This window comes from Neoarius graeffei, chromosome 4 (assembly GCF_027579695.1).
Source record: "Neoarius graeffei isolate fNeoGra1 chromosome 4, fNeoGra1.pri, whole genome shotgun sequence".
Lineage (NCBI taxonomy): Eukaryota > Metazoa > Chordata > Actinopteri > Siluriformes > Ariidae > Neoarius > Neoarius graeffei.
Window position 1 is genome coordinate 15,019,531 of NC_083572.1, and position 72,089 is coordinate 15,091,619.

The 72,089-nt window shown below is 41.9% G+C and overlaps 1 protein-coding gene across 1 annotated transcript; it reads right to left on the reverse strand.

Annotated features, from left to right (window-relative positions):
• Positions 1-2,365: 2,365 nt before the first annotated feature.
• Positions 2,366-42,018, reverse strand: cacng4a (calcium channel, voltage-dependent, gamma subunit 4a). Its single transcript, XM_060918138.1, has 4 exons — positions 41,790-42,018; positions 6,063-6,146; positions 3,167-3,307; positions 2,366-2,889 (listed from the first exon to the last, which is right to left on the reverse strand). Exons 1-4 carry the CDS (start codon positions 42,016-42,018, stop codon positions 2,366-2,368), a joined length of 978 nt encoding a protein of 325 aa, XP_060774121.1.
• Positions 42,019-72,089: the final 30,071 nt, after the last annotated feature.

Here is a 72,089-nt window from a genome sequence, read left to right on the forward strand (position 1 = left end):
CTATTAACTTCCCTGAGCAAATACTCCTCGAACATCCACATAATTGACTTTATGACTTTATGATTAAGGTTTTTTTCTTTCGTCTTCAAATTTAACGGAATGTATCAGACAGAACTCCTTCACATCAGCAGAGTTGTTGAAATGTAAACATCAAAAGTCAACAAAATGGCAGTGGTTCAAAGCGTAGTTGTACAAAATGGCTTCTTGACTATCTATAAAATCTCCAAAAAGAGGGCAAGGACCAGATGTGAACTGGACACTCACAGAGTTCACGTTTACTGAATAAGCACCTTTCAAGCTTCCCTTTTTTATGCTGTCTTACCCCAAATTCACAAAAGATGCACTGTGTAAGAGTCACATCACATTATCGTCATGCCAAGACAATCCACACTGGACACGTCTCAGCTGCAGACAGGCAGGACAAGCAGGAGAAAGTGCAACAGCACGCTTTGACTTGAATCCATTTTGGTAATTCCAGCATTATTAGTTATGAGTTGGTGAATTTACATGTCTTGGTTTTTTTGTTTTGTTTTAAAAGAGACATTAGACTATTTCGTTTAACATTTCATCATCATCATCATCATCATCATCATGAGTCCCTGTCACACATAATACACCACGAGGCCTCCAACAAAGCCTTCCAACGTGGTTGATCTGGAGCCCATCTTTCCAGGTGGCCCCATATCCATCTTTTCTTCCTTATTTCCTTTTTAACAGTCCTCCTCCAAGTTTCCTTGGGCCTGCCTCTGTTTAAAGCAAGACAGCCTTTCGAGTTCATAAAATCGGTGAAATTTAGTTTCCTCTGAAATTTGGTCATTTTGTGACCAAACACAGAAATATGTTTATTTCTGTAATATCTCACAAAATATCAGACCATTCTGTGGCTGGGAAGTTATTTAATTTGAGGGGATTCCCGAGCAAATAATGTGCATGAAAATACTCGCTTCGCGCAGTCAAGCAGACAGAGGAAGTCCGTGTGTGCATGCGCAGGTTTACCTTTGACCGTGCATTGACAGTTCCAGCATTCTGTCACTAAACAAACAGCTGATCACACCAAGGTGTTCGCTGACCACTGATATTTATTCGTTTGGTCCTGCGTTTCCTTTCCTTTGCAACGTAACGTCTTTTCTTCTCGCTTTCCATGACTGTAGTCGGTCTTTCACATTTCATTCGCATGCTCACGTCCTCCATTTTTCTCTCCTGTTTCAAATTTGTATCCCACAATGTCTTGCGCAAATGTGGACAGTCCACGACGTGATGCATGATGTAGTATCTTGAATTGGGTCATGGTGAAGCAGGAAAAAATAGCAAAGAATTTAGGCCCACGTGGCCCTAAATTCATTAATTGTTCGATAAAAAAAACTAATAAAATTGGAAATCTATTATTCGAATTCAGTAGCTTTCAGTCCACTAAACAAAAATAATTAGGTGTCAGGGAAAATTCTTATGACCTACACTTGAAAAATCTGAAAGGCAGTCTACCTTTAATGTTTAATGTTTCATAATCAAAGGAACAACCTAGTTTGCCCCTCTTGACTATGCCTCCTCTCAACCACGCCTCTTCCCTCTTACCCAAGCCAAGCGAACTCTCCCATTCTTTAATGACTCTCACCAGTTGCTCATTACCTCCTTGGTCTTCAGTATAATTGTCCCTCAGCTTGTACCTCACATCGCAATGAATCACATAACAGAATATAATCTGCCCTAGACTCCACTAAAGTAGGTGCATAGCTACTTTCTTTTTTGCAAACTGTCACGAAAAGGGTGCTAATACAATGGACTGGCTATAAAGCACCCAAAAAGCAAACAAAGATGTAATTACAAAGCTGTTCACCTAAAAACGTGACATGACACACAGAGGGACAGTGAACAACAGATACCATTTGTGTTTACACTGTTAATGTAAAATGAGCATCATAGCTTATAAACACTGCAACTACAGGTTGCATAATCATGACATCTTTTGCCAGGATCTGTAACGTTGAGCTATACATGATGCTTGATGTGATGTGTCCAGTGTGAATTGGCCTTGAGTGCCAAACATATTGACACAAAGAAAACATGAAAATTCTCAAACAATTCTGGGATAACATTTCAATATTTCAATATTCAGTGCATTGAAATATTGCTACTTGGACTGCAGACTGTGCATATGAATATACAGTATGAAACTGGAAGCCAAAACATGGCTCAGAAAATGCTACAACGTCTATTAGTTATCTTTAAAACATGTGTTAAGGAAACATTGGTCCATCAAATCAACCCTTCATTGTTAACATTGCCGAAACGCAGCCATAGTGACGCTAATACTTGACCATGACTCTGTGCTACCATGACTATCGGCCGTCGTGAACTAGACATGTGTTTAAACGGGCGTGGTCCTGCGGTTAATGCCGTCTTTTGTGCTCTTGGGGAAGCAGTTGTGAACTTGCAAAAAGTTGGGTGGTTCTGGGTAGGGCCCAAGTGCACCTCCTGACCTTAGTGGGTGCTCTCGACCTAGAGTGTACATGGAGATCTCACCTAGAGGCAGCGCGGATGCCGCCATCTTACGTCCAACTGGTGAGTTGTCTCGAGATGGCTCAGTGGAATGCGAGCTGGAGCGAGAGCGTCGCCTGCGCTGCCGGTAGCTTGGGATTCGCATGTATGGTGAGGAGGAGGATGCACTGGGTTTCAGGAAGTTGCGCCGCTTGACATGCACCTCCTTGTTTCTTTCAATGTAGATGTTGACAGCGAGCACGCCGATGGCTTCGGCTACAATGAATGACAACGCGCCAGAGTAGAAGGACCAACCATAGCTGTACTGGTTCTTCTTGTCTTCACCTTTCTTGTCACTGGGATCACCGGTGTTGCTCGAGATGTACACGATGATACCTATGATATTGCTCAGACCTGGTAAAAGACCATACCACATATTATTTCATCTGAGTCACTGTCATTAAAAAGCTTTAAACTCTGATTATAGCATTCTTATAGCAAGATATAGCAAGATTACAACATAAAATCTTCTGTAACAGATTGGGATAGCATGTTCTCAATGTCAGATAACACGATGTTCCACTTATTTTAACTCACAACCAAAGAATTACTTTACCGTATAAAGCTGACTTTTATTATATTAGTGCTGTTGGCTGTACTTCTATGAACCCAACACAGACCCAAGTTTTACCTGCAGCCACAAACAAGATGCCAGCACTAAGGAGGATGTTGTTCCTGCCGCTATAAACTCGTCCTACAGCCACACACACTCCTCCCAGCAGCAGCAGGATAGTGCTCAGGATGGGAAAAAGGCTGGATGCTCGCACAATCCCTATACAAACAATAAACCCTCATGTTAGATTCTCTAGAGCTGTGCTACTTCATTTACTCCACTAAAGCTAAGGTCTCACATAGCCAGAATCACTTCATGGTAGACAATTTTGAGCCTTCTGGTGGTCAATCGGCATGCGTTCCGGGCCCTTCTGTGGGAATACATGAGAGCCGGGAGCTACCTTGACAAACGGGAGGGCGTGGCTTCCATCCCCGAAAAGTTTTTTCATGTTGAAAACTGCCGTGAGTCAAGCGCCAGATGAATTTATCCATCACAACTGTGAAGGCATCCGTGAATATCCTTGATGCATACATGAGGCTTACGTGGGCTACTGGGGGTTACCATGGCATTCTGTCACAACCATCGAGCTCACAACGTTCACAGAACAACATTCTGCAGAAAGTGAAAAGTTTGCCGAGGAGGCGTGGCTTATTTCGTCTTGCCGTGGCTATGCCATATTGAAAACCGTACACACTGCCATCATTGATATATGTCGCTGTCGCCATTTGGTTTACCCGCGTCTTCCGTCGCAGCTACCATGACTTCATTTGCATATTTACTCCGCCCAAATTTATGTGAAGGATCACCTCGAAAATCTGCCAGAATGGCCATGGTAGGCCCCAGCCACGGTTCTCACAGATCAACCAGCTATGTGTGACCTTAGAATAACTCTATACAGTTCAGCTACATTCCATTCAAGACAGTTTGATCTCTGATCTTTTATTCTGTAAGAGGTATGAATCTTTTATTTTGGCTCATTTTAGAATTAACATTAAAATACTGTTTAAAGAGATTTACAGAGACTTCCACGTCATATTCCTATCTGTGCACACACAACTGTCATCAGGAGGACAACCCCTCTTTGGGAAGGTTCATTTTCCATCAATATTGTTTTAAGTCGCTAATAACTGAAATAAAATTGAGATTTCTGAACAAGCTAGTGAATATTTTAAAATAAGACTGTTTATTAAACATACTACAGGGAAAATATTTTAATGTGATCTGTATATAATTCAATTATCCAAAATTCATACTCCAAAATTATCCAAAATTCAGCTTCCAAGCGCCATACTTACTTAAAGGTGTTGAGTGCAAAGTTGAATTCTGGGCAAAATGTTCTATTTCTATAGCTGTTGGAGTTTCGAGATGTTTCGCTGCTGCACACACCGTGTATCCTGCGTGTGAATGTTTTGCTGAGATAAAATGTGTCCCGCATTTTACGATTCCAGAGATTGCTGAAGCAAGTGAGCAACAATATCACGTGACCACCGTGGGGCGTTTGACCTACTTTTAACCAAAATAAGTCAGTGTGGGCAAACATGGCAGACTCGGCTCTCCCTCCAGCTAAAAGCCAGCGGAAAAGAAAAGGAAACCCTGCCTAGTGAGTGCAACTGCAAGATAGAGCAAGGTTAGATGATGTCTCATTTTTCTGGACAGATAACTCAATCATTCTAGCTCGTGCTTAGCTATCTTAGCCATTGAATGCATGGGCTCGACTCCATAGTAGTGAGTATGGAGTTACACACCTAATGTTTTGATCTTACAGAGAAAGAAACGATAACACAAAAGCAGTAACAGAGAAAAAATATATTTGTCTTTTGTTTCACGGATCTATTTGCAAATGTCGACCACAAATTACATCCCTGCGACTCAAAACTCTCCGAGGTCGATGCAGAGTCATGATGTTTTCTGCACGTCACCATCTTAGTCTGATGCAGATCCATAATTATCCTAATTAGTTAAAGCTCCTCACGTTTGGCTGTTTCCGTAGGACCATACTGTTTTCCTCAAGAGTGAGGAAAATGGTCCCAAAATGGAGAAAAGCGACCCTCAGGACATCAAAATAATCACATCTCGTACGCATGATATTGTTCTTGCGAGACACAGGAAAATGCCATGTACAATAAATTTGAAAATTTTCTATGACTTTGCAGTCAGCACTTTTAACTGTACTTAGTCTCCATTTAAAATGCTATGCAAGAAGGTCACTGACAACTCAAAATAAAACGATGAGGTTTAGGTTCATTGACGTGCTCGCACTACACAATAATCTGTCCCATTGGTTTTCATACCATGTCACAGAATCTATACTGTGTGTCCAGTACTACCAAAAATGATCAGAGTGGAAATAATGCACTGTTATGATGTTTCTTTTTTAACACAAACCATGATTTTATGATGGGGAAAAAAAAAAGACCCAACATCCTGCAACTGCAAGATAGAGTGCAACTGCAAGATAGAGCAAGGTTAGATGATGTCTCATTTTTCTGGACAGATAACTCAATCGTTCTAGCTCGTGCTAGAAGGGTACTCGGTAGGGTTCATACCTCCACCAAGCCAAATATTCGGATCTGCATCAAAATCTAATCAATTCTTCCTTGGTCCACCTTTCCTCAAAATTACATCAAAATCCATTGACTACTTTTTGAGTTATGTTGGGAACAGACAAAAAAAAATCCTGGATCCACATACATATCTGGATTTGCATCAAAATCTAATCAAGTGTTCCTTGGCCTATGCCCTCACCTTTCCTCCAATTTCATCTAAATACATTCACTACTTTTTAAGTTTCATTGGGAACAGACAAACAAACGGAGGCAAAAACATGACCTCCTCCAACACAGTTGGTAGAGGTAATAATGGCCTGGTCAATGAATTTGTGCTTTTTATTCATGCCTGATCTGAAAAGAAACTCATTCATTGATATGTGATTGTGAAAGAAAAATACTCCAGACAGGAAGAAGGAAAGACTTACGCAGGATGTACTCAGAGCTGTCTGTATCATAGTCATTATCCTCAGGGAAGTGATTGATCCGGTAACAGCTTCCTTTGTTGATTCCTGTGAGTCAGATACAGCAGCAATCAGATGCAGTGGTCTTGATTTAGCACTGATGGACCCAATAGTCACTCTAGCCACCCCTTCTTCCCCCGACCACTTCAATATTAGGGTCTGTTTTCTGTACATTCATGGATTCAATTAAATCAATTTAAATCCCTGGTTGTGACATTACATATCATAGAGACTTTTTTTTTTTGTGGGGGGGGGGGGGGGGGGGGGGGGCGTTGGTTGGTTGGTAGGTGTGTGGGTTCCACATATAGTAGTGAGCAGCAGTTCTACAGGCAACAACACCTCCATCTCTAACAACCTGAGCGAGGTTAGCGGAGAATGGTCAGACTGGTTTGAGTTGACAGGAAGGCTATGGTTACTCAAATAACCACTCTTTACAACCATGGTGAGTAGAAAAGTATTTCCCAGTGCACAACACTCTAAAACTTGACCCATTGTGCTACAACAACAGAAGACCACATTGCATTCCACTCCTGTTGGCCAAGAACAGAGATTTGAGCCTTCAGTGGTCATGTGTCGTGCATTATGAAATGCTTTTCTGCTCGGCATGGCTGTATAGAGTGATTATTAGTTCATCTGGCCGACAGGCCAACAAGCTTATGTCATCATGTATTGTCCGTTGTCCGTCCGTCATCCGTTGTCATCCACATTTCATGAAAATCGCTTCTTCTTTCTCAGTTCATCACCGATGTTTATTCTTTTTGGCAAGAAGGTAGGTCTGCCTGGAGTGTATATAGCTTCTACCCAAATTTGCATAATTGCAATTAATAATGAAGATATGGAGTAATTAAGCCCTAGCAAGCAGTTTCCACACAAATCGCTTCTTCTCCCTCAATTCTTCATTGATTTTGATTCTTCCTGGCATGAAGGTAGGGGTACCTAGGGTGCATATAACTTCTACCCACTCCGGCCCCATCTAGTCCAGAAGGAATTATCTAAAGTGGGCCACCTTGCACAGTTCTACTCTCAAATATTTGAGCTGGACTGGTTGGGAGTAGAACTGTGCAAGGTGGCCCACTTTAGATTGTTCCTTCTGGATTAGACGAGGCCAGAGTGAGCTACACTGTCACTGACGGTCTCCTTTGACTTGCCATAGCATTCTTGTCAGTTCCAAACAGTCTGGCTATTCTCCTCCTGTTCTTATATATAATATATATAATATTTTGGGGGCGGCACAGTGGTGTAGTGGTTAGCGCCATCGCCTCACAGCAAGAAGGTCCGGGTTCGAGCCCCGTGGCCAGTGAGGGCCTTTCTGTGCGGAGCTTGCATGTTCTCCCCGTGTCCGCGTGGGTTTCCTCCGGGTGCTCCGGTTTCCCCCACAGTCCAAAGACATGCAGGTTAGGTTAACTGGCGACTCTAAATTGACCGTAGGTGTGAATGTGAGTGTGAATGGTTGTCTGTGTCTATGTGTCAGCCCTGTGATGACCTGGCGACTTGTCCAGGGTGTACCCCGCCTTTTGCCCGTAGTCAGCTGGGATAGGCCCCAGCTTACCTGCGACCCTGGAGAACAGGATAAAGCAGCTAGAGATAATGAGACGAGATGAGATAATATTTTGATGAATATCATGAATGAAAACCCATTTCCTTACTACTTGCTTTAATGATTATTTAAGTTTCAATCAAGATAACACGCTGCACTTTCCTGTAAAACATCAATGAAGCTTGGGCAGCTGTGTTGCATTGGGAACATCTGAAATGAAACAATATGTGCTCACTTGACGGATGAGCCACTGCTGGTTTTCTGGGGAGTCATTTTCACCAAAATGGCCCTTGGTAGTAGTGTCATAATATGAATTCTGCACACATAGTGTGTGTTTATGCAGGTGTGTGTTTTATTGCATACTGTATAGCCTACATAATGGCTTTAATCAAACACCACACTGTGACAGTGAAACCTCATGCATGAAGCTGAGCTGAGTCCAAACCCTCTGAATACAGCTGGAATATTCTGGTGATCTAAAATTAGTTATTATTAGTTTTAAATGCTGTTTTAGTCTTTTTAGCTCTATGACATGTATAATGCATGCAAATCCATGTAATTTTTCAATTCATGGAGATTTCAATTCAGCGCTGCATGTATGTAGTGCTTCCTGTTTATACATTGCATTCAATGCGGTTAAAGCTAGACGGCCTTTCGAGTTCATAAACTCGGTGAAATTTAGTCCCCTCTGAAATTTGGTCATTGTGATATATGTTTATTTCTGTAATTTCTAAAAAAAATTAAATAATTAAAAAAAACCAGGCCATTCTGTGGCTGGAAAGTTACAGAATATTACATATCTGTGAGTGGCAAAAGTATGTGAACCTCTAGGATTAGCAGTTAATTTGAAGGTGAAATTAGAGTCAGGTGTTTTCAATCAATGGGATGACAATCAGGTGTGAGTGGGCACCCTGTTTTATATTAAAAAACAGGGATATATTAAAGTCTGACCTTCACAACACATGTTTATGGAAGTGTATCATGGCATGAACAAAGGAGATTTCTGAGGACCTCAGAAAAAGCGTTGTTGATGCTCATCAGGCTGGAAAAGGTTACAAAACCGTCTCTAAAGAGTTTGGACTCCACCAATCCACAGTCAGACAGATTGTGTACAAGTAGAGGAAATTCAAGACCGTTGTTACCCTCCCCAGGAGTGGTCAACCAACAGATCACTCCAAGATCAAGGCGTGTAATAGTCGGCGAAGTCACAAAGGACCGCAGAGTAACTTCTAAGCAACTGAAGGCCTCTCTCACATCAGCTAATGTTACTGTTCATGAGTCCACCATCAGGAGAACACAGGACAACAATGGTGTGCATGGTAGGGCTGCAAGGAGAAAGCCACTGCTCTCCAAAAAGAACATTGCTGCTCGTCTGCAGTTTGCTAAAGATCACATGGACAAGCCAGAAGGCTATTGGAAAAATGTTCTGTGGACGGATGAGATCAAAATAGAACTTTTTGGTTTAAATGAGAAGCGTTATGTTTGGAGAAAGGAAAACACTGCATTCCAGCATAAGAACCTTATCCCATCTGTGAAACATGGTGGTGATACTATCATGGTTTGGGCCTGTTTTGATGCATCTGGGCCAGGACAGCTTGCCATCATTGATGGAACAATTAATTCTGAATTATACCAGTGAATTCTAAAGGAAAATGTCAGGACATCTGTCCATGAACTGAATCTCAAGAGAAGGTGGGTCATGCAGCAAGACAACGACCCTAAGCACACAAGTTGTTCTACCAAAGAATGGTTAAAGAAGAATAAAGTTAATGTTTTGGAATGGCCAAGTCAAAGTCCTGACCTTAATCCAATCAAAATGTTGTGGAAGGACCTGAAGTGAGCAGTTCATGTGAGGAAACCCACCAACATCCAAGAATTGAAGCTGTTCTGTATGGAGGAATGGGCTAAAATTCCTCAAAGCCGGTGTGCACGACTGATCAACAGTTACCGGAAATGTTTAGTTGCAGTTATTGCTGCACAAGGGGGTCACACCAGCTACTGAAAGCAAAGGTTCACATATTTTTGCCACTTACAGATATGTAATATTGGATCATTTTCCTCAATAAATAAATGGCCAAGTATAATATTTTTGTCTCATTTGTTTAACTGGGTTCTCTTTATCTACTTTTAGGACTTGTGTGAAAATCTGATTATGTTTTAGGTCATATTTATGCAGAAATATAGAAAATTCTAAAGGGTTCACAAACTTTCAAGCACCACTGTATGTACATCTCAACCCAGATGTTTTATTTAAAGGAAGTGTATCAAATTGAATGCTTAGGATAATGCTGCATTAAAACTGAGACAAACAAAAAAGGTCAATACACACAGTCATGTCGTTTACATCGCCCTGATCACACACAAAGCATTGTACACGAAATATAAAGTGAAATGTTGCACCGAAATCTCGTAGCTTGCCTGTGTGCACTGTGTGTTATTGAACAATTCAATTCAAACATTATTTGTTTTGCTTAGTATTCCTTTCTGGCCTGTTGGATGTAGAATGGTAGGAGGACTGATCACGTCAGGTTGGCGAGCTAACTTGCTTGCATGATTAGCCAACCGAATAACAGACTAGTTACCGTTATGTTACAGTACCAACAGGTTGCTACTTCAACATTAGCAATGCCATCCACTATTTTTGGAATATAACCAGCCTATTGTCGGTTTTACTATGGAAAGGAAACATTATGATCAGGGGCGCAGATACGTTTTTTGAACTGGGGGGGACAAAAAACTGGGGGGGACAAAGCTGCCAGCAAACCAACCCCAACCCCGATATGCCTGTCAAACTTGTTGTGGGTAACCATAGCAACCAAGCTCGAGCTCGCAACCTGTGCAGTCTGCGCAGCTCAACCAACCAAATATCAGTCTTTGTTTTGTTTTATGTGAGTTGTTGCAACTATGTATACACTGCTGTGCACCTCAATAAACCAAATGGTAATTAGTCTTTTGATTTTTCCGTGAGGTTTGCCTTATGCAAAGAAAGACAGCATAGACGTTTTTTCCTCCCTATAAGTGGGGGGGACCGAACGAGGTGAATTTAAATCTGGGTGGGACGAATCCCACCCGTCCCACCCTCTATCTGCGCCCGTGATTATGATGCCAATGACAATACTTACCTCAACATGCTTGCGCAGATTAGACGTCGAATTTTTGTATGCCGCAATGGTTGTCTTCTTGGGCACACATAATCTGCATTGCATAATGAAACTGTCACCCCTTTTCTCTACGAAGCTGATCACGTATGTAGGGCCAGGGGTGCACTTCATTACTGGGAGAAATTGCGTTTTCTGCAGGGTCGTCCACCACAGGTTCCTCGGTCTCCTCCATGTCCGCAGGGGCGCTTTATCAACACCCGTGGCCCAGGGGCTAGGCCCCTCATAGGCTACCTGTCAACCCTACCCTTACCGTTGGCCAGGAAAACACTCTTATTTTATTTGCAATACATGTCAAGCATTTACAGTGTAAGCGCATAATTAGCCTAGAAGCCTACGATAGGTTACGTTTGGCTCAGCGTAGCTGCGCAAGGCCCACGCTCACATCGCTCAACACATCCGACCACAGAGGGAGAGAAGAACGCGCGCATTATCATTACAGAGCCGGTTCTGATTATTACCACGGACAGGACAGTGATACTGCGTAACTTTCACGCAGGGGCATGGCCAGAGATAACCACACAAGCGCGCGTGCGCTATAATGTAGACCTATGTGTTGTAAACATAAAACACACACACCTACAGACAAGTCCTTTTAAAAAATAAAACACATAAAAATAGCTCGGCGGCATGAAAACAAACATTCACTGCAAGTCAAGGTACTTGGCTCGGCGGCCACATGAAACGTAAACACCATGGACAGCGGCCAAACTCATAACTCTACAGACCGAAATACACGAAACCAAGTCCTACTAGGGTCTATTTTACCGATCTATGCTCAAGCATCATGCAAGTCTTCCTTCTCCTTGAATAAGACCGTGCATTCAACTGCCTTTTTGACATGACTGCATCGAAATACCACTTGCAACAATATTTCACGCACTCCATCAAGAAAAAAGTTAAACATGATGAACACGGGCATATTGTTTTGAGCATACGATTTTTAAAAAAGAAACTAGCTACATCAAAGTCCTTCAATAAACCCATCCTTTAGCGCAAATGAGCTTAACCTAGTTCAAAGCATGACGCGAGCAGTAGCTGCATAAGGCAAAATCATGTGGGCCTTTCGTCAACAACAAGCCACGGCGGGCAAACATTAATAATCAAGTGTCCTTACCTTAAAACGCTGTCTTGACCACAGAACTTCTCAAGTATTTCACTTAAATCCACACGGGTTAACAACACACCCAACACAGCTAGCGAGAAATGTGGATCTGCGCTAGCTTTGTATTGCTATTCCCCTCAGTATGCTTACTCTGTCTTCTGCCCGAACTGTGACAATTATAGGCTACAATCTTTTCATCAATTTCTTCAGTAGATGCCGTTTTAGACATTTTATTATCCCCATCAAAATATGCTATTATACTAACAGGATTATAACTCAAATCACACGACACGTATTCAAATCACAACTGATTTATTTTACTGTTGGACAGATCATAGCATATCTAGCCTAGCTGCACATAGCCTAGCTGCTGGTAGGCTGATAACTGATAAGTAGCTGATATTCTGAACAGATTGGTGATCCTTACCTTAAAAAGTCTGTGACTTCAGGCAACGATTCTATCATTACCTGCATCTCTCTTTTTTCCTTTTATGCGCCCCGCTAACATGTGAACGCTTCATCTTTCAAAGCCTCTAAATTTGTGTCTCTGCAGTCTGCAGTCTTTGGCGCGCTTTCGTGCGTGACGTTACATTTTGTTACATTTTATTCTGGTACAGTTGTGGGTGTTCGTTTCACGAACCACATCCACCATGTCTCTTACAGCAGGCTACTGTGCGCTCATTTATTTCTAACCTTATTTCTATCCGTACATTAATGTAGGCCCACGATTCCGACAGTTTATTATTTTATTAATATTACAAGGCCCCTGATTGGCTGTGGCCCAGGGGCTTGAGCCCCCCGAAGCCCCCCCCTTAAAGCGCCGGTGCATGTCCGCCATCGTCTGTGTGAGACTCGCGTGCGCGACAACTGTCCTTCCCATGATTTATTTCCAGAACACATTTCCCCTTCTCCGTTTTAGCCTTTTTTTATTTTTTATTTATTTATTTTTTTTACTCAGTAACGGTTGTGATGTAAAATGTACCGAAGTACACTACTTAAAAGAAAACATACTTAAGTAAAAGTACACTCTTTAAAAATTACTTGAAAAAGTATAAGTACACAAAAAAGCTACTCAAGTACAGTAACGTGAGTAATGTAATTCGTTACTTTCCACCTCTGGCAAAAACATACAGCGTGTATGCAGGGGCAGATAACCCAGACTATGTGAAACCATATGTTTATTCCTCAAGCCTCGTGCAGTATCGCGACTGCGAGACTTCGCTCGTTCCGGTCATGCGCACGATCTGCATTTAAACGCGCCAAACGGTCATTGTTCGAACGATTTTCTCATTGTGCAGAGCGACATTGTTTACACCTGAAAGATTTTGAATAGCGTCTGCTGAGTGAAAGAATGGGAACACCGAGAAAGAAAATGAGATACGGCGGGCGGTATCTTCCTGAATGGAAGGAGACATTTAATGGTGTCATTGTTCAGGCGAAAAATGAGGAGTATGCGCACTGCACAGTTTGTGTGGGAGATATAAAAGTTGCGGCGTCTAGAGTTTACGACGTGAGGGAACACATGAGGTCCAAACTACATCAGCGAAATTTGCACCAGAAACAGAATCAGCCGCAAATGACGATGTTTGCAAAGCCTAAGACCGATGATCAATCAACAAGTGTAATAAGAGCAGAAGTTACGATCTGTAATTTTACTGCTCAGCACAATTTGCCGCTAGCCGTTGCGGACCACCTGACAGAACTGTTGCCGCGAATTTGCATGGACAGTACGATTGCGAAATCTATCAGCTGTAGGCACACCAAAACAACGCAAATAATCAAAAAGAGCTTGGCCCCCGAAGCTACACTACCGATCATCCAGCACTGCCGGACGTCGCCATTTTCCTTGATGATCGACGAATCCAATAACAAAAAGACGGACAAGCGACTGGCCGTTTTGGTGCAAATCTTCGACATAAACAGAGGGGCGAAGTCAAGAATCATAGATATGCCCGTGTGCAATATCGGCATGGGCGAGACAATTTTCGACATGCTGGACGAAGTTCTCAGGCAAGTTATATTCACTTATTTATTTATTAAGTTTGGTGCGATTCGAAGGCTATAAGGATTTTATGTTGATTTTATGGATTTCTTCCTCTGATACTACAGGTGGACACCCAAAGGGGTTGACATGTATGCCACGTGGCCCTAAATTCATTAATTGTTCTATTAAAAAAACCTAATAAATTTGGAAATCTGTGATTCGAATTCAGTAGCTTTCAGTCCACTAAACAAAAATAATTGGGTGTCAGGGAAAATTCTTTTTATGACCTACACTTGAAAAATCTGAAAGGAAGTCTACCTTTAAAGGAATGCCAGTACACAGGTGACATATTAAAGGGGAAAAAAAACAACTTGGTGTTTTCGAATTTAATGTTTTAGTAAGATGGTGAGCCACCACAAGCCTCCAGAGCATCTTCAGTGTGCCTTAGAATTGATATTACAGTCTCTGGACCTGTACTGGAGTGAAAAACACCATTATTCCTAAAGATATGCCTTTACTTGGCATTTTTATGATAGAGTATAACAGATCACTCCAAAATCTCCTATCGGTGTTCAACTAGGGTGAGTTCTGGTGACTGTGAAGGCCATAGGAAATCGATGAGCAATCCCTTGTGCCCTGTGAATGGAGGAGGAGTCATCCTGAAAGAGACCACTTCCATCTGGATGGAAATGTTCCAGGTTTTGTCTCATTATTTATATCTTTTATTTAATTCTAGTTTTCCTTTTGTCATTAAAAAAGGAAATTGATGAATATTTTCCTATTAGCTTTTGAATTAAGATGCTTTGTTATTGTTTTTTTTTTATATAAATACAGAGACATGTATGGTGGATGTAGAACATACGTATACTGATTACAAATCGTGCCATTTTTGATATGGTGAAGTTTTCCATCGTGAGAAGTTTGATTAGCATTGAGGAAGGAGCCTCCATTGTCAGATCTATGTAAAGATCAGGAGAAGAGTCAATGTTTTCTGACACAGGAAAGCCTCCATGAGAAAGGGTTTTGTAGTATTGCGATAACATGATGAGCTGTGTTGTTTTTTTGTCTTACTAAATTCCATAGCGAGAGAAAAAAAAGAAATGCTGGTGAGGGAACCACTGTCTATAGCCACTATAATGCAAGTGAAACCATGCAAGGTGTTGTTCTTTAATTAATAAAAAAAACATTGTTATTGTTGATGAAGGGCATCGCACCATGCTGGTGTTGATTATTTCCCAACAACAGCATGCCCTGGTGTGTTTTTTTTTCCTTAAGTATATGTCTTACGACTTTCTATAACAATCTCTCCACAGTACTATGAATTAACTAAAAAGATATGGATTAAAAATAGATTTTTCTTAGTAATCATCTTCTTGGCGGCACGGTGGTGTAGTGGTTAGCGCTGTCGCTTCACAGCAAGAAGGTCCGGGTTCGAGGCCCGTGGGCCTTTCTGTGTGGAGTTTGCATGTTCTCCCCGTGTCCGCGTGGGTTTCCTCCGGGTGCTCCGGTTTCCCCCACAGTCCAAAGACATGCAGGTTAGGTTAACTGGTGACTCTAAATTGACCGTAGGTGTGAATGTGAGTGTGAATGGTTGTCTGTGTCTATGTGTCAGCCCTGTGATGACCTGGCGACTTGTCCAGGGTGTACCCCGCCTTTCGCCCGTAGTCAGCTGGGATAGGCTCCAGCTTGCCTGCGACCCTGTAGAACAGGATAAAGCGGCTAGAGATAATGAGATGAGATGAGATCATCTTCTTTTCCTTTGTTTTGGATGAAGCTATTGTGTAGATTACATAGCACTGCTAATTAGGTTTAGTGTGTGGTTTGTGTGTAGAGCAGTAACGCAGGTCAGATGAATCACAGAAAACCAAAAATGTGCGCTCTAATTCTTCAGCTATTTAACAGGCCTTGCAGTAATGTGAAACTGAGATGTGTGTAATGATCAAGTCAAGCTTTGCTGAAGATCTGACACCCAAGGAGTCGGATTATTGGTTATTAGAGTCTGAGTCTAATATGTGTGTGTTTGTCAGTGTGTGTATGCTGGAGTTTGGGTGTATATTTTGTATGAGTATTAGCGTGTCTTAGAATCTGAGTGTGTCTGTAGAGATTAATATCAAAGAAAGATTTTATACACACACACACACACACACACACAAAACCCCATTTCCACAAAAGTAGGGATGCTATGTAAAATATAAATAAAAACAGAATGTGAAGATTTGCAAATCATGGAAACCCTATTTTATTGAAAATAGTACAAAGACAGTATATCAAATCTTGAAACTGAGGAAATTTATTGATGTTTGAAAAATATATGCAAACCCTAACCATTTTGAATTTGATGTCAGCAGCATGTTTCAAAAAAGTTGGTCCAGGGGCATGTTTACCACTGTGTTGCATCTCCTCTACTTTTAACTACACTCTGTAAACGTTTGAGAACTGAGGAGATGAGTTGCTCTAGTTTTGAAAGTGAAATGTTGTCCCATTGTTGCCTGATACAGGATTTCAGTTGCTCAACAATTTGAGGTCTCCTCTGTCATATTTTGCGCTTCATAATACGCTAAATGTTTTCAATGGAAGACAGGTCTGGATCATAGGCAGGCCAGTTTAGCACCTGGACTCTTTTACTGTGGAGCCATGCAGTTTTAATATGTGCAGAAAGTGGTTTGGCATTGCCTTGCTGAAAGAAGGAAGGCTTTCCTTGAAAAAGATTTTGTCTGGATGGCAGCATGTTGCTCTGAAATGTGTATATATCATTCAGCATTAATGATGCCTTCTCAGATGTACAAGCTGCCCATGTCATGTGCACTAATGCACCCTCATACCATCACAGATGCTGGCTCTTGAACTGTGCACTGATAACAAGCCGGACGGTCCCTCTCCTCTTTAGCCTGGAGGACATGGTGTCCATGATCTCTAAAAAGAATTTCTACTTTTGATTCATCAGACCTCGGGACAATATTCCACTTCACCTCAGTCCATCGTAAAAGAGCTCGGGCCCAGAGAAGGTGGCGGTGTTTCTGGATATTGTTTATATCTGGTTTTAACTTGCATTTGTGGATGCAGTAATGAAATGTTTTCACAGACGATGGTTTTCTGAAGTGTTCCTGAGTCCATACAGTGATTTCCACTACAGACACATGTCTGCTTTTAATGCACTGTCTCCTGAGGGCCTGAAGATCATAGGCATCCAATGTCAGTTTTCAGCCTTGTCTCTTGCATACAGAGATTTCTCCAGATTCTCTGAATCTTTTAATGATATTATGTACCACAGATGATGTGATCCCCAAACTCTTTGCAATTTTACATTGAGGAACGTTATTCTTAAATTGTTGCACTGTTTGCCCACGCAGTCTTTCACAGAGCAGTGAACCCCTCGCCATCTTTACTTCTGAGAGACTCCGCCTCTCTGGGATACTCTTTTTATACCCAATCATGTTACTGACCTGTTGCCAATTAACCTAATTAGATTTTTTTTTTTAAATATTACATAACTTTTCCAGTCTTTTGTTGTCCCCGTCCTAACTTTTTTGAAACTTGTTGCTGGCAGTAAATTCAAAATGAACATATAGTTTTCAAAAAAACAAAACATTTCTCAGTTTCAACATTTGATATGTTGTCTTTGTTCTATTTTCAATGAAATATCGGGTTTCCATGATTTGCAAATCATCGCATTCTGTTTTTATTTACAATTTACACAGTGTCCCGATTTTTTTTTTAACTGGGTTGTATATGTAATGTTTATGTCAAGCAATAAGCAGCTAATACTTGAAAGCTGTTATTTCTGGTTGATTCTCTCTCATATCATCAGGCTTTATTAAATCTGGCTTTCACACTGATAACTCAGGTAAAGATGGGATGGCTTTCATCTGTCTCCCTGATAATATCCTGGACTGACGCTGGATCTGAGCCTCTGCAGTTATTAAAGGAAACACACAGACTCTCTTTTCCCACACTTTAAAAATAGATAGCAATGATAAAGTGCTGTCAAAGAATTCTTATTGTGCACCATATTATTAAAGGGCAAATCCGGCTTTACGCATGTGACATTTAATCTCATATTACCCGTGTTTCTCTTCAATTTTAAACTGCTGAAAATTCCTCAAAAGAAAATGTGAATGGCTCTGTGAAGAAACTCCATTATCTATGGTCGTTAAATAATCCCGAAGATGATGTAAAAGCGATTAGATTGAGTTGTGAATAATATACCCAAAGTGTTTGTGTGTATGGAAAAGCAAAAGGGGCAAAACGACAATCTGATATGTCGATTTGATGTTTGAAGTTAATTTATTCATTCATTTTTCAGTAAGTGACATTTCATTTTGCTTTTTCAAGGAAAAAAAAAAACCTCCTGTCTTTCCGTCTGTCCAAACAGCACATGACTGTTTTCTCCACATAAAAGAACTGGATACACAATTCCATATTGGCTCAGAATATGGTTCAGTGCCTGCACAAGGTTATTGCCAGTTTACATATCTGGTCACGTGACCTTTCAGAGAGAATGCAATCCAGTATTTATATGTAAGATATATATAAGAAATGCCTGACAATGTGGCATACAGTTACAGTGTCTTGCAAAAGTATTCATCCCCCTTGGTGTTTGTCCTGTTTTGTCACATTACAAGATGGAATTAAAATGGATTTTTGGGGGGTTAGCAACATTTGATTTACACAACATGCCAACCACTAAAAAGGTGCAAATTTTTGTTTTATTGTGGTACAAACAATAATGAAGATGAAAAAAACAGAAATCTGGAGTGTGCATAGGTATTCACCCCCTTTCGTATGAAACCCCTAAATAAGAGCTGGTCCAACCAATTCACTTCATAAGTCACATAATTAGTTGATTAAGAGCCATCTGCGTGCAATCAAAGTATCACATGATCTGTCACATGATAAATCAACCTGTTTTGGAAGGACCCTGACTCTGCAACACTACTAAGCACGCAACATGAAAACCAAGGAGCACTCCAAACAGATCAGAGACAAAGTTGTGGAGAAGTATAGATCAGGGTTGGGTTATAAAAAGTATCCCAAACTTTGAATATCCCAGGGAGCACCATTAAATCCATTACAGCAAAATGGAAGGAATATGGCATCACTGCAAACCTGACAAGAGAAGGCTGCCCACCAAAACTCACAGACCGGGCAAGGACGGCATTAATCAGAGATGGAACAAAGACACCAAAGAGAACACTGAAGGAGCTGTAAATATCCATAGCGGAGATGGGAGTATCTGTCCATAGGACCACTTTAAGCCATACACTCCACGGAGTGGGGCTTTATGGAAGAGTGGCCAGAAAAAAGTCATTGCTTAAGAAAACACGTTTGGAGTTTGCCCAACAGCATGTGGCAGACTCCCCAAACACATGGAAGAAGATTCTGTGGTCAAATGAGAATAAAATAGACCTTTTTGGCCATCATGGGAAATACCATGTGTGGCACAAACCTAGCACCCTGAGAACACCATTCCTATAGTGAAGCATGGTGGTGGCAGTATCAAGCTGTGAGGATGTTTTTCATCTGCAGAGACAGGAAAGCTGGTCAGAACTGAAGAGACAATGGATGGCACTAAATACAGGGCAATTCTGGAGGAAAACCTGTTTGAGTCAGCCAGAGATTTGAGACTGGGATGAAGGTTCACGTTCCAGCAGGACAATGACCCTAAACATACTGCTAAAGCAACACTGGAGTGGTTTAAAGGGAAACGTTTAAAGGTCTTGGAATGGCATAGTCAAAGCCCAGACCTCAATTCAATTGAGAATCTGTGGCATAACTTGAAGATTGCTGTACCCCAATGCAACCCATCTAACTTGAAGGAGTTGGAGCAGTTTTGCCTTGAGGAATGAGCAAAAATCCCAGTGGCTAGATGTGCTAAGCTAATAGAGACATACCCCAAGAGACTTGCAGCTAGAATTGCAGCAAAAGGTGACTTTATAAAGTATTGGCTTTGAAGGGGTGAATACTTATGCACACTCCAGATTTCTGGGGGTTTTTTTCCCTCCATCTTAATTATTGCTTGTGTCACAATAAAACAACAATTTTCACCTTTAAAGTGGTAGGCATGTTGTGTAAATCAAATGGTGCTAACCCCCCAAAAAATCCATTTTAATTCCAGCTTGCAATACGACAAAACAGGGCAACCACAAAGGGGGATGAATACTTTTGCAAGACACTGTATCATAAAATGATCAAGAGGTAGTTGGGATACTGTTACCACCCAGAAATGAATCTTTTTAAAGAACAGCATGTCCTAAATTGTTCTATTCCTCCTATATGATTTACATTATATTTATTGATCATTGAAAGACCCATCATACTTTTTATCCATTTACAGATATGTTTAATATTCCTGAATGTTATCCTTTATGCTACACCAGCATTCTTTTTTTTTTCTCTCTGTTGTAGTTACTACGACAAAAAGAATACAGATTGTCATTTTACAAAGAAATGGCTTTAAACTGGAGACTCCTTCCATCAAGGTGAAATATTATGAAAGAGACTTGAATGAACAAAAACACTTTTAAACATATTTGTTGTTTTGGGAAATACAAACTGTTGTAAAAGATCTTGAGAATAACGAAATATGATATTTTGTGCAGGCCAGTGATATTTTGAACCAAATGACTGCCCAGATTGTGTGCATGCCATGATTCATCCAAGCACACTGAACTCTCATTTGGAACGTCACAGATTAGTCAAGACGATCACAACACACAACAAAACATTTAGAGATTTGTTGTGGGCTCATTTGAATATTGCAGCTTTCTGGAAGGTCAAAAGGCTTCAGCCAGTATTATCACAGTTGGGCTTCATAGACAATATATTACTAGCATGCCCATAGTTTATACAGCTTTTCTTACTTTTTTTCAACAGCAAATAATATTTTATTTCATGAAAAGTGCTGAAAATGTTAGTTCCTGATTTTGAATACCTTTAAACAATGCTAGCTATCAGTAGGTTTGTTATAACATTTTTGTAGGATATATAAAGCAAATAAAATAGATTTTTCTTGCAGGACAACTGCAATCTAGTTACATTTTTGGCACCCATGTCAGATTATTTGCTATTAAATGCCTTAAAACATATTATTTTGGATTTTTGTCAAACTTGGTACAACAGCACCACCAATGGTCAGAAGAAAAATACACAGGATGGTGGAAAGAAGCAAGAGGCTGAGTTCTTTCAAGCCCAGACTATAGATTTGCATAGCCTATCAGTGACAGTCCTCATCTCATCTCATTATCTCTAGCCGCTTTATCCTGTTCTACAGGGTCGCAGGCAAGCTGGAGCCTATCCCAGCTGACTACGGGCGAAAAGCGGGTTACATCCTGGACAAGTCGCCAGGTCATCACAGGGCTGACACATAGACACAGACAACCATTCACACTCACATTCACACCTACGGTCAATTTAGAGTCACCAGTTAACCTAACCTGCATGTCTTTGGACTGTGGGGGAAACCGGAGCACCCGGAGGAAACCCACGCGGACACAGGGAGAACATGCAAACTCCGCACAGAAAGGCCCTCGCCGGCCACGGGGCTCGAACCCGGACCTTCTTGCTGTGAGGCGACAGCGCTAACCACTACACCACCGTGCCGCCCAGTGACAGTCCTGTCAGGTAATTTACAAAGAATGAAAAACCCCTGGATTTGATCTCCATTTAGGCTGATACTTTTAAACTCTCTTCGCTGACAAATGATGGAGCCTATCCCAGCTGACTATGGGCGAGAGGTGGGGTACACCCTGGATAAGTCACCAGATCATCGCAGGGCTGACACATAAAGATAAACAACCATTCACTCACATTCACACCTACGGTCAATTTAGAGCCACCAATCAACCTAACCTGCATGTTTCAGTCACGTGACTTTTCTTAGTGGTTTTACCAGAAGTGAAATAGCTGGTGGTCTAAACGGCTGCCGTAGTGCAAACAACTAGCAATAACTTAGAGTACGTTCGTAATCTAGAATCCACTGCTCGCTTTAGATATATTCAGAAGATTGCTACAGTATGTGCAATGGAATCGACCCCTCCAGTCTGGGAAAGAAGGATTTGTCATACAATCTCGAAAACTACCCTTCAGTCGAGTTCCCCGACATCTCGAACTATCTGGTGTTGCAGACGTCCTTCTACACCGCAAAACAGGTGAAAGCGTGGGAGAGTATGGAGGCTTACAACTTTTTTGTATGTGGCTGGGTAAAGGACCTTGGTATCAAGTCGCTGCCGAATGACTGTATTGTTTTTGCCCGTGTAAGTATGCTTTTTTAAGCTTTTCGTTCACGTCTTTACAACGAAGCACTGCAAGTTGAAGTGTAAACAAACAACAGCTCGCTTGATTCTCACTTGTATTGGCTCTTATCTCTCAGGTAAATCATTCACAAAGATCATCAGGAACCCCTTTAAAGACCTGGATCTTAGTTAAACAAGACAGAGAAGTGATCACGGCGCATTGTAAATGTATGGCTGGGAAAGAATTTTGTCGTGACCTTCATGCATATGGACTTTATGAGGAGTGAGGAGTAAACAAAGAAACAGCCGGGGACTTTAACGCTTCGTGACTAAAAAAAGTACCATAAAATAACAACACATAGCAAGAAAAGTACTTGGAAAACACTAAGGACGTAGCGGAGAGGAAGATACAAACCTTTCACCAAGTGATCGCTGCAAACTCGAGCGTGCTTCGACTCGGCTCCCTTCGATTTCAGTGATACCCCTTTTCCACCAAATCAGTTCCAGGGCTGGTTCGGGGCCAGTGCTGGTGCTGGTTCACAACTCATTCAACTTGCGAGCCAGCTGAGAACCAGTTTGCTTTTCCATAGCTCGGGGTGCTAAGGGGAGCCACGTCATTACGTCGCTGTATATGTCAGTTACGTCGCTGTATACGTCAGTTACGTCGCTGTATGCGTCAGTTACGTCGCTGTGTTTGCATAAACCTTGGCGCGAATATCGAAGCAACAACAACACGGAGAAGAAGAAGCAGCAACAACAACAATAATGGATGACTTCGGGTTTGTACAGCTGCTGCTTCTTGGCGCTTAAAAATGGCGATCTTTCGCGGTCTTGCGATTGTTGTTGGTCTTAACAACTCCGCCCCCGCTGACATAAGCAGTCTTTCCTCTGGCCCAGCAGAGAGTTGGTGCTAGCAGAACCGGTTTTTCTGGCCCCAGAGCCAGTTCTTTGTCAGTGGAAACAGAAAACCCGATTCCAAACTAAGCACTGGCCCCGAACCAGCCCTGGAACTGATTTGGTGGAAAAGGGGCATGAGAGGTTCAAAAGCCACCTTTCTCGACATCTTTTTGTGAAATCCTGTGTTCGTTCACCCTTTTCTATTAGTTCACGGGGAACCCTGAAGAAACTTATCAGTTTCACGGTTTGATTGATTCAAACAACCTAAAACAGCGCAAGCGTAAGGCATTTTTCATGCGAGCAATGCACCTTCTCTGTACAAACGTTTTGGCAACTGAGCTTTGGTAGACCACCAGCTAAAGTTTTGAATAACTAATAAGGCGGATGCGACATCACGTGAAACCCAGCAATTAACCTAACCTGCATGTCATTGAACTGTGGGGGAAATGAGAGCACCCGGAGGAAACCCATGCAAACTCTACACAGAAAGGCCCCCGTCAGCTGCTGGGCTCAAACCCAGAACCTTCTTGCTGTGAGGCGATAATCCTAACCACTACACCACCGTGCCACCCCCACTGTGTAAATATAAATATAATTGAATTTGACTATCTTTGTGTATGTGTGTGTGCCCTACCATAAGTTAGTACAGTAAGAAAAGAGCAGTATAGTAAAATAGTAAAGTAAAATGAATTTGTTAATAAGCGCAGGCTCAGCTCATTTTAAATTTATCTCGATGAATTATTAATTAAAGCTCATGCAGGTGTGAAAGCCAATATCACCTTTCCACCAGTTTACCACAGTGAACCACATGACTGCTGGATTCTAATAATTCATTCATGGACTCTCAAGGAGAGATGCTGAGGTTCCTTTATCAGCTTTATGCATGTTTGGAAATACAAGCAACGAAGCAGCACAGCAAATGCCATTAGAATAGTGAGTCATCAGAGCGTCATTAGAGTGAGTGCGCAGTCCTACTGTTGTGTCAATTATAATGCACAATAATCAGTATTATAGCAACCCCCATCCAAACTCTAGGGGAGTTTCCATAGCAATTGGAGACCTGTGGTTGCTGGGCAACAGCATCTACTACTAGAAGGGGGGGGGGGCACCTTAGGGGGTTTGGCTGGTTGTTTGAACAATGCAACCTTTGAGATGCTCTTTTTATGTTTGGGAAAATTCAGTAATAATTAATACACTGTCCAAATAATAATACATCCATCCATTATCTGTACAGCTTATCAACAGGGGAAGCTGGAGTCAATCCCAGTTGACTTTGGGCACTCACATTCATACCTGTGGGCGATTTTAACATAGCCAGCTGATCGTCTTTGGACTGTGGCAGAAAACCCACACAGGCACAGGGAGAACATACAAAGTCTACATAGTGGACCCCTAGTTGGATGTGAGATTTGAACTCTGGACGTTCTTGCTGTGAGGCAATAGTGCAAAGCACTGCACCACTCCATTGTAATAATAATAATCATCATCATCTCATCTCATTATCTCTAGCCGCTTTATCCTTCTACAGGGTCGCAGGCAAGCTGGAGCCCATCCCAGCTGACTACGGGCGAAAGGCGGGGCACACCCTGGACAAGTCGCCAGGTCATCACAGGGCTGACACATAGACACAGACAACCATTCACACTCACATTCACACCTACGGTCAATTTAGAGTCACCAGTTAACCTAACCTGCATGTCTTTGGACTGTGGGGGAAACCGGAGCACCCGGAGGAAACCCACGTGGACACGGGGAGAACATGCAAACTCCACACAGAAAGGCCCTCGCCGGCCCCGGGGCTCGAACCCAGGACCTTCTTGCTGTGAGGCGACAGCGCTAACCACTACACCACCGTGCCGCCATCATCATCATCTTAAATAAAATTAAACTCAAATAAAGCATGATAACAATAAGATTTATGTGTACAATATAGTAGTATGGACGTTCATATTGACATTTTATTAGGTACACCCACCTAGTACCTACACTTGTTGGCCCTTATCAATTGTGCCTACCATACAAGTGGACCGTTTAATAATATACAGTTATTGACTGTAGTAGGAAACTGAAATTGGATTCCATCTGTGGACATTTTGACAGCTGGTACCTGATTATAAACTAAAGTTTATATTACATTAATGGCATTTAGCAGACATTCTTATCCAGAGGTGGCATGGTGGTGTAGTGGTTAGCACTACTGCCTCACAGTAAGAAGGTTCTGGGTTCAAGCCCAGTGGCTGACAGGGGCCTTTCTGTGTGGAGTTTACATATTGTCTTTGTGGGCTTGTTCTGGTTGCCCCAGTAGTCCAAAGACATGCAGGTTAGGCTAACTGGTAGCTCCAAATTGACCATAGGTGTGAATGGTTGTTTGTCTCTATGTGTAAGCACTGCAATTATCTAGCAGCTTGTACCCTGCCTCTTGCCTATAGTCAGCTGGGATAGGCTCCAGCTTGCCTGTGACCCTACACAGAGTAAGTGGTTATGGATAACGGATGGATGGATCTTATCTGGAGCAGTTGGGAGTTAGGTGCCTTGCTCACGGGCACTTCAGCCATTCCTGTTGGTCCAGGGAATCGAACCAGCAACTTTTTGGCCTCTAACCATTAGGTCATATTCATTTAGCTATGGCTTGTAGCTATCCAATAACTTGATTAAAGCTTGACATTTATCATGCAAGGAAATCACAGTTAGCTAGCAAGGTTTTCGAGATGTTTTCATAGACTGTTTTACTGCCATGTTTGTTAAACTATAATAAAGTGTGGCAGCCTGGGAAACTTTATCCAACAGGATGATAACCTTGGCAAGATTAAATAATAAATAAAATATTTCCACTTTGCTTTGGTGAAATATATTTATGGTTTCTGAAAGTTGGTGTCAATGTGTGTTATAAATAGAAAAACCCAATTTTGATCATAAAATGAAATTTCATTCTTTGGCTGTTTGCCAGAATTCAGACACAGCGATTTCTGATGGGTTTTCCCAGGCCTCCACACATATCTGGTCAGTGATGGTCCTATGGTTGTCCGAAGTGTTCTAACAAATTGTGGACAGCAGAGAGATGAACTACAGACAGTAACTGTATATCATGCAAAGAGCCTGGGCCAATGAGTGTCAAAGACAGCCATGTTTAAAGACCTCATATTATAAGGTTGTGTCTGGCATTTTGGTCAATCACAAAAAACTTCATCACTGCAGGATATTTTAGTGTGATATTTAGTTCTCTAAATTCACAGATAAACTTGATTTGAGCGAACTGTTTTCTAAGATAAATACAGACCATGGGTGGCTCTAGCTAATCAAAATCCAAGTTCTCCAAGACTTGAAGCTTCAGAATGGCAAACAAAATAGGAATGTTTTATCTGCTAATGTTTTATGTATTTTCAATCAGTTTAAGTTAAAGTAAAAGTACACTGCCTGGCCAAAAATAAGTTACTGTTTGGATTTAAATAAGTAAATATTTAAGAGCCTTTGATTGGATAATTACTGCAGTGATTTACAGTGGTGCTTGAAAATTTTGTGAACCCTTTAGTATTTTCGAAATTTCTGCATAAATATGACCTAAAACAGCATCATATTTTCACGCAAGTCCTAAAAGTATATAAAGAGAACCCAGTTAAACAAATGAGACAAAATTATTATACTTGGTCATTTAGTTATTGAGGAAAATGATCCAATATTGCATATCTGTGAGTGGCAAAAGTATGTGAACCTCTAGGTTAGCAGTTAATTTGAAGATGAAATTAGAGTCAGGTGTTTTCAATCAATGGGATGACAATCAGGTGTGAGTGGGCACCCTGTTTTATTTAAAGAACAGGGATCTATCAAAGTCTGATCTTCACACCACATGTTTGTGGAAGTGTATCATGGCACGAACAAAGAAGATTTCTGAAGACATCAGAAAAAGTATTGTTGTTGCTCATCGGGCTGGAAAAGGTTACAAAACCATCTCTAAAGAGTTTGGACTCCACCAATCCACAGTCAGACAGATTGTGTACAGATGGAAGAAATTCAAGACCATTGTTACCCTCCCCAGGACTGGTCGACCAACAAAGATCACTCCAAGAGCAAGGTGTGTAATAGTCGGCGAGGTCACAAAGGACCCCAGGGTAACTTCTAAGCAACTGAAGGCCTCTCTCACATTGGTTAATGTTAATGTTCATGAGTCCACCATCAGGAGAACACTGAACAACAATGGTGTGCATAGCAGGGTTGCAAGGAGAAAGCCACTGCTCTCCAAAAAGAACACTGCTGCTTATCTGCAGTTTGCTAAAGATCACATGGACAAGCCCGAAGGCTATTGGAAAAATGTTTTGTGGACGGATGAGATCAAAATAGAACTTTTTGGTTTAAATGAGAAGCGTTATGATTGGAGAAAGGAAAACACTGCATTCCAGTATAAGAACCTTATCCCATCTGTAAAACATGGTGGTGGTAGTATCATGGTTTGGGCCTGTTTTGCTGCATCTGGGCCAGGACAGCTTGCCATCATTGATGGAACAATGAATTCTGAATTATACCAGCGAATTCTAAAGGAAAATGTCAGGACATCTGTCCATGAACTGAATCTCAAGAGAAGGTGGGTCATGCAGCAAGACAACGACCCTAAGCACACAAGTCATTCTACCAAAGAATGGTTAAAGAAGAATAAAGTTAATGTTTTGGAATGGCCAAGTCAAAATTCTGACCTTAATCCAATCGAAATGTTGTGGAAGGACCTGAAGCGAGCAGTTCATGCAAGGAAACCCACCAACGTCCCAGAGTTGAAGCTGTTCTGTATGGAGGAATGGGCCCAAATTCCTCCAAGCCGGTGTGCAGGAGTGATCAACAGTTACCGGAAATGTTTAGTTGCAGTTATTGCTGCACAAGGGGGTCACACCTGATACTGAAAGCAAAGGTTCACATACTTTTGCCACTCACAGATATGTAATATTGAATCATTTTCCTCAATAAATAAATGACCAAGTATAATATTTTTGTCTCATTTGTTTAACTGGGTTCTCTTTATCTACTTTTAGAACTTGTGTGAAAATCTGATGATATTTTAGGTCATATTTATGCAGAAATATAGAACATTCTAAAGGGTTCACAAAATTTTCAAGCACCACTTTATGTGTTTCAGGTGGTAACAATTCTTTTAACCCTAACTGATGCAGTGAGTAGCTTCTCATTTCTTAAACAAACATGTCGGAAGACGTATCCCATGCTCATGGAAAAGATGTTACTGTTTCAGAAGGGTCGAATTATTGGCCTGCATCAAGCAAAGAAAACAGCTAAGACTACTGAAATGTCTGGAACTGGGTTAAGAACTGTCCAACGCATTATTAAAACCTGGAAGGATAGTGGTGAACCATCAACTTTGCAGAAAAAAAATGTGATTGGAAAAAACTCCTGACTGACCATGATCAGAGATCACTTAAATGTTGGTGAAGTCTAATTATATATAAAAAAAAGTCAACAGAAGAACTCACAGCTATGTTTAATAGTGAAATTAAGAGTGTGTCCACACTCACAATGTGATGAAAACTCACAAGATTGAGACTAAACAGCTGTGTAGTCATAAGGAAACAACCTGTTTATAAGATGAATCAGGATAAGGGGCTTCAATTTGCTTGGGAGCATAGAGATTGGACTCTGGAGCAATGGAAAAAGGTCATGCGATTTGATGAGTCCAGATTGACCCTATTCTTGAGTGATGGGTGTGTCAGGGTAAGAAAGTAAGCGAATGAAGTGATGCACCGATCATCCATAGTGGCCACTATACAAGCCTCTGGAGGCAGTGTTATGATCTGGGGTTGCTTCAGTTGGTCAGGTCAAGGCTCAGCAACACTATGGGGCAATAAAATGAAGTCAGCTGACGACCTGAATGTACTGAATGGCCAGGCTATCACATCAATGGATTTTTTTTCTTCCCTGATGGCACGGGCATAAAATTAGGGCTCAAATTGTGAAAGAGTGGTTCAGGAAGCATGAGGAATCATTTTCCCACATGAATTGGCCACCACAGAGTCCCGACCTTAACCTCATTGAGAATCTTTGGGATGCTGGAGAAGACCTTGCGCAGTGGTTCGACTCTCCCATCCTCAACACAAGATCTCATCTCATTATCTCATTATCTCTAGCCACTTTATCCTGTTCTACAGGGTCGCAGGCAAGCTGGAGCCTATCCCAGCTGACTACAGGCGAAAGGCAGGGTACACCCTGGACAAGTCGCCAGGTCATCACAGGGCTGACACATAGACACAGACAACCATTCACACTCACATTCACACCTACGGTCAATTTAGCGTCACTAGTTAACCTAACCTGCATGTCTTTGGACTGTGGGGGAAACCGGAGCACCCGGAGGAAACCCACGCGGACACGGGGAGAACATGCAAACTCCGCACAGAAAGGCCCTCGCCGGCCACGGGGCTCAACACAAGATCTCTGTGAAAAATTAATACAACTCTGGACTGATATAAATGTTGTAATATTGCATAAGTTTATAGAAACAATGCCACGGCGAATGCATGCTGTGATCAAACCTAAAGGCAGTCCAATCAAATATTTCTGTGCACAACATTTTTTTTTTTTTTTTTTTTTGCGCAGTGACTGTGTATGAAAAAATGGGCCTTAGTCTGTCAGACTTGCTGGTCTTATGTGTAAAAGTCATGGCACATTAGAAAATCTTCAGTGGTTATTGTATTCAGGGGGAAAAAATGGGCCTTAGACTGTCAGACTTGCTGGTCTTATGTGTAAAAGTCATGGCACATTAGAAAATCTTCAGTGGTTATTGTATTCAGGGGTTATTGTAGCTAATGTCAAATAACATTAGTATTTAAATATTATCAAAATTAGTTTGTGACATGCAAAGTGCTGACACTAAAGTGAACTTTTTAACTTGAGAGTTTGAGATGTGTGTGTGCTTGTCCAGAAAAGATGCATGTTCTAATATACTTTAATATAGCTATATGGATAAGGGTTTAAAAAAAAGAGATTTTAAAGGTGCAATAGTCAATTTTTTTCTCACTAATACTATGAGTCAGCTGGAAAAATATACAGAACATGAATTTGAAACAAAAAAAAAATGATGGTTTAAGCCATAAGTATTACAAGGGTGAGAAAGCTCATTTGGAAAACTGCATTAAGGTCTGGAATGAATGTTTGTATTTACATAACTCTCCTGTCAGTCATTTTATAGACCACTCCCTCACAGCCTTTCACTCCACCCCTTGCTAACATGCTAATACTGCAGCCTGCTAACTTTTTCCTTGCTACTGTTGCCTCTGGCTTGCTCAGTAGAGATCAGCCTAAATCTGTATCAGTAGTGGTTAGCACTGTTGCCTCACAGCAAGAAGGTTCTGGGTTCAAGCCCAGAGGTCGGTGGGGGCCTTTCTGTATGGAGTTTCCATGTTCTCCCTGTGTCCGCGTGGGTTTCCTCCAGGTGCTCCGGTTTCCCCCACAATCCAAAGACATGCAGGTTAGGCTAACTGGTGACTCTAAATTGACTGTAGAGGTGAGTGTGAATGGTTGTTTGTCTCTGTGTGTCAGCCCTGCGATGATCGGGCGACTTGTCCAGGGTGTACCCCACCTCTCGCCCATAGTCAGCTGGGCGAGGCTCCAGCTCGCCCACGACTCTGCACAAGATAAGCGGTTACGGATAATGGATGGATGGATGATACTGGGGAGGCACATTGGTGTAGTGGTTAGCACTGTCACCTCACAGCAAACAAGTTCTGGGTTTGAACCTGCCGGTCGACTCGGGCCTTTCTGTGCAGAGTTTGCATGTTCTCCATGTGCCTGCAAGGGTTTCCTCTGGGTGCTCTGGTTTCCTCCCACATTCTAAAGACATGTAGATTACTCTAAATTGCCCATTGGTATGAATGTGAGTGTGAATTGTTATCTATCTCTCCTGTAATACAACCCCGATTCCAAAATAGTTGGGACAAAGTACAAATTGTAAATAAAAATGGAATGCAACAATTTACAAATTTCAAAAACTGATATTGTATTCACAATAGAACATAGACAACATATCAAATGTCGAAAGTGAGACATTTTGAAATTTCATGCCAAATATTGGCTCATTTGAAATTTCATGACAGCAACACATCTCAAAAAAGTTGGGACAGGGGCAATAAGAGACTGGAAAAGTTAAAGGTGCAAAAAAGGAACAGCTGGAGGACCAAATTGCAACTCATTAGGTCAATTGGCAATAAGTCATTAACATGACTGGGTATAAAAAGAGCAACTTGGAGTGGCAGCAGCTCTCAGAAGTAAAGATGGGAAGAGGATCACCAATCCCCCTAATTCTGCGCCGACAAGTAGTCGAGCAATATCAGAAAGGAGTTTGACAGTGTAAAATTGCAAAGAGTTTGAACATATCATCATCTACAGTGCATAATATCATCAAAAGATTCAGAGAATCTGGAAGAATCTCTGTGCATAAGGGTCAAGGCCGGAAAACCATACTGGGTGCCCATTATCTTCAGGCCCTTAGACGGCAGTGCATCACATACAGGCATGCTTCTGTATTGGAAATCACAAAATGGGCTCAGGAATATTTCCAGAGAACATTATCTGTGAACACAATTCACCATGCCATCCGCCGTTGCCAGCTAAAACTCTATAGTTCAAAGAAGAAGCCGTACCTATACATGATCCAGAAGCGCAGACGTCTTCTCTGGGCCAAGGCTCATTTAAAATGGGCTGTGGCAAAGTGGAAAACTGTTCTGTGGTCAGACAAATCAAAATTTGAAGTTTTTTATGGAAATCAGGGACGCCGTGTCATTCGGACTAAAGAGGAAAAGGACGACCCGAGTTGTTATCAGCGCTCAGTTCAGAAGCCTGCATCTCTGATGGTATGGGGTTGCATTAGTGCGTGTGGCATGGACAGCTTACACATCTGGAAAGACACCATCAATGCTGAAGGGTATATCCAGGTTCTAGAGCAACATATGCTCCCATCCAGACGACGTCTCTTTCAGGGAAGACCTTGCATTTTCCAACATGACAATGCCAAACCATATACTGCATCAATTACAGCATCATGGCTGCGTAGAAGAAGGGTCCGGGTACTGAACTGGCCAGCCTGCAGTCCAGATCTTTCACCCATAGAAAACATTTGGCGGATCATAAAACAGAAGATACGACAAAAAAGACCTAAGACAGTTGAGCAACTAGAATCCTACATTAGACAAGAATGGGTTAACATTTCTATCCCTAAACTTGAGCAACTTGTCTCCTCAGTCCCCAGACGTTTACAGACTGTTGTAAAGAGAAAAGGGGATGTCTCACAGTGGTAAACATGGCCTTGTTCCAACTTTTTTGAGATGTATTGTTGTCATGAAATTTAAAATCACCTAAATTTTCTCTTTAAATTATACATTTTTTCAGTTTAAACATTTGATGTGTCATCTATGTTCTATTCTGAATAAAATATGGAATTTTGAAACTTCCACATCATTGCATTCCGTTTTTATTTACAATTTGTACTTTGTCCCAACTTTTTTGGAATCGGGGTTGTAGACTGGCGACCTGTAAAGTACCCTGCCTCTCACCCAATGTCAGCTGGGATTGGCTTCAGCTTCCCCTGTGACCCACAATGGATAAGTGGTATAGAAAGTGAACGAATTAAATTTAAAGTGAATTATGTCTAGTTGTACCACTGCTTTGTATTCATTGCGGATGTCCATGTCCATCACTGAGGCCGATGCGATACACATCTTTATGCACTGCAGACGATTTGATATATAAAAGATACATATGAAGCAACTACTCCTACTGCTGCGATACGATACAATATGATTAACCCCACTGCAATGCAGTGTGATTTGAAACAATCTGATGCAACACAGTATGATGCGATGCAGTTCAATATGGTAGCTCTTCCACCTCGATGATAATCCTCCATGTGACTCGAGGGGGGGTCTGATCATAGACATAAACATAGACACCGCATTGAGCTGGTGGCCCGTTGCTGGGATACGTCAGAGTGTCCGTCATATTGGATGTGGCAAATCTTCCCCGTAAACCAATGCAAGTAAATGGACTGAACTTCATAAAGCCCCTTTCTACAATAATATTTAACTCGATGCCTTTTATTCACCCATTAAGACACACACATATATATTTGGGAAACAAACAGGCATCAAAACAACATATATAACTTTTAATGTGATGGTTATAAATAGCGTGCGAAATACCCTGTACACTGCAAACTAGCGACAGATACGCGATAGATAGCTCAGGTAAGCTAATCAGTCAGCATACCATAGCAAGCTACCAAAACCTGAGGCCACAATAACCAACCTACAAGACTGAATATGATAAATGATGGAAATAGTGGAAAAACTGGAAATAGTGAATGAAAATAAAAATTTACTGTTTTATTTATTGAGTCAACACACAGACCTACTCTCGTTGAATAAAGTGAGCTGAATGACCGCCAAACTGAGTTCGGCCAGGTTCTAACATCATACCAAAACAAAATACATCACTGAAAGGTTAAAAACATTCATCATACGTTCAAAAACGTTCATCATAGTGTGGCACTGTATTATCTAATTCTCACTGCTTATAACTATACACCTACCCGGTGGAGATGAGCTGGGAAACTGAAGACTGAAGGAACAGCTCCCTCTCTGATCCTGACTGTCTGACCTGCTCTGTCAAAATCCTCCATTCTGAAGTGTTCACTGCAGAGCATGGATGACGGAGTAGCAGAAAACCCTTCCCATCGCACAGCTGTCTCCCACTGCTTTTTCATGTCTTTATTTTTGGGAAACCTACATAGTATGTGAAAAGTTAGCTAAGCAACTAACAACAATCAGCGTAGTTACGAAGGAAATACTTCGTTGTTTGGAGACAGGTTTCACCGAGCGGCTATTATGCGCGAGACTTCATATTAGCCACAAAGTCAGAAAAATCTGTTCGTAAAATTACGTTATAATGACCAAATACAATGAAAAGTATTTTTCCAGTCTCACCTGTGAAAGGTAATCCCATGTGATCTCGTTTGGATGGTAAACCTGTTGGTACAGTTAAACGCAGCACATGAATGAGGCATCTTTATTCTCGGCTACTGTCTAGACGCTATACCAGAGACGGTTGAAGAATCTCCACTTTGCCACATCCAATATGGCGGCGAGGATGACGTATGATTCTACGCAGAAGGCGGCGTCTATGTTTACATGTCTATGGGGTCTGATGTGAGAAGGGACTTTTATTTTGAAATCCGGTTGGCGCTATGCCAAGAAAGCAACAGGGACTTTTATTTTGAAATCTCACTGGCACCATGGTGAGTGAGCCACAGTGAGCAAGTCACCACAGAGCCTCCAGTTTTCGTGCCATATACCCTTCTGTGACTCACCCGGACACCCTCCAAGTCCAACTTGGCCAAGAGACTTGACGAGACTTGGCCACTGACAGTAGTGGAGATGACAAAGCGTGCATGAGAAACAATTTAGAGAGGAGGAATTAATCTAAATCTAAAATTATTTGTCAAAATGTATTGGTCACATTTCTATACAGTATAATAAAGGCATAGGGCCTCTATTAATAGTTATACATTAATAAATAGGATTTTAATGATGCATCCCAGTTTCATTCCAAATGGAATCCACACGTTTTTAATCAGGGCATTCACATTGTGAACTCTGAAATCAGTGCACCAATGTGAATCAGTGACTCTTACAATCCCTGGTGTTCACTCACTCACGTCTTCCAGCTTGTCCCACTTACTACCAGTGTTGTAGTCGAGTCACTAAACCTCGAATCCAAGTCCAGTCTCGAGTCCCCAGTGTTCAAGTCTAAGTCATTAAAAAAATTTCGAGTCGAGTCCAAGACTCCAACTGCACAATTTAGCGATGGCTGTTTTGGCGCCATTAACATGAGTTTGTTCCTGAACATGACGTATGAACAGGTGAATGTGCATTCTCTTTGTCAGGGAGTGCGAAGTGTTCCGTCAGAGATGATTGGGAGACGGATGTGAGTGCAGAAGGTGTGTTTATTAATACAAGTGAAGACAGGTAAACAATCCAGAATGGCAGGCAAAATCGTAAAACAGTGAAACAGGCAATAAGTCGAGTGAGGCACAAACAAGCTATCGTAGACTCGGCAGAATCAAAGACGGGAAACAGGAAATCAGGAAACCAAACAAGGAAATAAGGCCCGGTAATGTGTCAGCAACACAACTCAATACTTCGAAAGTAAGTGTTTTTTCACAGTTTTTATATTGGCGTGCTGATTGGACCTTAATCCTGTGCAGGTGCGAGTCGTTTATGGCGCAAACGCGAGAGTCCGCTTGGCGCGCGTGCTGTCCAGAGCGTACCTGAGAGTCTATCTTATGCACGCGCCAAGGTGCACAGGTGTGACACTCTTGCACAAAATTAGTCCAAAAATTAATGTAAATATCTTATGGTAAATTATTATGGCATGTTAAAAAAAAAAATCAGAGTCCTCGTCTCCAGTTTACGAGTCTGAGTGCAGTTAATGCACAAGTCGGAGTCATCAGTGCTAAAGTCCGAGTCCTTAAAACTAGGGCACGAGTCGGACTCGAGTACTACAAGCCTGCTTACTACATGTCTCCTACTGATCCGCATGTCATATTAATTGGAGCATAGTGTTATGCCAGATGCCCTTCCTGCCGCAACCCTCCCATTTCCAGGCTTAGGAAGCAACCATTCACACCTACAGACAATTTAGAGTAGCCAGTTAACCTGGCTGCATGTCTTTGGACTGTGGGGAAAACTCAGACACAGGCAGAGGCAGAACATGCAAACTCAACACAGAAAGGCCCCGACCAGCCACTGGGCTCAAACCCAGAACCTTCTTGCTGTGAAGCAACACTGCGAACCACTGCGCCACCCCTTACAAGCCCCAGTGTTCATGGGAGGGAAAATGGGGTGGTCTCAAAGAGGAAAAAAAATAATAATTCAAAATCTTAATCAGCACCACCTACTTAACATTAACCTCATCTCATCTCATCATCTCTAGCCACTTTATCCTTCTACAGGGTTGCAAGCAAGCTGGAGCCTATCCCAGCTGACTACGGGCGAAAGGTGGGGTACACCCTGGACAAGTCGCCAGGTCATCACAGGGCTGACACATAGACACAGACAACCATTCACACTCACATTCACACCTACGGTCAATTTAGAGTCACCAGTTAACCTAACCTGCATGTCTTTGGACTGTGGGGGAAACCGGAGCACCCGGACGAAACCCACACAGACACGGGGAGAACATGCAAACTCCGCACAGAAAGGTCCTCACCGGCCACGGGGCTCGAACCCGGACCTTCTTGCTGTGAGGCGACAGCGCTAACCACTACATCACCGTGCTGCCCTTAACATTAACCTAATCCTGACATATTGCACCTTAAATCTAAAACAAATTGGGGGCGTTGTGGCTCAGGTGGATGGGGCGCCGCGCCGTGGATCCGGGGACTTGGGTTCAGTTCCGACCTGGGGTCATTTCCCGATCCCTCCCTGTCTCTCTCTCCTGCTCGTTTCCTGTCTCTGCACTGTCCTATCCAATAGAGGTGAAAAAAAGCCCAAAAAATATCTTTAAAAAAAAAAATCTAAAACAAATTATTTAGGAACTTCAGACGTACACGATAAGACAAATAAAACCATCATGCCGTCTTAATAGGCTTCCAAACATCTTTCTCTAACAAGTTCTATCATTTATTGAGAATTGAGTTTGCTTAATTAAAAAAAGGCTTATCGACGCGTATGGAGAACAATACTGAATATTGTTGTCTGTGATGAAGGTGGTGTTGGGGGGGGCAGTGAGCAGCGCTCGCTGCTGTGTGACAGCTCCAGGGTATGTGGTTCAAACCTGTGAGCAGGTTACCGTACGGTCTCAGAGATTCTTTCAACCTCATGCAAGTAGGTGTTTGTGCATGAAGGACTTGGGTGTATTAGAGTCTGGGTCAGATCAAGTGATGGATGGATGGATGGATGGATGGATGGATGGATGGATGATGTGTTTAGTCACTTTCTTTCTTGCTACCAGCTGGAACATCAAAAATGCTCTTCATCCAAACAGAACCTTGGAATATAATATAAGGGTTGTTTTACAATCAGGGTACAAAGTTTGTGTCACAGGGGTCCAAAATTCAAATTAAAAAAAAAAAACCTATCAAATCTGCACTTTTGGAAATTAATACACATATGAACATAGGCATGTGTAATAGTTTGTATTATAACAAGATTAAGTGTAGCTTTAAGCAGGGCTGGGAGAAACAAATGAAGTGATTCTCGGAGAGAACTTTTTTTTTTTTTGACAATTCAGAATCCACTACTTCCATAGTGCTTTTAAATATAAGGCTGTAAGCTTTGTGTTAGTTGTCTCTAATATTTATGTCCCAATATCTTGACCACATTTTAGGATGAAAATAGTCATTTTAGATATATGTTATTTTATACTGAAAAATTAGCTGTCTCGGAGAGGACATTTTTTTGACACAATTACATACTAACTTGATCAAAATAGTCTGAAAACTTACTGGCATTCAACATTAAAACTTAACTAATGTTTCCAATGATATGGAACCAAATATTTGTTTTATGGTATAAAGAATGATTTAAGTGCATCCCTTTTGGAGCTACCTGTGGTCAAAAAAGCACTTTTTCTAAATGACACGAGTAATTTTGCTAAATATGACATATATTGCCATACATTCACCAAAAATAACGTTATCACCAAATTTTTTTTTTGCATGGTAAATAGAGCTATCACAGGGCTACAATAAACAACCAAGTTTATTTAGTCAAGCCTTTTGATATTGAAGATAATAAGTGTTAAATGTGATTTTTAGCTTGCGTACCCTGATTGTAAAACAACCCGTAATATAATATTTAGATTAGATAACTTTATTTGTACCCAAAGGTAGATTTGGTGTGCAGCCAAGTGATCTCCACTCATACAAAACATTTAAAACAAAGGACACACATTTGAAATATTACAGAAATGTTTAAAAACAGTAAACATTAGACAGTACCAAAGTAACGCATCCTAGAGTGACATAGTGTCACATTGTGTTAAAAAAAAACAGTGATATACCAGCCATGATAGATTGATGAATATGTAATAAAATGAGACTGATAAGATCCTTAACTATATAAACAAATAAAAAATTAATTATAAAACAAATAAAATAAATTGTGCTATTACAGCCTATGTTTAGAAGTTATATTATTAATCTCTCTAATAGCTGAGGGGACAAAACTTCCTCTGAAACGCTTTGTCTTGCAGACAGGTAGGTTGCATCAGGGCAATTCCATGTAAATGTCAACCTCACCATGCAAAAATAAAGCAACATGTAATACATCAAAACCACTCCCAGAGATATCACCTAGGCCTGTATTTTACAGATGTGAATAAGTTGAACCAATTTGTAACCAACCTAATATGTCACTGTCAGTCTTTCTTTCTTATAATGTAAAACCCAAGCTAAAATCAACTTTGATCATGTACAATTCTATATTATTGCCACAAGCCACAGAAATGTATGCTAAAATCCACAAAACAGCAAAACAATAGCCATCCTAAATATTATTTAAGAACTTTGATAGTTTTAGCTGATATTTAGAGAGTTTTTCAAAGGGTTATGGTGGTTAAATTGCTGATTTTCTAAACATATGCCATGTCTATTTCAGACGCGTCACATCCATAACGGAATTTCGTCACATCCATAACGCTGACTTTTCCTTCCGAAACTCTGCATGAAATACAAAATATTTTAAACAAAGATTTTTTAATATTCACCTTGGACCCCTCTATCAAATGGATATCTCCATTTCGACATTAGGTTTACAATTTCACAGAGTTTGATAAAAATGTACAGTCACCCAAGAAAAGTGATACTTTTTCTGTCACATCCATAACGCATCTTTTATTGGCATTTTCTGGCATGTCCTAGATGTACTATGGGAATTGTTCTTGTTCTATCACTTCTCCAGTATGGTACAGCCTTAAAATATGCAACACCTGTTTAAATACTGGGAGACAATAAAACATGCACTGGGTCATTTGTTGCCATTTTGAGTTCAAGTGTCACGTCCATAACGCTGGAATTGCTCATCTGTAACCAGATGGAAGGAGCTGAAATTCCTTATACAGTGGTTGAGAGCTATCTTCCAAGATGGAACCAGCTATCCTCTGCAACTGTCTGGTGTACAGGGTCTCAGGACCAAGTTGTGGCTCTCCAATCAGCCTGCCAGACCACTTAACTATTTGAAAAAGGGAATTCTTGTTTTTAAAAGACAGGTTGTTGAACCAGCACGCCAAGCAGAAAGATAAGATAGATTCAATAAAAGCACGGTAAAAGAGGGTAAGCAAGGGTCGATCAATGTGAAAGTACGACAGTTTCCTCAGACAGTGCAGACGCTGGTTGGCCTTTTTAAAAACAGCTTCACAGTTTACCTCAAATGTGAGCTTGTTGTCAGTAATGGTGCCAAGGTACAGGTATTTGTACTTGTCTACACTCTCCACTTTCTGACCATTAATTTCTGTGGGCATCTGGATCTGGTTGTGCTTTCTAAAATCAATAACCATGTCTTTGGTCTTTGAGATATTTATCTGCAGGAATGATTTGTTACACCACTCTATAAATTCTTCCACTATTGGGCCATGACCTGCCTCCCCGCCTTGCAGTAAGCTCACAATCACTGTATCATCTGCATATTTTAAAATAGATCTGTTCACTGTATTGCTGCAACACATATTTGTATATAAAATAAAAAGGAGAGGGGACAGTACACATCCTTGTGGTGACCCGGTGGAGCTGCAGGTCTGGTCAGACAGGGTGCCGTTGATCCTCTCACTACGTTCAGACTGCAACCTCAAACAACCCATATCCGATTTGTTGTGAAATCCGATTTTTTTGTTAGGCCGTTCACATTACCAATTATATGAGACTTGTATGCGATCTCCAATATGAACGGAAAACGACCCAAAAGTGTCCCGCATGCGCAAATTGACACGTAATAAGCACATCTACGTAATACGTAAACAAAAAAAAAAGCGCACTCTTCAAGTTTGCAAGTAAAGCATGGAGATGAGGCGAGACCTGGCGATGTGGTTTTTGTGGCGGCGGCGGAACTCACACAATAATCTGATTAATGTGGGCAGCAGAGTAATGAGACCGAAGGTGTCAAATTACTGGAAATTTCCAGAACAATCTTATAATCTTGTAATACAGGATGGTTTAAGTTATAAATCAGTTATAGAAACTGTTTTATTTAATCAGGCTAACAGATCAACATCCAGGTCCCTACCAAATCCACCATTAGCTTGATCAATTCTATAAAAGTCTATTTAAATTCTGAAAACTGTACAAATGTTGTTGTTTTCCACCAAAGAGGCGGGATTAGCCAACGCAGAATAGTGACGTTTGTCTCTTGTTGATGACGTGTAGGTCGCATGAATGCGACCTGTCCGGTCAGACTGCAGTCGCATGTGAAAATAACGGATATGCATCGGAATTAGGACCACATATCCAAGCGGCCTGGGTCGCATGTGAAAAAAATCAGATCTGTGTCGTTCAGATTGTCAATAACAAATCGGATACAGGTCGCATATGGGCAAAAAAATCGGATATGGGTCGTTTCAGGGTGCAGTCTGAACGTAGTCTCTGTGTTCGATTTATTAAAAAGTTTAAAATCCACCCCAAAAGGTTGTTACTCAAGTTGAACTGCTCCTCAAGCCTTTCTATTAAAACGTGCGGTTGGATTGAGTTAAAAGCAGACATAAAATCAATAAATAACAGCCGAGCAGGGCGGCGTAGTGGTTAGCGCTGTCGCTTCACAGCAAGAAGGTCCGGGTTCGAGCCCCGTGGCCGGCGAGGGCCTTTCTGTGCAGAGTTTGCATGTTCTCCGCGTGGGTTTCCTCCGGGTGCTCCGGTTTCCCCCACAGTCCAAAGACATGCAGGTTAGGGTTAACTGATGACTCTAAATTGACCGTAGGTGTGAATGTGAGTGTGAATGGTTGTCTGTGTCTATGTGTCAGCCCTGTGATGACCTGGCGACTTGTCCAGGGTCAGGGTGTACCCCGCCTTTCGCCCGTAGTCAGCTGGGATAGGCTCCAGCTCGCCTGCGACCCTGTAGAACAGGATAAAGCGGCTAGAGATAATGAGATGGGATGAGAAGAGCCGAGCATGGGTGTCTTTCCCTTCTAGATGCTTAAAAGTCAAATTTAAAAAGGGTGGCTGTGGCGTCCTCAACTCCCCTTCGTGGTCTATAGGCAAACTGCAAAGCATCCATATTCATCATGACTTCAGATTTTACTAGTTTTTCAAATATAATATCTCATCTCATCTCATTATCTGTAGCCGCTTTATCCTTCTACAGGGTCGCAGGCAAGCTGGAGCCTATCCCAGCCGACTACGGGCGAAAGGCGGGGTACACCCTGGACAAGTCGCCAGGTCATCACAGGGCTGACACATAGACACAGACAACCATTCACACTCACATTCACACCTACGGTCAATTTAGAGTCACCAGTTAACCTAACCTGCATGTCTTTGGACTGTGGGGGAAACCGGAGCACCCGGAGGAAACCCACGCGGACACGGGGAGAACATGCAAACTCCGCACAGAAAGGCCCTCGCCGGCCCCGGGGCTCGAACCCAGGACCTTCTTGCTGTGAGGCGACAGCGCTAACCACTACACCACCGTGCCGCCCCAAATATAATATAATATAATATAATATAATATAATATAATATAATATATAAGTTATGGGAATACTTGGAATTGTAAAAAAAAAAAAAAAAATCTACAAATCCAGTTTTACCTTCAATACAGCAGATCCTCCAGAGGCCAGAGTGGGTCAAGTCCCCTTTGGTCTTTTTGGGCTGCAGGAGGTTTTCCGCTTCATCCGCGCTGCTGTTGGTGGCGTTACACACGTGCGCGCGCGAGTAGAGCCAGTAGTCCGTTCCGATGGCCACCGTCATGAGACTGAAGGCAGCGAACGCGCCCAGAGCCGTGAGGAGAGTCTGAACGCCGCGGTCACAGCGAGCCATGGCGGCGGACTCATGCTCATCCGGCACGCGCTGCCATCAACATTCGCGCGCTTCGAACCGCGGACGCACCTGCTGCGCCTCAATCCTAACCCTAAAACAAGCAATGAACTATAATAATAATAATAATAATAATAATAATAATAATAATATCTGTCTGTTTAACTAGAATAGAAAAAAAACCACAAAAGAGCGTCGCCAAGCTCAAAGGGGACGAGAACAAAGCGCGCGCGCATCCTCAAACGACTCCAGAATCGCGTCTGAAGTGGTCGCAAACTTCTGAGCGACGCGCGCGTGCTGCCTCTCCACCGCCCCGTCTGTGACCTGCATGCGCGCGCTTGGGTAGAAATAAGCATCGACGAGTCACTTTGCTGATTCGATTCTTTCAAACAAACTCCTTCAAGTTCACTCATGCCCCTTTTCCACCAAAGCAGTTCCAGAGCTGGTTCGGGGCCAGTGCTTAGTTCATACCTGTCAACTTTGAGGTTTGAAAAAAAAGGGATATTTCCCAGATTTTTAACTCAAAATAAGGGAAAATTTCGGAAAGTCATACCCTTCACCAAAAGTGGGTGAGTAGTTGAATGGGGGGCAATTTTCTATCTAGTATTTGTGATTTCCTGTACTCTGGTGCATGTTGGTGATAGCCAAGACCCAAACTCAATATGCTTATGGTTTATAGAGTGCATTTGTGAATAAACTATACATTTATTTTTATTTGCTTTCAGTGGTACCAGTTATTTCCCAAATTAAGGGCTAAAATACGTATCTTACGTTAAAATAAGAAAGGTCATTATATAACCAGTCAATAAATTCAATTCCATTGCAATTTATTATGGTTTTAGCATAGTCATGGCCTCGGAACACTAGATAGATAGAGAGAGTAATAAAGAGTAATATAAGATATTAAACCAAGAGTGATTTAAAATGGGTAAGTTTCAGATAGAAAATAAAATAGACAATGAGTGGATAAAACAGTTAATACACCAATTAGTTTACACTAGGCTATTTATGAGGTCTTAGCCAGGACATACTTAATGTAAACATGTGTAGCTTACCTTTGATTACTTGGGAGGCTTTCGTTTTCCCCATGGAAAATTTCTTTGCGAGTCTGGGAACATTCCAGCCATGCACTTGTTGTAATCATCAAAGAAAGAGAGGCTAATGTTTTTCTTAGCTATTAGCATCGCCATCTTCACCTCAGACCTAATCAGTGTTGCCAGATACTGCTGACGTTTTCCAGCCCAAAATATGTTCGAAACCCGCCAAAATGCACTTGAAACCGCCCAACTTGGGCAGGAAACCGCCCAATCTGGCAACACTGGACCTAATCACTTGTTCAGCCTCGCCTCCGGACGTAGTTATGTAATTACTGATGCCTGAGAGGGCGGGGACGTGAATTCATGGCCCGACTTCCTGCTGTAAACTCCTGTCAGAGGCGCATCATGAATTCTGGACCTACCGACTTTTATATAATGTGAAAATACGGGACTTTTATATAATGTGAAAATACGGGATATTTTCGGGAAAATAAAAAAATGGGAAGACAGCGGGAAATAAGTCAAAATAAGGGATTTCCCGGGGAAAACGGGAGGGTTGACAGGTATGGCTTAGTTTGGAACCGGGTTTTCTGTTTCCACTGACAAAGAACTGGCTCTGGGGCCAGAAAAACCGGTTCCAGGCTAGCACCAACTCTCTGCTGGGCCAGAGGAAAGAACCGCTTACGTCAGTGGGGGCGGAGTTGTTAAGACCAACAACAATCGCAAGACCGCGAAAGGTCGCCATTTTTAAGCGACGAGAAGCAGCAGCTGTACAAACGCAAAGTCATTTATTTATTTATTGTTGTTGTTGTTGTTGTTGCTGCTTCTTCTTCTCCCTTACCCCTTTTCCACCAAATCAGTTCCAGTGCTGGTGCTGGTTCACAACTCGTTCAACTTGTGAGCCAGCTGAGAACCAGTTTGCTTTTCCATAGCTCACGGTGCCACGTCATTACGTCGCTGTATACGTCATTACGTCGCTGTATACGTCAGTTACGTCGCTACGTTTGCTTAAACCTTGGTGCGAATATCGAAGCAAAAACAACACGGAAGAAGCAGCAGCGGCAACAACAACAATAATAATAATGGATGACTTCGTGTTTGTACAGCTGCTGCTTCTCGCCGCTTAAAAATGGCGATCTTTCGCGGTCTTGTCATTGTTGTTGGTCTTAACAACTCCGCCCCCTCCACTGACGTAAGCGGTTCTTTCCTCTGGCCCAGCAGAGAGTTGGTGCTAGCCTGGAACCGGTTTTTCTGGCCCCAGAGCCAGTTCCTTGTCAGTGGAAACAGAAAACCCGGTTCGAAACTAAGCACTGGCCCCAAACCAGCCCTGGAACTGATTTGGTGGAAAAGGGGCACGTGTTGTTGTTGCTTCGATGTTCGCGCCAAGGTTTATGCAAACGCAGCGACATAACTAACGTATACAGCGACGTAACTGATGTAATGACGTGGCTCCCCTTAGCACCGCAAGCTATGGAAAAGCAAACTGGTTCTCAGTTGGCTCGCAAGTTGAACGAGTTGTGAACCAGCACCAGCGCTGGCCCCGAACCAGCCCTGGAACTGATTTGGTGGAAAAGGGGTATCATTCAGCATCACGCGCAGCTTGTGAACAGGCAAGGCAGGCGACTGCTTGGGGCCCAGGGGCCCCCTGAGAGTCGGGGCCCGAGGGCTTATTTATTTTGTTTTTTATTGTTCTTTACCATTGTATTTTCACATTTGGAATTTAAAAGTGTCATTGCATCGTTTTTTCATTAATTGTGCGGTGGTCTCTAGTATGAATGAATGCCCTGTGAGGCGGTTTTGGTGAAAAAAATGCTGTGGTGCTCCTGTTTCAGGCTGTTCTAGTTTGGTGGAGGAGTGGGTGGCGGGAGAATGACAGGATTTCAGCTCTTTCTACAGGGTCGCAGGCAAGCTGGAGCCTATCCCAGCTGACTATGGGCGAGGTACACCCTGGACAAGTCGCCAGGTCATCACAGGGCTGACACATAGAGCTCACACCTCCGGTCAATTTAGAGTCACCAGTTAACCTAACCTGCATGTCTTTGGACTGTGGGGGAAACCGGAGCACCCGGAGGAAACCCACGCGGACACGGGGAGAACATGCAAACTCCACACAGAAAGGCCCTCGCCGGCCACGGGGCTCGAAGCCGGACCTTCTTGCTGTGAGGCGACAGCGCTAACCACTACACCACCGTGCTACCCAAAAGAGCAAGTATTAAACGGTTTGTCGTGGAATGACACCTTAAAGAAACTTTGGTTTCATACATTTTTCGTTGGTGTCAGATTATTTAGATTAGATTAGATTAGATTAGATTAGATTAGATTAGATTAGATTAGATTAGATTAGATTAGATAAAACTTTATTGATCCCTTTGGGCGGGTTCCCTCAGGGAAATTAAGATTCCAGCAGCATCATTACAAATAAACAGAGAAAATAAATAGAGAAAACTTCTAGATAAATTAAAATAAATTATTGACATATACAAATATAAAAAGAATAAGATATGGGGAAGGGGGGGAAGGAGGGGGGAAAAGAGAAGGGGGGCGGCAGGAGCGATATTGCACTTTATATTGCACATTATATTGCACATTGTCCGGTATTGCTTATTGTTAGGCTAGACTACTGCTCCTTCCCGTCCTCTGTCCTCCTGTTACCCATCCTCCCCCCCAGAGAGGAGTTGTACAGTCTGATGGCGTGAGGGACAAAGGAGTTTATTTATAACTTGGTGATGAACACTGGGCAGAAGGGCCCCCTGGAAATTTTTACTTGGGGCCACAACAGACTCTAGAATTGCCTCTGATCACAGTCTGACTTCAGTCTTATCACAAGGCGCTATCTACTGTACCTACTGCTCAATCTTAACCCCTGAATGCTGATTTCTTTCTTTTTTCAAGAAGAAACCTTTATTTGTCACATGCACACTTCAAGCACAGTGAAATTCATCCTCTGCATTTAACCCATCTGAAGCAGTGAACACACACACGCGCGCGCGCACACACACCCAGAGCAGTGGGCAGCCACACTAGAGCACCCAGGGAGCAGGTACTGTACCTTGCTCAAGGGCACTTCAGTCCAAGGCCACCCCATATTAACCTAACTGCATGTCTTTGGACTGTGGGGGAAACCGGAGCACCCGGACGAAACCCACGCAGACACGGGGAGAACATGCAAACTCCGCACAGAAAGGCCCCTGTCGGCCATGAGGTTCGAACCCGGAACCTTCTTGCTGTGAGGCGACCGTGCTAACCACTACACCACCGTGCCACCCATATTAGTCCACTTTACTATATTATTTATGGTGGTGTAGTGGTTTGCACTGTTGCCTCACAGCAAGAAGGTTCTGGGTTCAAGCCCAGTGGCTGACAGCGAGGCCCCTTCTGTGTGGAGTTTACATGTTCTCCCCATGTCTGCATGGGTTTACTCTGGGTGCTCCGGTTTCCGCTACAGTCCAAAGACATGCAGGTTAGGCTAATTGGTGAATGGTTGTTTGTCTCTATGTGTCAGCGCTGCGATGACCTGGTGACTTGTCCAGGGTGGGATAGGCTCCAGCTTGCCTGCAACCCTGTAGAAGCGGCTACAGATAATGGATGGATAAGCATCTGGCAGGAGCACAGTGCATAAACTCATGCAGACACAAAAAGTGGAGATAGAAAGAAAACAAAAGTGATCAGTTGAGACCTGAATGTCATATGATTCTTGGTGCCAGATGGACTGACTTTAGAAACTGATCTGCAACAGTTTCTTCTTCAGTGTTCTGCCTGATGGCTCCAACGTCCATTAGAGTTTCTAGGGAAGAATTACAGTAGTGGTTTCCTGTTGCCTTCTACTACTTAGATTATTATAGAGGTTTTCTCCTTTCAACCATTCACACGTATGGACAATTTAGAATAACCTGTTAACCCAACATGTCTTTGGACATGGGGAGAACATGCAAGCTCCACACAGAAAGGCCCTGTCAGCTGCTGGGCTCGAACTCAGAACCTTCTTGCTGTGAGGTGACAGTGCTAACCGCTACACCACCATCCCATCCCATCCGTCCATTATCCATAACTGCTTATCCTATACAGGGTCACGGGCAAGCTGGAACCTATCCCAGCTGACTATGGGAGAGAGGTGGGGTACACCCTAAACAAGTCACCAAATCATTGCAGGGCTAACACATAGAGACAAACAACCATTTACACTCGTATTCACTTTAGAGCTACCAATTAGCCTAAACTGTATGTCTTTGGATTATATAGGAAACTGGAGCACCTGGAGGAAACCCATGCAGACATGGGGAGAACATGCAAACTCCACACAGAAAGGCCCCCGTCGGCCACTGGGCTCGAACCCAGAACCTTCTTGCTGTGAGGCGACAGTGCTAACCACTACGCCGCCCCGCCAAATAATATTAGTCCACTTTATTATATAACAAATTCATGCAGTTGTCCAATCAGATAATCATCTGGTAGGAGCACAGTGCACACAATCATGCAGATACAAAAAAAAAGTGGAGAAAGGAAAGAAAAATGTCCATTGAGACCTGAATGTCACATGGTTCTTGGTGCCAGATGGACTGATTTCAGAAACTGAAAGAAGCTGATCTCCAGAGATTTTCACATACAACAAAAAATGAAATGAAATGAAAAGAAAACATCCATTAAGCAGCAGTGAAACACCTTGTGAGAGAGAGAGAGAGAGAGAGAGAGAGATTAGAGGAAAATGTCCAGACTGGTTTGAACTGACAGGAAGGCCTCGTATTTTCCAGTCATGCATCTTTTGATTCCATACACTGTCAGAAATAGGGGTACAGTAGGAGTCCATTTCTGTCCCCCAAGGTACATTCTAATCTATGCTAATGTCCCCCCAGGGCTCATTATTGGACCTCAAGGTCTTTTTTATGATCAAAAAGGTACATATATGTTCCCAATTGGTATATAAAGGGTACAAAAAATAAAAAATACCTTACAGGGTACTGCCCCAGTGACAAGCCGTTGTACCCTAAAGGTACAATGATGTACTTTGATTTCTGAGAGTGTAGTCACACAAATAAAATGTATACAGTATTATTGTTAACTTCTCCCATTAAATTTTATCCAAGAATTCATAAGTCTTTCTGTATAGCTGGCAAAAATGTTGGATTTAAGTGTGTAAGTGCTACATTCTTGGGCTTATGGTCAGCATGCTGGTGCAGTGGTTAGCATTGTTGCCTCACAGTAAGAAGGTTCTGGGTTCGTACTTCACTGTGACTGGGGCTTTTCTGTTTTGAGCTTGCATGTTCCCCCTGTGCCTGCATGGGTTTCCTCCAGGTGCTCTGGTTTCCTCCCACAAAGTCCAAATACATGAGGATTAAGTCAACTGGCTATAAATTTCCCATGAGTGTGAATGATTGTTTTTCTCTGTGTTAGCCCTGCTATAGATTGCCAACCTGCCCAGGGTGAACCCCAACTTTTGTCCAAAGTCAGCTGGGATTGGTTCCAGCTTCCCTGCGACCCTGACACATAAGCGGTATAGATGCTGGATGGAATATTGCAATATTATTTTACTATAGTCTATTCTTGGGTTTCAGTCACATGACTTTTCTTAGTGATTTCACTTCCGGTAAAACCGCTAGTGGTCAAGCAAACCAAAACAGCTGCCGTAGTGCAAACAACTAGCGATAACTTATCAGAGTACACTTGTAATCTAGAAGCCACTGCTCATTTTAGATATATTCAGAAGATTGCTATGTGCAATGGAATTGACCCCTACAGTCTGGGAAAGAAGGATTTGTCATACGATCTCGAAAACTACCCTTCAGTCGAGTTCCCTGACATCTCGAACCATCTGGTGTTGCAGACGTCCTTCTACACCGCAAAACAGGTGGAAGAGTATGGAGGCTTACAACTTTTTTTGTTTGTGGCTGGGTAAAGGACCTCGGGATCAAGTCACTGCTGAATGAATCCTGTATTGTTTTTGCCCGTATAAGTATGTTTTTTAAGCTTTTCGTTCACGTCTTTACAACGAAGCGCTGCAAGTTGAAGTGTAAACAAACAACAGTTCGCTTGATTCTCACTTGTGTTGGCTCTTATCTCTCAGGTAAATCATTCACAAAGATCATCAGAAACCCCTTTAAAGACCTGGATCTTAGTTAAACAAAATGGAGACGTGATCACGGCTCACTGTAACTGTATGGCTGGGAAAGAATTTTGTTGCAACTTTCATGCATATGGACTTTGTGAGGAGTGAGGTGTAAACAAAGAAACAGCTGGGGACTTTAGCACTTCATGGCTAAAAAAAGTACCATAAAATAACAACACACAGCAAGAAAAGTGCTTGGACGTAGCTGAGAGGGATATACAAACCTTTCACAAATTGATCACAGGAAACTCGAGCGTGCTTCGACTCGGTTCCCTTCAATTTCAGTGAGAGGTTCAAAAGCCACCTTTCTCAACGTCTTTTTGTGAAATCCTGTGTTTGTTCACCCTTTTTTATTAGTTCACGGGGAACCCTGAAGAAACTTTTATCAGTTTCATGGTTTGATCGATTCAAACAACCTTAAACAATGCAAGCGTGAGGCATTTTTCATGTGAACAATGCACCTTCTCCGTACAAACACTTTGTCAACTGAGCTTTGGTTGACCACCAGCTAAAGTTTTGAATAACTAATGAAGCAGATTTGACGTCACGTGAAACCCAAGAATATAACATCATATTTATAAGGTTAACAAAGAACTTCCAATTATGTCGAAGTAGCAATACAGCTCACAAGCTAGCTAATCATGTCAGACCTTTTGATATAACGGATAGTGTTTTAGTACTTGAGATTGGTTTTGGTTTCGAGACAGGTCTCAAGACTACTTTTTGAAAGTCTCGGTCTCGGAACTGACCACATTTTTACTCGGTCTCAGACCTCGGGATTTTATTTCAAGACCAGTCATGAACCGGTGGGGAGTTCAATAAATTGCCTATGGATTGTCTGATTTATTTGTTAACATCGTTACTGTGATTTGGATGTGAAATTTTCTGCTTCAAATGCGACCAATAATGTGACTCATTGCTAATTTGAAATCTTTCTTCCTGTTAATGGCTGTCACCCCTCCCCACCCCCTTCACACCCACTGGTCTGGTCCTGGTCTTGACTCGGTCTCATCCTGCCTCAAGACCTTCTTGGTCTTGACTTGATCTCAACCCTTCAAAGTCTTGGTCTTGTCTTGTTCTTGATACACTTTGGGCTTGATCATGACTTGGTCTCGGTTGAGGTGGACTTGCCGACAACACTAATAACTGATATACCTGGTTTACTCACACTGTTTTCTTACACTCCACAGCATGCTGAGAAAGATAGAGAGTCCTGAATATGTAGAACTTTCTATGGATTTCTATAGATTTATGAACAGATCAGTGGATGCTCGTGTGGAATTCACAAATAGATGATTCCACGACTAGATTTAATTACATGCCAGTGAACTGTGGGAAATCTGAAATAATGAAATGGATGAAAAACAAAAATAGACAAAACACCGTAAATATTTTAACTCAAGCTACCTAGTCACTTTCCATTGACTGCAATCAGGCATTATTTGCATTTACAACATTATTTCACTTTGTATGAAATGAATTTGAAATTGAACATGTCTTTATGTATTTATCTTCTTTAGAGGTACAGATTATCCTTGAAAGATTTATCCTTTTTATTCTATTAATTCACAGTGTGAAATAAGTAAATAATAACTAATATAGAAATAATCAGTTTAGACAAAAATTTTGATTCATTCGTTCATGTGAATCTGTTCAGCTCAGTTAAAAGAGTCGGTCAAAGTGACCTGATTCTTTTGTGAATTTCATAAGGTGTCAAGAAACCTCACTTTCTGCTCCTTGAGCCAAACGTGAGATTCTATCACTTTTAATAAAATACAGAAAGATAGATATCCCCAGGACTGCTTGCTGTGGTTTAAGCTAATTTAGTAATTCGTGCATGGAAACGGGCATGGTCTACAATAATCTGATCTCTCAGTGCCGATTTCTGATGGTTTTGGTTATTCACAGTGCACCCAAAGACCTCAGTGGACCTCTCTTATGAAGCCAATATGATCTGAGTTAAATTTGCCCAGAAAAAAAAATGTTGTTTTGGTCCATTTTAATTTTTAACCTGGGTCTGGTCCAGCTTGATCTGGGATACATGAAGGAATAGATTAGACAAAAAATAAATTGCAAACAAATTATCCCTTAATCAATATGTATGTACTAGCACATCTAAAAAAAAAAAATTAGAATATCATTGTAAAAAAGTCAATTTTTTCATAATTTAATTCAAAAAGTAAACTTTCATATATTCTGTATTCATTACTTGTAAAGTGAAATATTTCAAGGCTTTTTTTTGTTTTAATTTTGATAATTATGGCTTATAGCTTATGAAAATCAGAAATCCAGTATCTCAAATTATTAGAATATTTCATTTCGAGTTTGAGTAAAACAGTATAAATACCGTGTATCTCTTAGTCTAGTTCAGTCCATGCAACCACAATCATGGGGAAGACTGCTGACTTGACAGTTGTCCAGAAGATGATCATCGACAGAAGGTCATTGCTGAAAAGGCTGGCTGGCAAAGGTACACAAGCAACAGGGATGACTGTAGCCTTGAGAGGATTGTCAAGAAAAGCTGATTACTTAGGAGAGCTTCACAAGCAGTGGACTGAGACTGGTGTCTGTGCATCAAGCGCCACCATGCACAGACATCTTCAGGAAAGGGGCTACAACTGTCACATTCCTAATATCAAGCCACTCCTGAACCAGAGACAACATCAGAAGCATCTTACCTGGGCTAAGGAGAGAAAAAACTGGACTGTTGCTCAGTGGTCCAAAGTCCTCTTTTCAGATGAAAGTAAATTTTGCATTTCATTTGGAAATCGAGGTCCTAGAGTCTGGAGAGGCACAGAATCCAAGGTTTTTGAAGTCCAGTGTGAAGTTTCCACAGTCTGTGATGATTTGGGGTGCCATGTCATCTGCTGGTGTTGGTCCACTGTATTTTATCAAGTCCAAAGCCAACGCAGCCATCTACCAGGAGATTTTACAGCACTTCATGCTTCCATCTGCTGACAAGCTTTATGGAGATGCTGATTTTCTTTTCCAGCAGGACTTAGCACCTGCTCACAGTGCCAAAACTACTACCAAATGGTTTGCTGACCATGATATTACTGTGTTTGATTGGACAGCCAACTCACCTGATCTGAACCTCAGAGAATCTACGGGGTATTGTGAAGAGGAGGATGAGAAACACCCGACCCATAAATACAGATGAGCTGAAGGCCACTATCAAAGCAACCTGGGCTTCAATAACACCTCAGCAGTGCCACAGGTTGATTGCCTCCATGCCACGCCGCATTGATGCAGTAATTTATGGTAAAGGAGCCCCAACCAAGTACTAAGTGTATAAATGAACATACTTTTCAGAAGATGGACATTTATGAATTGTAAATTCTTTTTTGATTGATCTTAGGAAATATTCTAATAATATGAGATACTGGATTTCTGATTTTCATGAGCTATAATATTTCACTTTACATGTAACGAATATAGAATATATGAAAGTTTACTTTTTTGAATTAAATTACGAAAACAAACAGACTTTTTCATGATATTCTAATTTTTTAGATACACTAGTAATATCAGTGGAGACAAAGCTAAAAGGTCAAGGAAAACTTATAGCTACCAGTTTTGCATTGCCAACTGTATGCCTAAATGATCACGCTCTCTCACCTCAGAAGACATTTATGAAATTGTAAATGAACAAATTTATTTGTTACTCATTCAGAAGAGCATTCATGAGAATCCTGTGAGTTCCTACTGATCCCAAACTCTCAAGTGCTGCTGAGTTTGTGTAAATGTATGTAATGTGAACCTTGATTAATTGGCTGCAAATCATATAATGATTTGACTCAATGATCAGTTACTGCAAATCTGCATAATGTAAAGTCTAAATCGCCTGTTAATTACGGTTGCACACGTAAATTTACTGAATTTTTTAAAATTCAAACGCATAAACAAGTCCATATACTATGACAGAAAAAAATAGCCATTCAAAGAGGGGAAAAAAGTAATGGCACCATATACAGTAAGAGTATCGTCGCTGATGCACTGCAGTGGCTGAGCTGCATTATTGGAAGATTTACACATAACATGCTTAGGAGACGCTCTTTCACAATTTAATAATCATTTTGTTAATGTTAGTAAGATCATAGGATTTTAGCCTTTTATTGGCTTTTGTGGACATCACTAAAAGTAGATTGACTGCGTTATGAAGACTTGGTAATCTACAGCTGATTGAAATTTATTGAGTATGGAGAAAGATTTCAGTGTTGCTGAATCTGGTGGGATTTTTTTTTTTTTTATTTTACTAAAAATTCTTTACTAAAACACTTGCCCACAATGATGCCCATTCTTTGGCTAAGTAATATTGTTTTTGCATACAATGTTCATTAAAACGACAAAACTGCTCATTAAAAAAAAAATTCACAAACAAATTAGGAACTATATTGTTATAAGGAAGTCTATTAGTCAAGTCAAGTTTATTTGTACAGCGCTTTTAACAATAAACATTGTCACAAAGCAGCTTTACAGAATTTGAACAACTTAAAACATGAGATAATTTTATCCCTAATCTATTCCCAATGAGCAAGCCTGTGGCTACGGTGGCAAGGAAAAACTCCCTCAGACAACATGAGGAAGAAACCTCGAGAGGAACCAGACTCAAAAGGGAACCCATCCTCATTTGGGCAACAACAGACAACATGACTATAACATTAACAGTTTTAACATGAAGTCAGTTTCATTGATGTTATAACTCTTCATTGATGGAAACTTGAGTGCAAAACTGTTCATGACAACCGCAGTCCTAAAGTTAGCAAGTCAACTGTAGTCCTCAGCCATAAAAGCATTACTGTAAGTGTCCAGAGCGTCTTCCAAGTGTGACTTTCAACTGTCCTCATGGGGCCGTTCTCTACAGGAGCGATGCAATGAGACTCCAACCAGACACAGGGCACCAGGATGGATCAAGCAGGTCTGAAGAGCAGAAGAGGTTAGCATCTCGATCCCAGGACCAACATGTAACTCAGAGGGACAGGGGGGAAGAGAGAGAAAACACAGGTTGTTAGGTATGCCCAATGTCACCTGAATAAGTAGGAACAGTATACATAGTGCACCGAGTACAAGCAGGGACTCCGGCAAAACTAACTATGACAGCATAACTAAAAGGGCAGAGCCAGAAGGTAACACAGGCATGAGGGAGCCCCGGGACATACGGTAAAGCAGCAGCCACTACACCGTCAACAAACTCAAGTGAGCAAGTGAGTGGGGGACTGACAGCATCCATACATCCCAGTTTACCAAAACACTCTATGTCTGAGGACCCTCCAGATCTACTCCTTTACCTCATAAACACCATTAACAAAAGGCTTGACTAAACAGATATGTTTATCTGTATGTACATCCCTGTTAGGGGCATTTTGCACCTTTTTACATCTGTGAGGATGTAAAAAAAAAATACATTTGGCTATTGGGCTATTAGCTGACATGACAATGAGAATTGTATTTTTTTTACATCCTCAAAGATGTAAAAAGGTGCAAAATGCCTCTAACAGGGATGTACATACAGGATATTTTAAGAAGACAAAGATCAAGACAAAGCAATTTGTTTCCTTCAGTGGTGTGTGTCCACTTTGTGCATCATCTCAGTTTCACATCAATGCTTAAATGCTTGTTTTGTTCTCATGGTTCTTATTAAACTGGAAACCATTTGGTATTATTATCGCAATCTAAACTGTAGCCTCATTTCCAGTGCAGTGTGAACCCTGCTGAATGAGGGTGAGGCAGTTAGCGTCTTCAGAATTCTAATTATTATCTTCTTCCAGCTTTTGAGTCCAGCTGAGATTGCACCATTGAGAAAGCTACTTTGCATACGACAGAGAGTTAACTATGTATCTATAACAGTATTCCCAATTACACCAGACTTATCTGATTTTGAGCTTTGTGTCAGAAAGGTTTTTCTCTCTTTGGGAGCTTCACTGTTTTCATCCCCCATCAGGTCCCTTCTCAGTTGGGGGAAAGTAATCAAAGCGGACAGGAAGAGACAGAGACTGCTGTGTCTGCTAACATTCTGAATTGCGTCCCTTTCACAGAGGCCCCCAGTTCCTGCCCCTCTGGATTGCTTCCATGCCCCTAAGGGAAAAGTGCCCACACCAACAAATAAGCCAGCGCACACAGCTGAGATGTTTTCTTTCTAACTTCCATGCTTGTGACGCACATCAGCCTCATCTGTGATAATATCAGAGAAAATAATGGAAGCTTCAGGCCATGTGTGCTTCCCTCAATATGTACCGTACACCTATCTTTTATGGAAGAGTGACTTGAACAATTAACGTCAGTGTGCCACAGAGCGTCACATTGTATTAGTCATAAGTGCGTGGCGTGTCTCAGGGCTCATCCGGGTCAGCAGAGGACATGTTAAGCAGAGACAAGAATAAAACAAGCAAGGCGGAGTAGATGGGACAGGCTATGAAAAGGAATGTGTGGCCATAGGGTCTTTTTTTTAATTATTTTTTATACTTTGTCAGTGCGTCATTTATCAATCTGGATATGAACAAATTTATTCATAAATCATTTGCAGGAGCATTTACACATGAATTGTGGTATTCATGACAATCGAGTTAGTTCAGAAAAGTTGTGTAAATTTACTTAAAAGGAGACTCATTAATGTACACCTCGTACAATTAATGTATTTCATCACTAATTATTGTATAGTATAAGTACTAATTAGTATAATTAGTGTTGAATTACTGCCAATTTATACACAGAATTGTAGAAATGTCAAGTTAAATTGCAACACAAATTTAATGAATTGTGTGAAATTCAACAAAACAGTTCAAAACAAATCCATAAATTTAGGCAAATAATTCAGTATTCAGTTAGGACAAGTATTCAGTTAGGACAAAAATGGCATGGTATAATACAATGAGGACTGGTTAGTGTGTGTGTGTGGTAGATTTAGCTTTTTTTTTTTACCATTTAGCTGTCATTTTGTTTTCAGCTCTCTATGAGCTTTGCCTTTTATGGAGTTTTGTGGGTGTCATGAAATTTAAATCAGCTGTGCTGTTAACATGCTTGGCCATTTATAGGGGATTAGCATTTGCTAATTTTTGGACATGGGTCTTAAGAAAATCAGTGTTACTGAAACTTTTGTAAACTTTTGTAGTTCAGTTTGGTCTGCAATTACATTTAAACACAACTTTACTAAAATAATTGAGGCCCATTGTGTGTGTGTGTGTGTGTGTGTGTGTGTGTGTGTGTGTGTGTGTGTGTGTGTGTGTGTATAAAACCCCGATTCCAAAAAAGTTGGGACAAAGTACAAATTGTAAATAAAAACGGAATGCAATGTGGAAGTTTCAAAATTCCATATTTTATTCAGAATAGAACATAGATGACATATCAAATGTTTAAACTGAGAAAATGTATCATTTAAAGAGAAAAATTAGGTGATTTTAAATTTCATGACAACAACACATCTCAAAGTTAGGACAAGGCCATGTTTACCACTGTGAGACATCCCCTTTTCTCTTTACAACAGTCTGTAAACGTCTGGGGACTGAGGAGACAAGTTGCTCAAGTTTAGGGATAGGAATGTTAACCCATTCTTGTCTAATGTAGGATTCTAGTTGCTCAACTGTCTTAGGTCTTTTTTGTCGTATCTTCCGTTTTATGATGCGCCAAATGTTTTCTATGGGTGAAAGATCTGGACTGCAGGCTGGCCAGTTCAGTACCCGGACCCTTCTTCTACGCAGCCATGATGCTGTAATTGATGCAGTATGTGGTTTGGCATTGTCATGTTGGAAAATGCAAGGTCTTCCCTGAAAGAGACGTCGTCTGGATGGGAGCATATGTTGCTCTAGAACCTGGATATACCTTTCAGCATTGATGGTGTCTTTCCAGATGTGTAAGCTGCCCATGCCACACGCACTAATGCAACCCCATACCATCAGAGATGCAGGCTTCTGAACTGAGCGCTGATAACAACTCGGGTCGTCCTTCTCCTCTTTAGTCCGAATGGCACGGCGTCCCTGATTTCCATAAAGAACTTCAAATTTTGATTCATCTGACCACAGAACAGTTTTCACTTTGCCACAGTCCATTTTAAATGAGCCTTGGCCCAGAGAAGACGTCTGCACTTCTGGATCGTGTTTAAATACGGCTTCTTCTTTGAACTATAGAGTTTTAGCTGGCAACGGCGGATGGCACGGTGAATTGTATTCACAGATAATGTTCTCTGGAAATATTCCTGAGCCCATTTTGTGATTTCCAATACAGAAGCATGCCTGTATGTGATGCAGTGCCGTCTAAGGGCTCGAAGATCACGGGCACCCAGTATGGTTTTCCGGCCTTGACCCTTACGCACAGAGATTCTTTCAGATTCTCTGACTCTTTTGATGATATTATGCACTGTAGATGATAGGTTCAAACTCTGCAATTTTACACTGTCAAACTCCTTTCTGATATTGCTCCACTATTTGTCGGCGCAGAATTAGGGGGATTGGTGATCCTCTTCCCATCTTTACTTTTGAGAGCCGCTGCCACTCCAAGGTGCTCTTTTTATACCCAGTCATGTTAATAACCTATTGCCAATTGAGGTTTTTCACCCACGTGACCAAGTCATGTGATGCATCGTTAGGCTGCCATTTTGGACGTCACGGCTCGAATCAGTTTGAATGCGAGGAAGGCAACAAACGAAAAACATAAAAGAAAAAGGAGCGAGATGCAGAAAACACCTTCACTATCCAGCGACGTAGGGCATTTACAGGGCGAGCAGAGGGAGAGGTATTTGCAAAAATTGAGGTTAGCAGGCTTAGAGAACGACGTTTACCTGTTTCCACCAGGATTGTTCACTGACGTACAGAAGTACACGAAGCCTTCGTCTTTACCTGACTTCGGCCCACATGATCTGTATACCTATGTCGTTAAAAACCCATCGCCATACACAGGTATTGATCTGAAAGCGTATAAGAGTTTGGATGCCTACAAATATTTTGTGTCAGGCTGGGTAACATGCCTACATCAGCGGGTCGTCCCTGGAGCCGGTGGTCGCCATCTTATTACAGCTAAGGTTTGTTCACATTTTCATTTACTTTCGGTCCTCAGGATAAACAAAATGTTATTAAATGTCATTGAAATAACTTCTTAGTCTGTTGAGACACGGCCCGTTATAAATTTGCTGTTACCAGGCAATGACCAAGAACTGTATTATTAGGGTCGGTGTCTGTGTTGTAGCAGTGTACTAGCAGCTAGCTGTTAGCACTAGCTAATGTCAACAACATAGCTAGTATGTTACTGTAGCAATGTTTACGTTCAGTCATTTGGATGACTGTTAAAACCTTTCAGTCTCAAGTTTTTCCTTTACTGTATTTACTAGTTTACTGTAATTATGATCAGGCAGCTATTTACACCGGATCCAGTGTAAATAGCTGCCGGAGCGCGCTCCGGCTTGCTCCCCCTCAAATTAAGCAGCGCGCTCCGGCTTGCTCCCAGAGTGCTCCGGGAGCAAGCCGGAGCGCGCTGCTTAATTTGAGGGGGAGCAAGCCGGAGCGCACTCTGGAACCTCGGCCAGAGCACTCCGGGAGCAAGCCGGAGCGCGCTGCTTAATTTGAGGGGGAGCAAGCCCGAGCGCGCTGCTTAATTTGAGAGGGAGCAAGCCGGAGCGCGCTCCGGCAGCTATTTACACTGGATCCGGTGTCTGTAACACGTTTTTTTTTCAAGCTGGTTCTCCCTCTCTGTCTGCAGCGTTAGTATGTAGCTTGACCTTCAAAATGGCGGACACCGGGGCGTCACGTGACCCTGTGACGTCAGGTGAAAAACCTCAATTGACCTAATGAGTTGCAATTTGGTCCTCCAGCTGTTCCTTTTTTGTACCTTTAACTTTTCCAGCCTCTTATTGCCCCTGTCCCAACTTTTTTGAGATGTGTTGCTGTCATGAAATTTCAAATGAGCCAATATTTGGCATGAAATTTCAAAATGTTTCACTTTCAACATTTGATATGTTGTCTATGTTCTATTGTGAATACAATATCAGTTTTTGAGGTTTGTAAATTATTGCATTCCGTTTTTATTTCCAATTTGTACTTTGTCCCAACTTTTTTGGAATTGGGGTTTTATATATATATATATATATATATATATATATATATATATATATATATATATATATATATAAATAAAACACAGTCGTGCTTGAAAGTTTGTGAACCCTTTAGAATTTTCTATATTTCTGCATAAATATGACCTAAAACATCATCAGATTTTCACACAAGTCCTAACAGTAGATAAAAAGAACCCAGTTAAACAAATGAGTCAAAAATATTATACTTGGTCATTTATTTATTGAGGAAAATGATCCAATATTACATATCTGTGAGTGGCAAAAGTATGTGAACCTTTGCTTTCAGTATCTGGTGTGACCCCCTTGTGCAGCAATAACTGCAACTAAACGTTTGCGGTAACTGTTGATCAGTCCTGCACACCGGCTTGGAGGAATTTTAGCCCATTCCTCTGTACAGAACAGCTTCAACTCTGGGATGTTGGTGGGTTTCCTCACATGAACTGCTCGCTTCAGGTCCTTCCACAACATATCGATTGGATTAAGCTCATTAAGGACTTTGACTTGGCCATTCCAAAACATTCACTTTATTCTTCTTTAAGCATTCTTTGGTAGAACGACTTGTGTGGTTAGGGTCGTTGTCTTGCTGCATGACCCATCTTCTCTTGAGATTCAGTTCATGGACAGATCTCATCTCATCTCATTATCTCTAGCCGCTTTATCCTTCTACAGGGTCGCAGGCAAGCTGGAGCCTATCCCAGCTGACTACGGGCGAAAGGCAGGGTACACCCTGGACAAGTCGCCAGGTCATCACAGGGCTGACATTCATGGACAGATGTCCTGACATTTTCCTTTAGAATTCACTGGTATAATTCAGAATTCATTGTTCCATCAATGATGGCAAGCCGTCCTGGCCCAGATGCAGCAAAACAGGCCCAAACCATGATACTACCACCACCATGTTTCACAGATGGGATAAGGTTCTTATGCTGGAATGCAGTGTTTTCCTTTCTCCAAACATAACGCTTCTCATTTGTAGATGCAATTTGCAATTAAGTGATCAATCTCATTAAATCAGTCTCATTAATAATCTCATTAAATCAGTCTCATTAATAATCTCATTAAATCAGTCTCATTACATAATACCTTTAATTTTGGTGCTTAATAATAAATTACCAAACAGCTAAATTATGGTATATTCCAAATTATTATGATCACTTACCGTATTACATAACTCATATGCACCTTGGAATTCTTTTGAGATTGGATGGCTTCAAAAATATCGGTACAACAAATAAACACACAGTTTCAATAATAATTGAATTTATTATAACAAAGATAAAGATGAATAATAGCAGTTGAATACATTCAATAAAGTCAGCAGATATATACATATAAGCAAGCCTACACGGTGTGGGTGTGTGTGTGTGTGTGTGTGTGTGAGAGAGAGAGTGATTGGAATCTTATCTGAGGTATGTGTGTGTGTGTGTTTTATCTGAGGTGTAGGGGTCACCACGTGTTTCTAAGTAAAACAAAAGAGTTAGCTTTGGTAGCTAACCCACGTGGTGAAGACAAAGATTAGCCTTGTGTTGCTAGCTAAGGTGTGTTGTGAGGCCTGTGGCCTAAACAAAAGGATTAACTCTAGGTGAGTGTGGCCACGTGGTGGGAACAAAAGAATTAGCTCTGGTTTGCTAGCTAAGGTGTGTTGTGAGGCCTGAACAGAGGGTTAGCCTTGCTTGCTAACGAGACAAAAGAATTAGCCGTGATAGCTAACTCCACTAGCTTATAACACTACTAAATCCACTGAAATCTTGATGAGGTCAAAATATGTGTAATGATGAAATTAAAGTGTTAGAAAGGAAAAGAGAGCATGCAAAACCTATCTATTAAACAATTGAGAGATCAACACAAATAGAACAATCATCAATTCAACACGCTGCATGTCTACAGTGTAAACAATTAAACCGTTCCTGAGTTTAAATTCACACTACTTAATACAACTAATTCCTAAGACTAGTCCTTTTGCCCAAAAATGCCAGTCTTACTTCAGTATCTCGCTTATAGTGCAAGATTATGGAGATATGTTCCGAGACTTTTGGAGTTTCACAGTTGTGGAGGCCTCCGTGAAGTGCAGAGAATTTCTTGGTCCGACGCGTGGTCATTCGTGATGAAAAGAAGTCTCTGATCAAACAATGTGCACAGCGTTTTAATTAGAAGGAATCCTGTCGCTTCTAATTTTAAATTAACTGCTTTGGGCTGCAGTCGTACGTACTTATAATGAATAAATGAAAACCGGTTGTAACTCAATCTGAGTTTAAAATCACGCGATTCTAGAGTTTACCGTGGCCAAAGGTAAGTAAAAGAAAAGCGCTAAATTCTGATTCTTGCCAGAAAGACTTCTTTATCTGGGTTGCTCGGCCGAGTGGATCTCTTAGTGCCTGCAGACAGCTGTCCAGATGAGAGAGCGAGCGAGCTGGGAGTTTCCGGGTTACTTATGGGATCATGGAGGAAGTGACGTAGGTGATCCCGCCCAGCCGTGACGTAGGTCACCGCGGAAGTTAGTTGATGGGAGTTGTAGTCCTTAGACGGACTGTTATAGTTCTTAGACAGTAGATGGCGACTGTACCTACACATTTAAACCAAGAAGTTCTATTTTGATCTCATCCATCCACAAAACATTTTTCCAATAGCCTTCTGGCTTGTCCACGTGATTTTTAGCAAACTGCAAACGAGCAGCAATGTTCTTTTTGGAGAGCAGTGGCTTTCTCCTTGCAACCCTGCCATGCACACCATTGTTGTTCAGTGTTCTCCTGATGGTGGACTCATGAACATTAACATTAGCCAATGTGAGAGAGGCCTTCAGTTGCTTAGAAGTCACCCTGGGGTCCTTTGTGACCTCGCCGACTATTACACGCCTTGCTCTTGGAGTGATCTTTGTTGGTCGACCACTCCTGGGGAGGGTAATGATGGTCTTGAATTTCCTCCATTTGTACACAATCTGTCTGACTGTGTATTGGTGGAGTTCAAACTCTTTAGAGATGGTTTTGTAACCTTTTCCAGCCTGATGAGCATCAACAACGCTTTTTCTGAGGTCCTCAGAAATCTCCTTTGTTCGTGCCATGATACACTTCCACAAACGTGTGTTGTGAAGATCAGACTTTGATAGATCCCTGTTCTTTAAATAAAACAGGGTGCCCACTCACACCTGATTGCCATCCCCTTGATTGAAAACACCTGACTCTAATTTCACCTTTAAATTAACTGCTAATCCTAGAGGTTCACATACTTTTGCCACTCACAGATATGTAATATTGGATCATTTTCCTCAATAAATAAATGACCAAGTATAATATTTTTGTCTCATTTGTTTAACTGGATTCTCTTTATTTACTTTTAGGACTTGTGTGAAAATCTGATGATGTTTTAGGTCATATTTGTGCAGAAATATAGAAAATTCTAAAGGGTTCACAAACTTTCAAGCACCACTGTGTGTGTGTGTGTGTGTGTGTGTATATATATATATATATATATATATATATATATGTCATAGAATATGATATTTTCTTAAAATTTGGAAAGAACACTCCATCAGAGTGCACAGTTGAACATGCCGCGGTATCTCTGGAGGTTTTGGGCCAAGTGTGGCTTTGTGATACTTCTGGGATTTAATCTCACATCCTGTAATATGCAGCTGCACCCCGTCAGACAGATGGGAAAGATCTAAGCTGAGCAGAAGGAAATTAATAACAGAATTAATCACCAAGTACCTTAGTATAGTATGCAGAATATATCAATAATGCAGATGTTGCTATACTGATGTGGCAATTAGTATTGAATTCGGTCTGAATTATAACCCCACCCTTGCTTTATGACTGTATGAAGACACATGCATTCATAATTTATTGTTGATTTTTTTTCCCCTGCTCATCCTTGCCAAAAAAAGTCATTTATATACCCTCATGTCCGCTTTATTAGGAACACCTGTATACCTGGTTATTTCTGTAGGTATATAATTATGCAATCATGTGGCAGCAGCACAGTGCAAGAAATTCTGCTGATACAGGTTAAGATGTTTAGGTAATGTTCACATGTGAATTACTAATCGGGGAAGCTATGGCCTAATAGTTAAAGAAACAGCTTTGGAACCAAAAGGTTGCTGGTTTGATTCCCTGGAGTAGTAGGAATGGCTGAAGTGCCCTTGAGCAAGGCGGTTACTCCCCAGGCTACTCTGGGTATGTTGCATGTCGCTCTGGATCAGAGTATCTGCTAAATGCCTCTAATGTAATGTGTCGTGCTTTTTGGTACCAGATGAGCTGGTTTCAGTATTTCCTAATCTGTTGATCTCCTGGGGTTTTCACACACACACACACACACACACACACACAACAGTCTAAACAGAATGGTGTGAAAAGCAAAAAACATTTGGTGAGCGACAGTTCTGTGGGTAAAAACATGTTGGTGATAAGAGAGGTGAGAGGAAAATGGCCAGATTGGTTTGAGCTGCCAGGAAGGACATAACTCATGATCACAGATCACAAATTTTTCATTCTGATGTTTGATGTGAACATTAACTGAAGCTCTTGACCTGTATCTGCATGATTTATTTTGCACTGAGCTGCTGCCACATGATTGATTAGATAACTGCATGAATATGCAGGTGTACAGTGTTCCTAATGAAGTGGACAGCGAATTTATAAATAGCAGTCAATTATTCTAAAAGTCGTCACTGATAGAAATGCTGTCTACTAACTATTCTGTATTTTCTCTACTCTTCAGTATTATATCTTAACTAGCCCTTATTAACTCACACTACCTTCGCCTTGCATGAGATCTGATCTGCAGCTAGGTGTCACTCATGTCCTGGAGAATCTATCTGCTTCTTGTATTAGAGACAGTTATGTAGTGCTGAGCGTAAATGAGTGCACCCCCTTTGAAAAGTAACATTTTAAACAATATCTCAATGAACACAAACAATTTCCAAAATGTGGACAAGACAAAGTTTAATACAAGATCTGTTTAACTTATAACGTGAAAGTAAGGTTAATAATATAACTTAGATTACACATTTTTCAGTTTTACTCAAATTAGGGTGGTGCAAAAATGAGTACACCCCACAACAAAAACTACTACATCTAGTACTTTGTATGGCCTCCATGATTTTTAATGACAGCACCAAGTCTTCTAGGCATGGAATGAACAAGTTGGCGACATTTTGCAACATCAATCTTTTTCCATTCTTCAGCAATGACCTCTTTTAGTGACTGGATGCTGGATGGAGATTGATGCTCAACTTGTCTCTTGAGAATTCCCCCCCAAAAATAATTTCTTTACACCACAAAGGTGAAGGTTACAAGAAGATCAGCAAAGCTTTACTTATCAGTCAGAATACTGTAGCAAAAGTGGTACAAAAATTTAATAAAGATGGAACTGCAACCATCTCACAGAGACATCCAGGTCGTCCACGGAAGTTAACACCTCGACAGGAGCGTCTTCTGATGAGAAGGGTTGAAGAAAATCGGCATGCAAGTCCACTGCAGTTATCTAAAGAAGTAGAAAGCCAAACTGGGGTGACTATTTCCTGTGACACAATACGGCGTACACTGCAGAGGAATGGCATGCATGGATGCTGTCCACGAAAGAAGCCTCTCCTAAAGCCCAGGCACAAAAAAGCCCGCCTAGAGTTTGCCAGGGCCCATGCTGACAAAGATGAAGACTACTGGGACTCTATACTCTGGAGTGATGAGACCGAGATAAATGTTTTTGGAACTGATGGCTTCAAAACTGTATGGCGTCGCAAAGGTGAGGAATACAAAGAAAACTGCATGGTGCCTATAGTGAAACATGGTGGTGGCAGTGTCCTTATGTGGGGCTGCATGAGTGCTGCTGGTGTCGGGGAGCTGCATTTCATTGATGGCATCATGAATTCACAGATGTATTGCTCTATACTGAAAGAGAAGATGCTACCATCACTACGTGCCCTTGGTCGTTGTGCACTTTTCCAACATAACTAAACACACATCTAAGACCACTGTTGGATTTCTGAAGAAGAACAGGGTGAAAGTGATTCAGTGGCCAAGTACATCTTCTGATCTGAACCCAATCGAACACCTGTGGGGAATTCTGAAGAGACAAGTTGAGCATCACTCTCCATCCAGCATCCAGTCACTAAAAGAGGTCATTGTTGAAGAATGGAAAAAGATTGATGTTGCAAAATGTCGCCAACTTGTTCATTCCATGCCTAGAAGACTTGGTGCTGTCATTAAAAATCATGGAGGCCATACAAAGTACTAGATGTAGTAGTTTTTGTTGTGGGGTGCACTCATTTTTGCACCACCCTAATTTGAGTAAAACTGAAAAATGTGTAATCTAAGTTATATTATTAACCTTACTTTCACGTTATTAGTTAAACAGATGTTATATTAAACTTCGTCTTGTCAACATTTTGGAAATTGTTTGTGTTCATTGAGATATTGTTTAAAATGTTACTTTTCAAAAGGGGTGTACTCATTTACACTCAGCACTGTATACTTCTACTACACCTTGCTTGATTACTATTCATGACATGGCTGCATTTAATATCACCACACTTATTCCACCTTGTTTATATTAATATCCAGTAATTATCGGAAACTAATCAACGATCGTGTGGTGTGATGTGGTCCGATGCAAAGCAGAGTTACTGTTAACACACCTTTACTTCTTTTTTGAAGTAAAGAGCAACATTTTTCTTTTTATTCCTTTTTAGTTCTGTTTAATGTTGTGTAACGCCAACAATGCAAGTTAACTCGCGTTATCACTTGCACAATAATAGCAATAAACAGTTGCTCCCTTACCAGCCTCTTTTTCCCCTTCTTTTTTTAAAGTTCTTCCGAAAAATTTTAAATAAAAATCTCCTTTCAGAAAACTTCACCATATCAACAATTATACTTTTTTTTTTTTTGCCAGGTTATGTCTTTAAAGGTCCCATGGCATGGTGGTTTGTTGATGCTTTTAACGGGCTCGTGGAGGTTTCCGGATGTTTTATCCGCAGCCTTTCTCGAAATGAACCCTCGGCACGTAGATATAGCCTCCTGGGAGAAAGCCCCATTTCAGCGCTTTTCCCAGTGCGTCATTTTGCTAATGAGAAGCAGGAGGCGGGGAAGGGTAGAGGGTGGGGGCGGATCTTATCATTAATATTCATGACATGTAAACGTGTTACCTCTGATTGGCTAACAGCACTGTGACGCTACCTCCAGTGGGTCAGAACAAGCGGATGTGGGTGTCTTACTATGGCGAGAGAGAAGGAACAAACCGCGAAGGGAAAAATACCGCGCGCTGACGTCATTAAGGTGCGTCGCGAGGAAATAAAATAAATTCAACAAATGTTTGGGTTTTTACTGAACAAACAAACAAATAAAATGAACGAGTGACTTAAAAAAAAGAATGTGGGTGTCTTTGTAAAAACTGTTTTGATTGGCTATTATAACAGAGCATGCTGCATGCTTTTTGGTTTTGTAGCGCAGAGTACCTGGCTAACTGCAGGAAGCGGTTAGCTGCACAGCTAATGTAGCCATTGCAAGGCTAACGTGGCACCGATTTTAAAACACGGCAAAACGACTTAACAGTTATACACTTACTTGTTCGGTGTTTGTGGCTGATGCGGCAGGGATGCTTGGTACGGACCCAGGCTTCAGTGACGGTTGATGTGCAAAACCTGCCCTGTACTGTCCCAAGTTGTGGAAACATTCATCAGGAAAATGCTTCCGACAAACATACACCGTCTTAGGTAGACTCGACGGCGTATTATTGGAGTAAATAAAATTAAGCCACTGCGTCTTCAGGGGCTCTCCCGTCAGCAGTAAAAACAGACTCCTTTCTGTGTTGTCACATCCATGTACAGCACAACTTCCATGTTTGGTGGCAACTTTTGAGCTGGGCGGGCAATCCATACAGTGGGTGGGAATCCAGAGGGGGGGCGTGGGGATCATCTCCCTTGCTGACGTAGGCAAGGGAAGAGTTTATCAACGTGCCGTTTTGATGCGCCATTCTCAAATGTTGGGCATAGTTTGGTTTACACATTATGAAATTTCTAGCCACTGGGGTGACTTAAGAAGGTCAGAGGAACTCATTTTAACGTTAAAAAACCTCAGAAAGTGAAAATTTCATGCCATGGGACCTTTAAAGGGTACTGGTACAGTATTTAAACATGATCGATATCAGTGGTACAAGCTCTAATTATAATAATGCACACAAGTGCAGCCACCTGATAAGCTTTCATAAGTAGTTTTAAGTGCTTAAAAGTACAAAGACACGTCAGGCTTTACTGCACATGCGCAACCAATATGGTGCCCAGGATGTGACGTCAAGTCGTTGAAAGCCAGGGACCGGAAGTTAAGAGTAGTCGATGTAAACATACTTATTAGTCTGATGAAAAATAATTATCTTCAAATCAGTATTGAGAGCGGAGAAACCGATATCTGTCCTCGGAAAAAGGACGATCCGCATCTGGGAAATGATTTCAGTAGTGAATGATCAAATGATTCTAATGATAAAATCGGTGGCATTTTGCAAGTTTACAGTCGGGAAGGCAGGCCAAAGGGTTTGGTACTGATATAGAAAGTGTGCCAAGTGGAAAACTGACATTGAATATGTTTGTTGTAAAGAGCACAAACTTTTATGCGATACAATACAGGCACTGTCATTGAACTGTTTCACGGACAAACCCGGTTTTGAGACATATGTCACACATAAGCCTGTATTGGAAATGTACTATATACAGACCATGATAGCCTATGTGTAGCATGTACCATGATAGCATAGTAGCCTGATGTGAGAGGAGCAGCACCAGATGGAGAACTTGCAATTCGGTAAGCAGCCTATTATACGGGGGGCTGCAAAAGTAGGTATACAGTAATGAAAATAAACGTTATTTTATTGGCTATACAAACATATCAATAATACCATATCAATAATAAACATATTAATCCCTCAAATGTCCAAACTGTTTGCCCCCGGCATTCACACACTCCACTAGTCGAGTGTGGACACCCATGCACACTCTGGCACAAAGGTCTTTATCAGCATCAATTTCCTGGCAAGCCTCCCGTATGAACTGAATCATGGCATCAACAGAACGTGGCTTGCGTGCGAAAACCCTATCTTTTAATGAATTCTAGTATTAAATGAAACCTAGCACCACTATTATAATACTGGTAATACTGGAACAATCCTTACTGTATACCTACTTTTGCAGTCCCCTGTATATAGAAACTCAGTGTGTGCACGTGTTTATGTATAATGTGTGTGTCCATACTACCGATAAAACCTATTTATTTATTACATGTGACTTTAAACTGCACCCGGTGGTGAGTCTCAGGTCCGGGAGAACTTGAATACTGGGGAAAGTGGAGTTAGCCCTTAATCACCATTGCTCCCAGGTCCACTCTGATCTGGAGTGGTAGCATCTGCCTGGGTTCCAGCTATGGGTTAAATAGTACATCACCAATAAGGCACTGGCAGCAGGGCACTTTTCGGTGCAATGTGGTAGATCAACCCAGCAGGGTCAATGGTACACTACCAGATGGCATGCAGAAGAGCCACTCAAATGGCCAACGGATGGCGAGTCAGTTGTCAGTGCAGGGCAACTTCCATACCTGTCAGGTCTATGGCACTTTTGTGCACCACTTGGAATCAGGTCTGGAGGTCCAGAGAGACAACACGATGAGGGCACCACATCATTTATCTAACCTTACTGTGCAAGGCACTTCATTAGGAGATGAGCTCTGGTGCGGGCCTCGTGGCCGATCTCCATTTCTGCGCATTCTACTGAAACAGTCATCATCGCTAGCGATGGACAGCCGACGTGTGTGAATACAGGTATAGGCATGCAGTGTGCCACAGTAGTTTATATGGTCTAAATGTAGGCTAGTGACAGCTCAAAGCTGCGTATGAGTTTATAGTAGAGCAGAGTGAAGCATGGAGCACCGGACAACAAAATTTGTATCTTTGTTTACAGAAGATAGATGGGTTTTTATCCAACACTTATTTTTCATCTCTCATCATCTCTAGCCGCTTTATCCTGTTCTACAGGGTCGCAGGCAAGCTGGAGCCTATCCCAGCTGACTACGGGCGAAAGGCGGGGTACACCCTGGACAAGTCGCCAGGTCATCACAGGGCTGACACATAGACACAGACAACCATTCACACTCACATTCACACCTACGGTCAATTTAGAGTCACCAGTTAACCTAACCTGCATGTCTTTGGACTGTGGGGGAAACCGGAGCACCCGGAGGAAACCCACGCGGACACGGGGAGAACATGCAAACTCCGCACAGAAAGGCCCTTGCCGGCCACAGGGCTTGAACCCGGACCTTCTTGCTGTGAGGCGACAGCACTAACCACTACACCACCGTGCCGCCCACACTTATTTTTAATTTCCTTTTTAAAAAATAATGTGGGATTATTTACTAACACATTTTACACTCATCGGGAGCTCTGCTTTGAGGCGTTGCCTAAATATATGTATATAAAGCTTTGAATGTCCATACAATTCTAGCTAATCGGCTTGCAAGGCCTTAATCCCTTTTCTGTGGACGGTGTTGGAATCTTGTTGGCACAGAATCAAGTTTGAGTCTAATGTGACCTGGGTATCCCAAGAGCTTGGCCTGTAGATTCCTTTCAAAGCAACTGGGCTCAAAATGGTCCTCGCAAACAACAGAATTTCTCCCAAAGGAGAGTGTTTTTAAAGTGTGACCTGTTCCCAAGTTGTGTAGCCACTGTGTAGCAAGTCGTTTACGTTGCTCAGTTGTCGGCAATGGCACACAGAAAAAATGCTTTCCCTTATTATCATCTTTATTATTTTTGCAACCATAGGCTTTGGACTGTGCCATTTTTCAACAATGTTTTCTCCATCCGGCTACATCGCGGTGTCGGGAGCAGTGAGCCAATCAAGATGCAGGAATCCTATCAATGATTCTCGGTCATGCTGAACTTTGACACCACCCACAAAATGGCAATATATCTGTGCCCTTGAGTGAACAGGAATACAAAAGAATTTTAAAGCACTCTTTTATGCAACACAGTGTGACAATACAGTGGAGTCAAAGTGTCTCATCTCATTATCTCTAGCCGCTTTATCCTGTTCTACAGGGTCGCAGGCAAGCTGGAGCCTATCCCAGTTGACTACGGGCGAAAGGCGGGGTACAGCCTGGACAAGTCGCCAGGTCATCACAGGGCAAGTCAAAGTGTATTTGTGTTAGGACTAGGACTGTTTTGGCCTCTAGAGGCCGCTGTTATTTCCTTTTCATGTCGTGTTTATTTTGGCCTCTAGAGGCCGCCACTGTTCCTGTGTCTTGTGTTTGTGTTAATTGCCTAATTATCTTCACCTGTGTCCTTAATTAGTTTGTCTATTTATACCCCTGAGTTCAGTCCTCTTGTCACGGAGTCTTTGTGCTGTTATGTTTATCTCCAGTTTCCTTTGTACTGTGTTTTTTGATCTTCTTAGCTTTTGTATTTTTGCACTTTGCTTTTCTTTTGGATTATACTCTTTGTTTTTTTTTTTTGTCTTTTGTTTTGCCCTGTATATAGTGTATATAGTTTAAATAAACCTTTTGATTCTTTTTCTACTTCCGCCTCACGCCTCTGCATTTGAGTCATCCCCCTGGTGGCCTAGTGGGGGTTTGCTGGATTATCACACCAACGAACCAGGTTCGAATCCCAGCAAAACCCTAACAGAAAGACTCCGTCATGACCGACTCAGCAGAGGCTGCTTCAACTGTCTACCCGGCCAACCTTCAGGGAATTATGGCAGCTTTGAAACGCTTCGGAGCAACCATGGACGCTCATGGACGTACGCTCACCAGCCAACGTGAGGCCCTCGCTCGCCACGAGGAACTGCTTCAGCAAATTGGGAAAACCCTGGCACAGCTGACATCTCTGCCTGCATCTCCTGCTCCTGATCCAGTTCCTGCTCCTGATCCAGCTCCCACTCCTGCTCCAGTGCCTCCTGCAATGCTGCCTTCTTCACCTCGCGAACCCAGCCTTCCTGCACCACAGAGGTATGACGGCAAGCACAGTGAGTGCCGAGAGTTCCTTACCCAGTGTCAACTCACCTTTGAGCTTCAGCCTACCACCTACACTACGGATCGCCGCAAGATTGCCTTTGTGATCACCTTATTAGCTGGTAAGGCGCGAGCCTGGGCTACTGCTATCTGGCAAAGACAGGGACCTGAGTGCTTTGATTTCCAGCTGTTTTCTGAAGAGATGCTTCGGGTCTTCGATCAGGCAGACATCAGTACCGACGCAGCCCGAAAGCTCATGTCCATCCGGCAAGGAGGAAGCGTCGCAGATTACGCCATCTCGTTCCGAACACTCGCAGCAGTAAGTGGATGGAACGAGACTGCCCTGGTGTCAGCCTTCCACCATGGTCTGTCTGACCCCATCAAGGACGGTCTGGCCTCTATTGGATGCCCAAGTGACCTCGAAACCCTCATCTCACATGCTATTCGTCTGGACAACAGGATGAGAGAACGCCACCAAGCCTTGAGCCCCCCCAGCCTCCCTACCTCTACCTGGAGACCATCTACCTCCTTCAGTGACTGTCCAGAACCCATGCAAGTGGGTCGTACTCGCCTCTCCGCATCTGAGAGGGAGCGCAGAAGGAGGGACAAGTGCTGCATCTACTGTGGCAAACCTGGTCACTTCCGAGCATCATGTCCCGAACTCTTGGGAAAAGGACCGCCCCGTCCAGCCGAGGGAGGGTTGTGACGGGGCCTACCCTCTCTCCCGGACTCCCTGGCCAAGGAATCTACATCCCGGTCTCCATCTCCTGGGGTGAGTCTGTCCACTCTTGTCAAGCTTTGATAGACTCAGGGGCGGCTGGGAACTTTATGGATATTCACTTCGCCCAAAGCATCAATATTCCGACTGCACCTCTTGAAGTCCCACTGTCTGTGTCTGC

Bases quoted from the DNA above. Each gene is read 5' to 3' on its own strand.
- cacng4a (XM_060918138.1), bottom strand. From the start codon at position 42,018: ATGGCTCGCTGTGACCGCGGCGTTCAGACTCTCCTCACGGCTCTGGGC. The intron at 6,147-41,789 runs GTAAAACTGGAT...TCTGACTCACAG, and splicing joins GAGGATCTGCTGTATTGAAG to GAATCAACAAAGGAAGCTGT. The intron at 2,890-3,166 runs GTAAAACTTGGG...GTCTTTTACCAG, and splicing joins CATCTTGTTTGTGGCTGCAG to GTCTGAGCAATATCATAGGT.